A 72089-nucleotide genomic window follows, 5' to 3' on the forward strand; every position below is an offset into this window, starting at 1 on the left:
ACCCATGGGGGTATCTGAGGGGAGAAGTTGGGAAAATGGCTGTACTCACATGAAGGGGGAGACCAAGGAAAGGGAAAAGATCATGTTGCTCTTTCTTCAAATGTTTCCATTGCCATGGGATGGTTTTTTAACAAAGTTACCTAACTAATTGCATCTATCAAGGAATCTTGTTTAAGTGTATCATATATATGCATGACAGACACCTTATTGCAAGACAGTCATTAACACTGGTACAAATTCTTTTTTGTAATCAATTGTGAAACTTTAGACTTATTGTACCAATTCCCTGTCCCTCCTACCCACATACACACACCTATTAGCAGATTCAGCTGCCAGAATGAAGTTGACTATATCTCCCTTTAAGGGTTCTAGGGGTACCACCTTGAGGGTGTACACTTTCTCTAATGTAACTGGTTTAAGCCTCCATTCCAGGAGAGTTGTTCAGTTGCTTTTCAGTCATGTTCAACTCTTCATGACCCCATTTGGAGTTTTCTTGGCAAAGATAATGGAATGGTTTGTCGCTTTAGTACCCCAGAATCATTGAACCAATTAACATTCATTAGCCTTTACAAAGGGATTTTTTTGTTTCACAGGCATAGTCAGAACAGAAATATAAACATTTTCTCCCAGTTCCTTGGGGGCATTTTTTTCTCTCTGGAGACCATCTTAGTCCCTGAAGACAGTGAGCTCAGACTTAGAGCAGCTTCTACAAAGCTTTTGCCTACTAAGTTAAGTTCTGAATGTGATATAGTAGTAGGTAAGTTAATGTTCCTTCCTACCATTGGGCTGGGTCAAGAAGGTCACTCTTCAGGACCTTAGCATCTCTTTTATCTATGTTTCACCTTCTGCAAATGCAAGCACAGGTTCTAACTCTCAGTCTGGTGCTCAAATTCCAGTCTTTCAAAGTTCACAAGGTTTTAGCTATCTCCAATACTTCTTCACCTTAAAACAATAAAGAACAAAGACAGACAAGAAATAAGAGCCTTATTCAAGAGCTATGTGTTGACCTCCAGTGGGAGGAGGTTGGCCTCTCTTCATCTGAAGGTTTATGGCACGTTTCTCTCACTGAAACACAGACAAGGCAAAAAAGAGAAAGTGCATTTGAATGGATTCTCAGCCTTGACTCAGCAGATCTTCAAATGACTCTTCTTCAAGTGGTAAGGGGACCAGAAATGGTCCAAAGAGCCTCACATGTTCTGAACCAGGCAGCAGGAACTTTCCATTACACATCTTCATGCCTTTCTGGAAACACAGCCTCTTTCCCATGTGCTGCCAACAGAATGAGTGTCCTTGTTTGTACTCCTGTGGCCAGGCCCCCATTGCATAATAAATAGTAATACAGTAGAATTATCAGTCAATTATATGGCTGTGAAGATCTGGGTCTACTGTAAAAATAATCTGCAAGATTCTAACTCTATAAGAATAATCTCAGGTTACACACAACCTATTCTTTTTTTAAAAACATACACACAAATTCAGTAATTTATTTAATTTTTAAATTATTATTGAAACTCCTAGAGAAAAGCCAGCTCTTGAAAGGAAATCAATAAAATCACAATATTTAAGTAAAACCTGTAAAGGTCCTGGTATGTAAATGGACATATAAAAAAGACATCCTCTTTCAGATGGAAATCTACCACATATCCCAACCATGATCACCATATTGGACTTACTTATTATTTGTTTGCTTAAACTGATTGATTTCTAGTCAAATTACACGTGCCTCTCTGTTCACTTTCCTTTCTTTGGTGTGGTATTTATGTACGTGTATATGTGAGTAAATACTGTACATTCATATATACACAGATATATATGTATGCAGAGGAAGCTAGGTAACACAGTATATAGAGTGTCAGGTCTTCTAAAGTCAGAAAGACTCATCTCTTGAGTTCAAATTTGGCCTCAGATACTTGTGTGACCCTGGGCAAGTCACTTAATCCTGTTTGCCTCAGTTTCCTCATCTGCAAAATCAGCTGGAGAAAGAAATGGCAAACTATTCCCGTATCTTTGCCAAGAAAATCCCAAATAGGGTTACTAGTCAGATATAACTAAAATGATTGAACAACAAAAACATACACATAACATACACATCACATACAGATGTATGTATTTATTCACACACGCACACACACACACACACACACACACACACACACACACACATGATACCTCTGCGTGTCCTGTGTATAATGAGGGAATAGGTAATGAAAGCCCAGTCCTGGGAGCAGATGCATTTGTTGTCTCGACTTCTGAAGTACCTTTCATGTAGAGTTCAGGAGCCCGACTCTCTTAACCTTCTCCTCCAAAGTGTGTCTTCTCATTTACACAAATATTCAGTGTTATTGGCTCAGAGGTCTCTCACCAATCAGGAGCCCCTTCTGCATATACAATCCACAGCATCATAGAGCTATCCTTCAAGGAACTGCCCATCCAACATGTGTAGGAGTAGTTGTCACATTCATACGAAAATCTAGCAGCCATGAATCATTGTGCGTGATTAATATGTGATTAATGCTGGAAAGTAGAGCTTGGGGGTGAGGAGGGATGGCTTGGACTAGATAGAGAAACATCCCAGCTTCAGACGGAGATTCTGGGAAGGAGGAGAAAATAGTGTCACCACTCAGAAATAATAATGCAATAGAGATATTTTGAGATAGTACCCCTAAGCTGCCTATGTATCATAAATAGGAGAGTTTATAAGCAGAAAGAGGTGAATATCATGAATATAAATTAACCCCCAGAGCTAGTAAAGATAGGCATTTTAGGCATAGGTGAACCAAGACCAGGGAAAGGGTATATGTGTTACTATGAATACACAACTTTACATTTAAAGACTCTGTCCTTGGGAATTAAGTTTGAAAGTTTTTTTCCTCTACTGTTTTTTTTTTTCTGAGCTATTATTGGAATTTGCATTTTTGTTATTTTTTAAAGTCATTTTAATCTTCTATTGTGTATGGGATGGGTTTGAGCTGCTACCTGGCTCAGGGTTTTTTGTCGCTGGCTGGAAAGAATCTTCTTTCATTCATTTTCTTTGCGCTTTTATATCTCAGTTTAAATTTAGATATCTTTACACTGATTCATTATTTTTTTGTTGGACATTTTAAATCCTGCTTGGATCTTGTCTTTTTCATACTCTGTTTTGTTTTGCCTCTAGTATTTTTTGAATGTGCTTTTCAATTTCCTCGGTTTTCAGAGGTTTTTTGTACATAGCTTTTATTATATTTCCTGGTCCTCTATTGTAATTTTTATGGGGTTTATTTTAGGAAAGTCCTGTTTATTTCCAATTTGATTTTCCGTTATGGTAAGAGTTATCTCAAAGCTTCACCCAGACAACCCTTTCTCTCACAATCTAATTGTGGCTAACATGAAAACATTGCTATGCAAAATGCCCAATTGATGCTTTTAATTGATTTATCATGTGCGTAGGAGCAGGTTTTGGCTCTATTGACAGATATATGAAAAAGTTCATACTGATTTTCATGGTTTTGAATTTATTCCTATTGTCTTGATACAGATTTGCATACTCGTTTATTGTTTATGTGACATGTCCTAATTGCATCTACCCTTACCGTATGCTATGTAAGCACTATTTTGGTGTCACCTTGCATGTTTATGGCTTGTTAATGTTACTGGTCTTATTAAATTTCTTAAACATGGAGATATCTCTTTTAAAAATGGGTGCTGAAGTGATAGAAATAAATTGTGCTATAGTTATTAAAAGTCATAGGAGCCTACTAATATTAGGAAGAAACTCAAATTATGACTATTATAATCTTATCTCTATACTATTTATATATCATTTGTATAATATGTATTATATTTATTATAGATTATATTCACATAATACATTATTTATATATTACATATCATATTACTTTTATAATATTTCTACATTATTTATATTATTATTAAAATGTTGCAAAGGAACAGCCGAGATTTAGAAAATTGCAGAATGATGATGAATAACATAAAGTCAGGTGAGATCACTCTAGAAGTATTCTGAATGATGTGTTTGATAATTCAAATATGTCTGATGTAGAAGGCATGCTCGGGAACTAATCTGTAAGCTACCCTCTGTGGAAAAGAGGCTGCTCTAAAAGTGGAGGCTCTTCTGAGCAAGGATGGCATTCTCACAAAGAAAATGAGAATTATATGTAGGGATGTGCCATTATGTGATCAGGAGCTTATCTAAATTTTTTTGGTGTGAACATTTACATTTCAGCAGTTAGCAAATACTGCAAATCAAGGCTTAGTGTACTGTTTCATTAAGTATCTATACTTAAGAAAGTGATGGTGAAAATGTTAATAATTCAGGTTTAACTTAATATTTTGTTGTGTGCACATTCTGCGCTCCCCACCTTAAGACATTTGTTAAACATTTACTAGCATGCCTCTGGTCACTTCCACGTCTGAAAATGACATTTCTCCCGAAAGTAAGGTTGAGACGTCAGTCCTCCTGTGCCAGAGAGAGCGATACTACAGACCCAAATTATTGACATTTCCAAGACAGGAATTCTATCCCCCTGGAAAACAATATTGAGAGTCTTAGATTAACTAGGTCTCAGATATATGATAGCATAGAAAGTCACCAGGATCAGAAAAGAGTAGATGGAGAGTCTTAGAGTGAGTGCTCTTGGCTTTGAGAATGCTCTTAAAGCAACAAAGCCTGGAATCATATGACAGGCACATCTGCAAAACCAAGAGATGTACTATGGTCATGATGAGACTCCCCAGGATACATATACAACATGTGTCAGTTTGACTTTTCACTGTAAAGGAAAAAAATCTGATTTTTATAGAGTGGATATTTGATTGCAGAGACTAATCATAGAGAGGTGTAGTGGAATCTGAAAAAGTAGATAAAGTAAGACTTCAACAAATACACAAAGGCCTGATATATACAACTCTGAGCTGAACATGCACATCATGGATCTTGAGTCACAACTGCCACCATCACAGTTATCCAAGATGAAGCAAATAAATGAAAAACCACATGCAAATAATGACCCAACTTCAGGAACATCTTCCTAAATGTGAGCAATACTTTGAGACAACTATACTGCAGATGCAAAGTGGAAGACTGAAGCCCACAGAGGATTGCCCAAGAGATGAAGAATACACTAAGATGTTCTCTTGGGAAAAGCAAAGGGCCTGATACAAGAACTACTCCATACAGATAACCAGAAAACAGAATCATCTTTTGATACAGTTGTGGATTAGATGGATATAGATATAGGTATAGATATAGATATAGACATAAAGAGATACACACATATTTGGTGGATGTACTGCTGAAGAGGATGAAGCCTTGGTTGTACAGAAGATGACATCTCCCATGTCAGCATCAAAATAAAAAAAGGTGGGGCATGCAAGGGAAGTCAGTCTAGATCCCAATGACAATGATATATACCTTATTTTCTAATCCCTCTAGGTTTATTCTGCTTGAACTCATAGGCTCTCATGAAGAGATAATTGTGAAAAAAGAACATGGGATGAAATACTGTCTTAGACAGTGAACCTCAAATTACTATAATTTCCCATTAATATGAGAGATATTTGAGGAAGAGTGATAAAGATTACCCATATTTGGGATACATCAGGATGAACCTGAAGTTTCCTAAATAAGTTTTTGGTGTCAACAGAAAAGTAGATGACATAGCTTTGGTATGTCCAGACCCTCTAACCTCACTAAGTGTCAAGACTAAATGGAACCAACTGAAGTCTATTCAAAAATATTAGTAAGATGCTACCAGCAACAATCTATTACCCAATATTGTCATGTAAATGCACTTTGACCATCCATGCAGGCTGTGCTGAGATCATCAGGAGAATAGACACCAATAGGGACAATGTACATCATAAGAGTAATAATATTCAAACCCAGGAAAGCATTTTGTAGCATTTGACTTTGGTGACTCTTTGGTGCCAGAAGAATAGAAGCTTTGACTGAAGCAAAAACTCAAGGAAAAGGATAAATGTATTCACGTTGCAGGAGTGAGATATGAGATGTACCCAAGGAGCAACCCGCAGAGTCTGGCAGACCATATAAATTACTTTTAGTGGCAATACCAAAGAATGATAGAAAAATACAAGTGTGGGTGAATGACCAGATGTTGAATAACAGAAGGGAAGTGAATATATACCTCAGGTTCAAGATTCCTTGGACTGTCTGCTAGGTAGCTAGTGGTACTCATTCTTGAATTTAAGTATTCAGATTGAGAGGGTTTTTTGTACACTGACAAACTAAAATTTTTTTATTTAAAAAAATCTTTTAGGGCTTGCAGGTGGACAGACAAGTCTGTACATATTTACAAACTGGAAAAAGAGCTACTCTTACAGGTCTAAGGCCACTTTTGGGTAAGGATTGAGGAGGTAGAGGAAGAGACAACTGATTTGAACACTACTCACTTCTTGGACAGCCTTACTTGTTTGTAAGTTTGTTGTTACTTGGGTGGTATCCACTTGAGACAAATGAAGTCCACTATTATGGGTGGCTTTTCTTATACTATGTGCTCTTATGGTGATCTTCTACCAGCTTGGGTGTGAAACAGACTATATGCTGCCTTTTCCAGTATTTCACCATGTTGAGTGACTGCAGAGTGCTGATGATGTCATGTTATGTGATCCTAGTCATCTGGCTGAGGTCTTTGATCGACAGTGTTTCCCAGAAATCCCACACGATGTTTAGCAGTACCCAGGAGCAATAACTATGAGGACTTAGTTAGCTTTCTGGAGAAAGCACTGTGCTCCTCACTTTCCACAATTCATAGCTGAGGACAATGAGGAATTTGCCTTAGTTTTGGCATTAATGACAGTGGGGAAGGTCAGGGTGCAGACCACAGTATTCTCATCTGGGGACTCCTTTTCCCTAGAGAAGTGGCTCACTATGTGGGTCCCCTGTCTGTCCACCTTGGTCAAAATGTAGAAGACAAATAGTTCTACATCAAAGTACAGGGTCTTATGATCCAGAAAAAACTTGACCAATAGGTAGAAGTTCTGCCAGTAAATCTTATAGTCTTCACTATCCATCACCAAGATGTTCTTTCAGTAGATTTCCTTGCCAGGTGGCTGTCTCCACTGGCATTACCCCAAATGGAAATGGTAGTTCTTCTCAAACTTCATGTATTTCAGGCAGTATTCATAGAACTGTTTCCCACTGTCATCATAGATAAGGACAAGTATCAGACATCAGTCTCATAGTTTCCAATATGGATCTTGTCCACATACTTCACCTTTGTAATTACCTCATGCTTTTTCTCTGGTGTTGCTGCTGTGGGCTCCATCTCTGCCATAGGTCTTCTTCATATGGTTGATCTTATTCCTACATTTCTGGCTGTGGGTAATATTGTACACAGATTGAATTTGAATTAAGAATTCAAATTCTGAAGGCCAAGGAAGACCAGGAAAAGAACACTCTCATCTGCTCAACTGAATTCTACCAATTTGAGTGTATGACTCATAGCATCTCAGGGACACCTATCACTTTTCAAAGACTGACGGAGAAAGTAGTCATAGATACATATACTACCTAGAAGTGTTCATATACCTTGACAACATCTTGTCTTTAGAAAGACACTGGGAAGACAGTAGGAAAGACTGATAAAAGAGATGAATCAACTAGAGACAATTGGTCAATAGATAGCTATCGATACATAAGTGCCAGTTGTGTAAAGAACTTCTGAGATTGGAGAACTTTTCTAGAATTTGGCGGTTTTTATCACACATTTTAAGAACCATCTTCCCACTGCTAAACTACTAAATGACCTCATTTATGTGGATCTCACTCATATGGTGGAAGAAGCTTAGAAGCAGAAGGGCAAGTGTGTGTGGCTCACAACAATAGACAGTGTGCCAGAAACACATCATTTTCTTTTCATAGAATCAGCCTCTTTGCCCCAGTCCTTGGGCAGCTATATCAAATAGCTGATGAAGGATAATGACCACACTGACCTGACAACAATATGCTTCCTTTTGCAGTCTTCTCCCACCACACTTCATGGAGGCAAAACTATGCAAATGGGCATCCACTTGTCTTACTAGGCAACGCCACCATGAACTCCATTAATATTTAATGACTAGTGGGGAGGGAAGGGGGAAGAAGGGGAAAAAAATCTAAGATATATGGAAGTGATTATAGAAAACAAAACAAAATAATTTTTAAAAAGGATTTATTGACTAGATAGAGAGCATTGAAAGGTGTAAAATGGATAGTTTTGATTATATTAAATTAAAAAGGTTTTGTACAAATAAAACCAAGGTAGGCAAGATTAAAAGGAAAATAGAAAATTGGAAGAAAATTTTTTTCTATTAATTAATTAATTTTTAGTTTTCAACATTCACTTTCACAAGATTTTCAGCTCCAAATTTTCTTACCATCTCTTCCTTCTCCCCACCCCATGATGGCATACATTCTGATTACCCTTTCCCCCAGTCTGCCTTCTCTTTAATAACACACCCCACTTCTTATCACACACACACCCTTGTCTTATCTCCTTCCCCTCTATTTTCTTGTATGGCAAGATAGATTTCTACATGCCATTGCCTATATTTCTTAAGGTCTTGTTTTCTTCATTATTTTGGGGGATCTCCCTTACCAAGCTGTTGACTCATTTTTCATGATTTTCTTGCATCTCTCTCATTTCTCTTCCCAATTTGTCCTCTACTTCTCTTACTTGATTTTCAAAATCCTTTTTGAGCTCTTTCATGACCTGTGACCAAATTACATTTTTCTTGTAGACTATAGATGTAGGAGCTTTGACTTTGTTGTCTTCTTCTGGTTTTATGTTTTGATCTTCCTTGTCACCAAAGTAAGATTCTATAGTCTGAGTTTTTTTATGTTGTTGGCTCATTTTCCCAGCCAATTACTTGACTTTTTAGCTCTTTGTCAAGGGAGGACTCTGCTGTTTTCAGATTAATTTCTATAGACCTGTAAATTTTCAGCTCTTCCAAAATGGTATGATCAAAGGAGAGGTGTTTACTCCTCTCCTGGCCTGTGCTCTTGTCTGTGAGTCACCACAAGCACTCTTTTCTGACTTGAACTGTGAGGAGTATTGCCTCTTCACTGTTGCCACAAGCTCCACCATGCCAGCTCATCTCTTCACCTCAGGACTGCCACCTAGGACTACAACCCAGATCCAAGCACAAAGCAAGAGAATCCTGCTGCAGCAAAGAGATCCCTGCAATCCACGTCTGATCAGTCACTAAATCCCCACATAGTTTGTGGGCTGAGAGCTCCAGAAGCAGCCACTGCTGCTGCTGCCACCTGCCCCCTGCATCTGGGACTGGACGATGCTTCTCTCTCACGCAGGTCTGACAGACTTTTCACAGTCACTTTCCAAGGTGTCCTTGGTGTTTGGGGGTTGAGAAGTCTGGAAACTGCCACAGCTACCATTGATTCAGTCCCCTGAGGCCTTCTCTCGCCCATCTATGCTGGGTGCAGCCTATGCTGGGTTATGCTCCTCTCCCAGCCCAGTGCAACAGACCTTTCCTATTGACCTTCCAGATTGTCTTGGCCTGGAAATTTGTTTCACTCCATAATTTTGTGGGTCCTGCTGCTCTAGAATTTATTTAGAGTCATTTTAATAGGTATTTGGAGGGGTTTAGGGAGAGCTCATGCAAGTCCATGTTTGCAAGTCCCTCCATCTTGGCTCTGCCCTCTGGAAGAAAATTTTTATAGACAGTTTCTCAAATAAAATTCTCATATCTCAAATATATAAATAATTTTGTCCAATGAATAAGAATACAAGTTGTTCCTCCATTGATAAATGGTCAAAGGGTATGAACAGGTAGTTTTTGAAATGAAGAAATCAAAACCACATATAGTCATATGAAAAATGCTCTAAATCAGTACTGATTAGAGAAATGCACATTAAAACAACTTTCAGATATCTTCTTATACTTATCAGAGTGGCTAAAAGGATAAACAGGGAAAGCAACAAATATTAGAAGAGATGTAGAAATACTGGGACACTAATTCACTGTTAGTGGAACTGTGAACTGATGCGACCCTTCTGGAGAGCAGCCTAGAATCATGCCCAAAGAATTATAAAACTGTGTGTACCCTTTGACCCAGCAATACCACTATTAGGTCTGTTTTTCAAGGTGATTGGGGATAAAGGAAAAGAATCTACATGTTCTAAAATATTTATAGCATCTCTTTTTGTGTTGGCAAAGAACTGGAAATTAAGGGAATGCCTGTCAATTAGGAAATGGCTCAGCAAGTTGTGGTACATGATTGTAATACAATACTACTGTGCTCTAAGAAATGATGAACTAGTTGATTTTTGAAAAACGTGGAAAGACTTGCGTGAAATAATGAAGAGTTAAATGAGCAGAACTAGGAGAACGTCAAGCAGAGTAACAGCAATATTATTCTAAGAACAACTTGGAACGATTAAGTTATTTTGAGTATTGCAAATACTCAAATCAACCACAAAGGACCTATAGAAGAAGATTCTCTCCACATCCAGGGAAATAACTGATAAATAGAAGTATGTATGGTATGGTTTTTCACACACACACACACACACACACACACATATTTGTGTTTAGTGGTACCCTTCTCTAGAGCAAAGTGGGGAGGGAGAGAGAAAAAAAATAAAAGTGCACAGCAGAGAACAGAAAAAGAAGTGCAGATAAGCAGGGTAGTTTTGAAAATGATGTGTAGTATTTATTACATAGTTAAAAAAATAAGCTGTATAAAAAGAAATTCATGGTTTTATACTGAGTCTTTTTTATGTTGCACTGTGTACATAGAAATGGTTTTTTGTCTTTTTCTCCGAAGTTCAAAATGAATTTTAAAAAGTTTTAAAAAAATTTATTGACTACTAGCTTTTGCTTAGCATTATTCTAGGCACTATGGAATGTACAAAAGAAGCAAAAAAAAATTCAATGTTCTTATTCTTAATGAAATTACAGTCTATGCTGGAGGGATGACAGAAACACATGAAAAATAGAAAACACTATAACACTCAAATAATATAACTCAGCGTCATAATATATGTCCCAGACAAAATGTGAGGTCATGGAAGAGAGAGATTACTGAGAGCTGGAATGGTCAGCAAAGGCTGCATAGAAGATGCCAGACTCCCACTGAGTGGTGGAGAATAGGAAAGCTTTGGATACGTTGATAAGAGGAAGGAAAGATGAACAAAGAGTAGGAGATGGGAAAGAGAAATTAAGGGACTGAACTGAGTAATCTTTAAGATCCCTTCTTGCTTTGAATCCTATAATTCTATGACTAAACAGGCTTTACTGGAATGAAGGGTACAAGTAGTACTTAGTGATGAGGGTAGGGCCAAATCATAAAGAGTTTTAAATTCCAAGCTTAAGAGGATAAAGTTTATTCCATAGGAAATAACGACCTTGGCTGCTTGGATCAAATTTCCAACTGAAAGTCAGATGCCTATATTATATTGGTCATGCATCTCAGTTATTTAACAAAAGATTACTTGTGTGATTTTGAGTAATTGATTTAACCTTTTCCCCATTCCCAAGCTTCAGTTTCCCCTGCCTCTGGGAAATGAATGTATCCAATAATTATTCTGTTTTCATGGATGTTGTAGGGATGAATGAGATGTCATGAAGCTCCTTAGAGATGAATACTGAGCAAATAAAAGTTGTTAGTATGAGGAAAAGGATAGTAAGGGAAAAAGAAAAGAAAAGGCAATCCTCTGGATGGAGCCTATGGAAAAGCAAAGTGTCAAGAATGGAATGGGCCAACCATGGGTGACATTCTCATGAACTCAATTAACAGAAAGTCACTGAGCAAATGGTGGGATCATAATGCAAAGAAAACAGAAGAAACCCTGCAGCGCATCACTGCATGGTGTAAAAACTTAGTACCTACCAAGTATCTAGTAAGACATGATCCCAGGGCTAGAATTATACATCAGAATTATATACATCTAGAATTTACACACACACACACACACACACACACACACATACACACACACACACACACACACACAAGAATCCTGCTACCTTTTATGGGCTAACAAACAATAAATCCCCACACCACAAATAGACCTCAAAATATATTGGAAGATCCAACCAATAAACTATAATGAAATTGAATCATTATATCACAGACCAAATTCTTGTCCACAATTGCCCAGACAACACCAAGCTAAAATATAGAAAAACAATATTTTTAGTACGTCACCCTACAAATGCTCATAATCTCCAAACAACATAGACGAAAATACTTCCAAAACACAGAAGAGATTAAAATCATGTGAGAACATGCTGAGGTACATACTTTTTTGATCTTTTTTAACACTACAGCTGTACCAAGGATGTATTAGCTTTTAGGGTTTGGCAAGAACCAGAGACTTTGGTGATGTAGGCTCTGGTGATACCATTGGTTGGTTAGCACCCCAGCCAGTGTGCTTTTCCTAAGAGTTAAAGTTAAAGAGATAAAGATATAGGTTGGATGATATAGAGTTGCAAACTTATCCTACTCGAAACTGTCATGATCAGTTTGACATGGAGTATATCACTCCTTCATGATCAAATTCTACAAAGAAAGCAAGGTAAACTGGAACAAATAGGAAATACCATTCCTCTCTGGAAATGGTTTAATGCTATGGCACTAACCACCAAGGTGAACAGACCACATGTGCACACAAAATGAACTAAAGAAAATGTACTTTCAACATGCAAGTAGTATATCATGAATTGGAAACAGATTTTTACCAGTTAAAGGCAGGGAATTCATATTGTTTTTTTGTCAGTCATCCAAGTCATAAAAGAATGTACCTCTGACCAATGCAGAAAAATGATAAAAAGAGAATTTCTTTTCCATGAGATGAGCTCTAATAATTTCTCCTCCAACTTAGATGAAATTGGAGATGAAATCTAGGAATTCTAAAATCTAAAAAGGGAAAGGTTGAAGAAAATGAGGTCATTGAAAATCTTCATTTGATGCACATTCCAGAAATTATGCATAAAAATGAAATTGATGATAAAAACAATAATTGTCGCAAATTATTTAGAAAAATGGGCATATTTAGACTAGAATTTCAGAAGCTTTTTTTTTTAGTTTGTTGACATGAATGCAACTAGCAAATCAATATACCAAAACAGAAATTCAAAAAAGTTTGGCATTTGCTATCACTAACATGAATCAATGTATTCTCCCACAATACTCGACAGAAATAGAAAAAAAGAACCCAAAACTATTTCAGGATTTGCACCAAACTGTATAGTAGGCAGCTATTGCCACAGTAAAAATGAGACCAGGTGCCATTAAGGAACACTCCTAAGGACTGGAATCAAACATCATCATAGCAGAATGATGGTGAAAGAACTGTTGAAGATCTGTGGAAAGGCTATAGAAGATTACATCAATCACTAGCTAGTATACACAGTAGAAAACTGGAATGCCATATTGCTCAGTTAAAGACAACAAAAAAAATGTGGAAGAGAATCCAGGGGGGAAATGCATATCAGAAATCCTAGCATCAAAAGTCAAAAGGTTACAGTCATATAAGGAGCTCAGAGAACAAAATAAGCAATTCCACATCAAACCAAAATGTCACTGCAGAAACCTGAGAAGCAAAGAAATTAGATAAGAGAGAAAACCTCCAAAGGAAAAAGGTGGAAAATTCCTTGTCTTCCATATGGTCACAAGAAATATAACACAATAATAAGGCAGGTTGGAACAAATGAGAAACAGAAAGTCTGCATACCATTAATCTAATGGACAACAGAATTATGTCAAGGGAGGTGACTGAAATGCTAGCCTCTGTGAAAAAACTGGTAAATGTTCATACTGGATAAGATTCATAGTCATTGGCTCAAATGCTATGTAATGGAGCAAGAATTATCAGGAAAACACTCTCCACCTTCCTTCCAGACAGCAAGCATGATCCCATTGTGTTTTTTTTTAACAGAAATCACAACATATTTACTATCAAAAGATGAGAACACCAAATAATCCCTCCAAATATAGGCCATTTGTGTGTGCATGTATTTTTATGAAGAATTCACAGCTTGCATTACAAACAAAATATATAAACCCTTACAACAAAATAACATTTTGAAGGAGCAACCAAAAAAAAAGTGTGCCAAAAACTATCAAGGATACAAAGAACAATATTATTGATTTATTAATTGTTGGGGGAAACACTAAAAATGTTGCTACATCTACACTTAGTTTATTGATTAATGCAAAATCTTGGACTTTATCCTGTACTCATGATTTGTCCTTGAACTGATATAAAATAGCCCCCAGACTAGTGACAATGCTAGAGTATCTGATGTCCAGATGGAAAACTGTTCTTTATTTAAAATATACCACCAACATAATAAGAAATACAATTGATATAAAATATGGCTGATATAAAATAGCCCCAAGACTAGTGAGAATGCTAGAGTATTCGATGTCCAGTGGAAAACTATTTTTTATTTAAAAATACACCATCAGCATAATAACAAGTACAGTTCCTATGAAACATGGCATTTTTCTAGGAGGCAGTTCAAGTCAGTTATGATTCTCCTTTCCCTAAATCCATTATCCTATCTCCTAAGTAGAACTAAATATGGCTTCCAAATTAAAAAGAGAATTACATCATGACAATATTAAAAATTTGATTGCAAGGGTGACAACAATTTATGACTCTCTCAAAACACAATAAACAATTTCTTCATCTAGTGGAATCTTTCTACAATGATATCAAAATGTCACTTGGATGTTATAAGTATAAAATGTATACTAAGGAAAGATAGATGCTAAATGATTTGATCTTAAAACTGGAGGTCAAATTGAAAAGATGAATGAAGTAGATATTCACAGATACCATTGTCCACTCAGACAAGACACATTAAGCATAAACAGATCAAGGAGAAGGCTATGGCTATTGTGGGAAAATTTCATTTCATTGTTTGAACCTAACCCTGTATAGGTGAGACACTAGACTTGTTGCTTTGAAACCAATACTTAACTCAGGAAATTCAGGCTATGTTGATCCCCAAACCTTCTAGGGGACAAAAAGATTGATGCAAGGCATGTAAAGAGTTTCCTCCCGTTACATCTCAAAAAACCATAAAAGTCTTATATGCAAACTGCCTTTATCCTGGCCAGTCAGATGACCTTTCTTGCTCTGTCATTTAAACTCTATATAATATAAAACTTACTGAGGCCTGAGGGAACAGGCCACCTTTTTTGACTTTCTCTTCTTCCAAACAACTAAATAAACCTTAAAAAAATTTTTTTTCAGTTCTGGATTTGTTCTCAGACAACAATTTTGGTGTTAGAAGTGGGATCTCTGATGGTTGACCTGAGAAGCCTGAAGGCTCACCTGGACCATGAATGTTAAGTAAGTCTCCATGATCTCAGGGTTAAGGGAGGACAGGACTGACTTATACAAGATCACTCTTCATGTCAAGAACCTTGTGAGCAATCTTAGGATTTGAGTGGAATGCAGTCACAGCTAGGGTTGATGTGACACCTTGACCCCAGGGAATTACTCAGGGTAGGTTAGAACTAGCATAGGTACCCTTCCTTAAATTAGTAGTCCTCTTGAACTTATCACCCAAGGACAGTGCTGCTCTCAGTGAAATTCAGCTACTTGTCTGGTAGATCTCTCTCTCTTTTCTTTCTTTGGCTTTTGCTCTCTCCCTCATTCCTCAATAGATCTGTAACTATTACAAATAAATTAGATACCTGCTCTGGTCTCCGGCTATGTATTGGTGACAGCCACCTTGGTATCCTGGTAAGTATGGCATTGTGATCCAGAATTCAAACACAAGGGCCACCAGTTGAACTATATGAATTGCTGGGAGGGAATCCTTTATTGGATATTTGTGTTGTGTCTTATCTTGTCCTAATAATATTTAGTTGGTTGAGTGACCTTGATGAACCAATTCCCTAACATCAGACCTGTACCCTTTCACTTAGGATGACCCCAGGCTGATGATTCCTTCATATATATTATTGGCTAGGGTTGGTCTTTGCAGGTCAAATACTCATAACCCAAGAACAAAGAACTCATTTTTATTCTCCTCTACATTCATACAAACTTCTCGGGAAGACCTTGTCCTATGTTGCATCTAGTGTTGCTCATAGATTCTGTTACCTTGGAAATTTCTAAGTGAAAAACCCAGCTGAACCATAAAAACTGCCATAAAAATCAAAACAAAAAATGCAGAAAGGGAGCTTAGAATGGTGGGGAAGATTATGAAGTCTCACAGTTAAAACAATTCTCCTGGCTTTCTATAATGTAATGATAAACTTTTCTTCTTGATAAGCAGGGACTTATGCTAATTATTTAATCAGATTTTCAACAGAAGATTAGGTTTTAAAATAGGCATAGATGAAAAAAATAGCAACACTTTCTTTCATTTCAGCCCTGGTCAGATTGGAGTTACAGAGATAAAGACAAACAATCAAAGAAAAGAAATTTTTTTGAAGGGGGGGGGGTGTATATCTTTGCTTTAAATTTCCAAATTGTGGTTTGAAAATTTTTGTGAATGTTGAAATATTTTAAGGAGATGAGAATTGGAGATTACCTCCATCAATCTTGGGAACAAAGCTAACTAAAAGCAAAGGGCCCTATAATTTGAAGTGCTGGCAGCTAATAACCCTTGGGAAAATCTGGATTTTGAATAATACCATTTGTGATTTTAAATCCAGATTTGATTTGATTGAGTTTGTCCTAAAACTAAATTATAATGTGTGTTTGTCCTTCATTGCTGAAGAAGACCATGCCATCACAGAAATAATGACATGACTTGCACTTGACTTTGTTTTGAGTGAGGGAGGGCTGTGCAGGTCACCAGCCTCACTTCTCCTTCAGAGCCATCTGAATCCAGTGACCAGATATTCATCAGGATGACTGGAGATGACCCAGGATGAGACAATTGGGGTAAAGTGACTTGCCCAAGGTCATACAGCTAGGGAATGTCAAATGTCTGAGGTGAGATTTGAACTCAGGTCCTCCTGACTCCTACACTGGTGCTCTATCCACTTCATCATTTAGTTTCCCCAATATTATAATGTAGTATCATTTAAAGTGATATAATTGTATTGTTTGATCCTCAAAAAAATCTTAATAGAAAATATATTTGATACTTGGCTTTAAGGTGATGGGGCAAGGTGGTTCAGTGGATAGAGTCTCGAACTACAGTCAGGAAGACCTGAGTTCACATTCCATCTTAAATACTTAAATACTTAACCCCTATTTGACTCACTTCTTTATCTGTAAAATGGGGACACATTAGAAAAGGAAATGACAAAGCACTCCAGTATCTGTGCCAAGAAAACCTCATGGCAAGTATGGTCTATGGGGTTGTGGAAAGTTGGACATGCCTGAATGACAACAATAAATTAAGATAATAGGTTTAGAAACCACATGAATAAGAACTGAAATTGTAATTGCTTTAAAAGTACTGTTTTCGAATGTGATTACCACAGGATGCCAAATTGATGAATGGGGGAAATTATTTCCTATGCATTTCCAGAAATACGTTCAATTGAGCTAATGTCATTTGACCGGCAATAAGTTTTGTGTTATGTTTTTAAAATCCCTAAGATTGTTCAGGTTATTGTTAAGCTTCTAATTTTACTTATATTGTGACTTTGGGGAAATCACTGTATAAGAAATGCTATTCATTTGAAAAATGATACCCGGAGGGTGATGCAACAGTATCATTGGAAATTAACTTCTCTTTTTATAGAGGATGTTGTCATTATGATTAAAACAAACTGTCAAGTTTATAATTGGATATACTTTGCTTTAAAATTAATAATAATAATTACTTAGAGTTTGGTAAAGAACCACAGAATTTGTAAATATATTTGAAGTTCTTTGAGGGCTTACCAGGTTCCTAGGACCTTCTATTTGGGCAATGTCATGAAATCTTATCAGCCTTGTTGAAGTTAGTGAGTATCTGGAACGTCTCTCAGTTGAAGTAAAGGGGCTTACAAGTTTACTTTAATTCTTTTGTAATTTTTTTTTATTTTAAACTTAAATACAAAATGAGAAAAGAAAAAAACATTCTCATCGACACAGCAGACTATACAAGAGAGGATTCAATATAAAACAATAAATTTCCATTTCAAGAAAACCTATATAATAAATACTACCCATTGTCTGCAAAGCTGCCCAGATTTCCTTTGCTTCCTTGTTGGTTTTCTTTTGTTATCTGCCATGCACATTTAACTTTGCTTTTTCCCTCTCCCCCAACGTTGAAGAAGGCTACAATTAAGCGAAGATCTATCTATCCATTTATCTATTTTTTCACATAGATACCTATGAACATATACATATACACTCATACATATATATGTAAGACTGTACTATGCTTATTTCTTCTTATCAAGGTGGATAGCATCTTCCTTCATAGGTCTGAATCTTTCCATGTTTTTCCTAAATCAAAATTTTCTTAAATCAACCAGCTTATCATTCATCACAGCAACATTTCAATCCAGTCACATCCTGAGAGATTATCTAAGAAAGTTTCCCCCCAATTTCCCTTCTGTTCTTGGTTATATAGGTTTTATTTATACAAGAAAATTTTAATGTAAAATCAACAAAATTGTCCTTATTATACTTCAATGATGTTCTTTTGCCATATAATATAGATTAAGGTGTGATATACTGAATATACTTCTTTTATATCTTTTCTCCCTGGTTTCTTTGAAGTTCCTGACCTTTTTATTTCCAAATGAATTTTATTATCTTTTTTAGTAATTTAACTGAGATGATGTTGAATAAATAGATTAGCTAGGTAAAATTGTCATTTAAAAAAATCATATTGGCTTTACCTACCCATGAACAGTAAATAAATATTATTTCAATTATTTAGATCTGAATTTATTTGTATCAAAAGTATTTTATGTTTTTTATAGTTCCTGTGTCTATGTTTGCAGATATGCTATTCCTGCTTTTTTTTTTACATATTAAATTCTACTACTGTGCTTTATTTTATCTTTGTGTATATCTCTCATTTTTATAATGCTTTCTAAAAGCAATATATTCTTGAATTCAATTTTTTAATCTGCTCTCTGTTTCTGTTTTATGGGTAAATTCATCCCATTCACACTCTAAGCTACAATTACTTGTGTATTTCCTCTTTCCTGTTTTTTTCCCACGATCCTTCTCACTCTATTTACCCTATCACTCCTCATCCCTCTTCTTTACTTTTACTCACAACTTTGCAATCTTATTCCTTAAGCAACCCAAAAGTTTACCTTGTGAAGAATGATTACCTAATAGAAAATTATGAAGGTACACCTGGAATAGTAAGTACTGAAGTCATATTTTTGAACAAATTTATCCTCAACAAATCCCAGATTTAGAGGTTTTATTTTTTATATCAGGGGTTAATGTGCAATACCTTCTAATATAGATATCTGTCAGCCTAGAAACTTATACAGTGTCTATCCAGTATTTTTATGAGTTTTGAGGGAACTATCATGTATTCATCCTATATGTGAAACTCTAGAATGTGATTATTTTCTTAATTTCTAGTGATTGATTTCTGCTCTAGGGTCAATTTAAACTAGAAAGGATGAATAAAATAAGGCTTATATGTTCTTATTGTTAACTGTTATTATAACAACATGAGAAAAGTAATAGCAATAATTGTATGTAGCCCTTAGTCACAATCAGTGAAGCTTGCTATTTGAGGCAAAATATCTTGGGACCATAATTTGATATTGCTCTGAATTATAACTTCAGGTATGATTATCTGAATTATCATTAAGTCAATAATCTATCATTTAAAGGACATGCCATATGTTGCTCAAAGAGGGTGTCATCTGAGAACTGCTATAGTTAGTTGTCTGTGCCTGAGAAGATTGATAGGATGACCTTAAAAATGTAATGATAAGATCCTATTGACTCAGTTTCCCCATTTTATTATTTCCTTTCTCAACAGAAAATTTTACCACGTGGTTAAGTCTAAGCCTAGTTATGATAATTGTGAAAAAAATTGAAATAAGGTACTTTGCTGCATGATTGTTGTTTCAAAACAATATAACTGTAACCTGAAATCAAAGAGAGCTAAGGAAGTTTTATCCTGTTATGCTTATGTCAGGCTAGTTTGGGCCCCTGAAGGGAATTCCTTTTATAACAATTTTCTATAACCAGAGTAGATGAATTGTAAATGTGTGTGTTTATACACATACATATTATACATATATATGCCCATATGTACATATATGATATACACATATGTATGTATGTATGTATGCATGTGCATCTATCTTATTACAATACTCAAACACCTCTGTGTTACTATAAGACCTTACTGTTTTTAATTTTACTATCCTAAATTTGTGGTCAGTAATAGTTATATTTTAATGTGTAAGATTAGATTTTTAAAGTATCTCATTCTTTCTGAATGATTTGAGAATATAAATATATATATATATTAGCAAAAGGGACATAGGAAAAAGACGGGGTGTGATGAAAATATAAAAGTTTTAAGTTTCAAATTTTATGTAAAGCTTTACATTTTAATAGAGTACTAAACTTCACTTTGAGAAAGTAACAAAATTATTTTCTCTAAGAATTAGGATATAGATACAGCTATGTAATTGGCTTTCAAAAGTTTCTATTAAGAACAATGCCAAAAGGGTAAGTATAAAGTTAATTCCATAAGATAGTTCTAGTTTTCATCACATTAACTAGTTACTGGAAAATCATATTTAAAAGTAACACCCCATAAGTAGTGCTAGGAATGATACTTATTCCAGAATTTTCAAGAGAAAATGTTTCCAAGGATCAAACAGCTGCAAGGGGCAGTTAAGGTCCAAGATGAAATAAGCTGTAGTTTAATCTGTAACCTGACTTAATTTACCTGTAGAGTTTATTTAACTATTTAATCTTTAGAGGATACATGATATTATGATCCTGCTTAACTAAATTTGCTCAACTTTTATGACATTGAAGGAATTATGAAATTATGAAGCTGTCTTTTTTCAACTTTTTTTTTGGTGATACTCATGGCCAAGTATGTGAGAAATCTCCCTGTGCTGGGAAGTATTTCATTTGAAAGATAACTGACTTGAAAAATAAATTGAGGAGAGAGAGAGAGAGATAAGTAAGTCTTATTGTACTACCAGAAAGCCACAATAAAAAAAGAGTCTACAATCATTTTTCAAGAAAATTATAAAGGGAAGTTGCCCTTATGTATTAGATTGAGAGGACAAAATAGAAATTGAAAGAATCTATTGATTGCCTCCTGAAAGAAATCCCAAAATGAAAATTCCCAAGAATATTATAGCTGAACTACAGAACTCTCAGGTCAAAGAGAAAATATTTCAAGCAGCCAGAATGAAAAATTCAAATATCGTGCAGCCAGAGGCCAATTAAATCATGCAGTGGATAGAGTGCTGGGCCTGAAGTCAGGAAGACTCATCTTCCTAGGTTCAAATCTGTCATCAGACATGTATTAACCGTGTGACCCTGGGCAAATCATTTAATCCTGTTTCTTCAGTTTTCTCATCTGTAAAATGAGATGGAGAAGGAAATGGCAAACCATTCTTATATCTTTGCCAAGAAAATCCCAAATGGGGTCATGAAGAGTCAGACACAACTGAAAACAACTGAACAATAACATAAGATTTAGTGGTTTCCACATTTAAAAGTGGAGGACTTGGAATATGATGTTTTGGAAGGCAAAGGAGCTAGAATTCAACCAAGAATAACCTATCCAGAAAAACTGAGTATAATCCTTCAGGGGAAGAAATGGACATTTAATGAAACAGAAGGTTTTCAATCATTCTTGATGAAAAGACCAGAGTTAGACTCTAAAGGTGCATAAAAAGGTAAACATGAAAGAGAAATCATAAGGCAGTTAATGGAGTTAAACTCTACATTTCTATATGGCAAAATGATTTATATAACTTCTAAGAACTTTGTCATTATTAGGGCAATTAAAAGGAGATTACATAGATGGAGGACATGGGTACAAGTCAATTATGTTGGAATGACCTCCAAAAAAAGTGAAGGGATGAATATAATGGTAAGAGAATTTGAAGATCTTCCCAGACCCTTAATAGACTCATATGATCTGCTTTGAGTACTGGCCCAGTCCACAGCTTGAGACATGGAGCCAATGGTGGCAGGAGTTTGCTGAATGGGTGGAGCAGGAAGGGTGTATCAGAAAGAGAGAATGAGGTAAAGCTGAGAGAGAGAGAGAGCAGGCTGAGTAGAGCAGAGCAGCTAGCATGAGTGAGAGAGAGTGCCTAAGGGAGGCCTGGAGGAGGGAAGGTTTGAGGATGGCTGTTCTCCCTTTCTTGGTAATGTGTACACACTTTACAATGGGGGAACTGGCTTTCTGGTATCTAAATTAATCTCTTGGTTTCATCTTTGAGGAAGAGAATTTATATTTTGCAAATTTGCCCTGGTAATACTCCTGCATATCCATAGTGGCTGTTGTGGGTATCTCATTGGGTGAGAGTGGAATCAAGAAATATAAAACCTTTCCTTGGAGACAGGAAGGCTCTAGGGACAGAAATGGGTATCCCAGGATGAGAGGATTTGCCCTATTTCTCTCTGGTGAGAGAATGGGCTAAAATCACAGGATTTTGTGAAAATTGGGAACCAAAGCTACAGAATGGAGAACCTAGAGATTTAGAAAGATGTTTGCAAGGAATACCAACAGAACCAGGAAAGGAAATGTCAAGAGTATGAAGAAGAGGATGGGCATTGTTAACAAGTTATTGTATTATATGTACAAGTAGAGACAAATTGCTGGAGGAAAAGGTTCAGCTGAAAAGGGAGTTAGCTGTTTTGCATGAGAAACCTTCTATGCTACAGCATCTCAAATTTCCTTTGGAAGAGCAAGTTAAAAAGTATCAGGTGGTAACAGAAATGACAGTTGTGAGAGTGGCTCAGAAAAAAAAACCAAGGGGATCTTTGGGGCCTGATGGGTGCCCAGACACCTGGGAGGAAGACATGTGGGAGGAAAATGAAATGAATGTAGATGAGGAGGCTTCTAGGAGTATGGACACACATCCAATACTAATAAGGAAGCAGGAATACCAGGGCAGCCACACAGTGCTTAAGGAAATAACAAGGTTTTTTAACTCAGCAGGGGGTCATTGATATTTTAAGCCGATTCACCCCAAAAATGAGAGAATACTTAGTATCTTGAATGGTTAGAATCTGTGACAAGGGACTGGAGGTCTATGGATAGATAACATTGATTGCTTGAAATTCATAGTTATTAAAATCCTTTTTGTACAATAAGCTTTTAGGGATTACCAAATTCAAGGAGGTAATAGTGGAATTAATCTGTTAACTTTAGCTGCCAAGGGATGAAGTAGACAGGATCCCACTGACTCTATGTGGCCTAGTAGAGATAAACACTGGTATTCACTTAGAGACTGTATGAGAAAGTTAAGGGAAGAGGTAATAAAAATGGCAACAATGGTCAGAGACACTGATACTTATCATAACACTCCCTTAACAGTTTCTTATAGGAATATCATAGTGCAGACTTCTCCTCCTGCTTACAAGAACCTAATTCTGACTCTATTAATTGGGGAAATAGGGCACCCTCTTTCAGAGGTGCTGGATAAGATTTCACAATGAAGTGACTTAGGGAAATGGGGAAAAGATAAATTTCCTCAAGACAGAAGAGCAAATACTCAGTGGATTCACAGTCAGAATAGACAAACAAGGAGAGAAATGTTTACAGCTTTATTAAAAGCAAGGATAGATTTTGGAAGAATAGATGGTATTCCAACTAACAAACTATATAAGATGCACTGAGAAAATGGACTTAATATTAGGTGGAACAGGGAAGTAAGAACTGCCCCTACAGAGCCTCCTGAATCACTGAATCCAAGTTCGTCACACCAGCAGGGAGAATAGGAAATTGGCCAAGCCCCAGCTCAGATTAAAGAAGTACACAGACAGGATTACAGACCCCATATCAGTTTAACTATATACTGGAAAAATGGATCAACCACTGTAACTAGGGCATGAATAGACACTGGAGTAGAGGCCTCTCTTACATAGGGAAACCCTGCAGTAAGGAAGGTAGGAATTAATGCAGTTCTGGTGGATTCATGGACGTCAACAACATGGCTGGTGCTACATTTGCCTGACTCCTGGCTATTGTCTCATTCTTTTTGTCCTTTTCTCGTTTGTTTAACCTGTTTGCTAGATTTGTCTCCTAAAGGCTTAGTGCCCTCCACTTATAGGTGACTAACTGCTTAAGCTGGATGCTATCATCTATCCAAGATTACAATACATCATCCCTGGACCGGGCATTGATCAAGCTCCAGATACCGGCTAAAGAGCTAACCCCTCAAATGGGACCTTTAGAGGCAGGGACAGCTCTACATCCAATCTCAGCTTTAGAAGGAAAGACCTTCCCCCCTTACTCCAAGGGATTTTGGGTCCCATTCATTTGAGGGGGAAATAATGGGTGCTTGTGCTCAAGCCCTCACCCTAAGATATTGTTTTATGTGTTTATTTGGTGTTATCCCTGTTATATTGTTGTACAGTTATGTAAAGGTACCCCTAAACTCCAATTGACCTGTTAATAGACATGAAAGCTCTTGGGGTCAAATGTAATGATAAAGGAATTTGGAGATCTTCCCTGCCCCTCAATAGGCCCATGTGATGTGCTTTGAGCTCTGGCCTAGCCCACAGCTTGAGACACATGGAGCCGATAGTGGGAAGAGATTACTGAACTGGTGAAGCAGGAAGGGTAGAGCAGGAAGAAAGAGTGAGGCAGAGCTGGGAGAGAGCAGGCAGAGCAGAGCAGAGCGGAGATGTTAGTATGAATGAGAGAGGGAGTCATTTTGCCTAAGGGAGCTTGTTTGTGGAGAGGCCTGATGGAGGGAAGGCTTGGGGATGACTGTGCTCCTTTTATTGGTAATGTGTACAAACTTCATTGTTACCATGGTGGAATTGGCTTTCTGGTATCTTAATAAATATTTTGGTTTTATCCTTGAGGAAGAGAGTTTATATTTTGTGAATTTACTCTGGAAATACACATTCATATCTATAGTGGCTGTTGTGGGTATCACACTGGTGCTACAGTGAGAAAGAGGGATGCATTGGGAGAAGGGGAAAGGGAGAGGTACTATGGGGAAATTTTTCTTACGTAAAAGATGCATGCAAGGAAGAGCTTTTACAGTGAAGGGGGAAATTAAATGGGGCAGTGGCAGGTAATGCTTGAACCTCAATCATATCAGGATTAGTTCAAAGAGGGGAGAATATATACACACTCAGCTGTATATAGAAATGTATCTTACCCTTTAAGGAAATAGGAGGGGAAGGGGATTTAAAAAAGGTATAGGGGGATGTTAAAAGAGATGGTATATTAACTAAGGAAGTAGTTAGGAGCAAAGTAGATTTTTGAGTAGGGACAGGATAAAAAGAGAGAAAAGAAATAGAAGAAATTAGGATAAAGGGGAATACACAGCTAGTAATCATGACTGTGGATATGAATAGGATGAGCTCACTAATAAAACAGAAGTAGATAAGCAGAATGAATTAGAAACCAGAATCCAACAATCTGTTTTTCACAAGAGACAAACTTGAAATGGAAAGACACACACAGGTAAAATAAATAGCTGAAGCAGAATCTAATACACGTTAGATGAAGTAAAAAAAGCAGGAGTAGCAACCATGACCTTAGATAAAGCAAAAGCAAAAATAGACCCAATCAAAAGTGTTAAGCAAGGAGTACCTTTTACTAAAAGGTACCATAGACCATCAATTTTATAGTAAGTTTCTCTGATAAAGGCCTTATTTCTCAAATATATCGAAAATTGAGTCAAATGTATAAAAATAAGAGCCATTTGCCAATGGATAAATGGACAAAGTATATAAACAGGCAGTTTTCAGAAAAAATCAAAGCTATCTATGTCATATGAAAAAATGCTCTAAATCACTGTTGATAAGAGAAATGCACAACTCTGAGGTAGCACCTCACACCTATCAGAAATGAAAATTGCCAGAGAGATTGAGGGAAAATAGGTATACTAATGAACTGTAGTAGTGTAGTAGTGTAGTAGTGAACTGATCCTACCACTCTGAAGAACAATTTGGAACTATCCCCAAAGGACTATAAAACTATGCATACCCTTTAGCTGAACAATTCCACTACTAGGTCTGCATCCCAAAGAGATCATGGGAAAAGGAAAAGGACCTATGTGTACAAAAATATTTGTAGCAGGTCTTTTTGTGGTGGAAAAGAATTGGAAATCAAGGCAATACCCATCAATTGGGGAATGACTAAACAAGATATGGCATATGATTTTGATGAAGTACTGTTGTGCTATAAGAAATTACCAGCGGAATGAAAAAACATAACAAGACATATTAACTGATACAAAATAAAGTTAGAAGAACCAGGAGATTATGGTGCATAATAAGAACAATGTTGTATTGACGATCAACTGTGGAAGTCTTGGCTACTCTGATCAATACAGTGATCAAGAGAATTCCAAAGAACTCAAGATGAAAAATGATATCCATCTCCAGAGAGAGAAACGATGAACTCTGAGTACAAATCAAGGCATAATTTTTCCACTTTCTTTTTTTCCCAATATAGCTAGTATGGAAATGTTTTGCATGATTTCATATGTATTATTGATATCCTATTTCTTGCCTTTTCAGTAAGAGAGAGAATAAGATGAGGAGAATTTGGTACTCTAAATTTTAAAAAGAAAATTTTTTTTTTAAAAAAATAATACATTTTTGAAAAAAAGAGAAACTTCATTGCATTGTTTGAATGCAGCCCTGCATGTCTGAGAAACCAGACTTACTGCTTTGAGACCAGAATTATTTAATCCTTAACTAAGGAATCCAGGTTATGCTGACTCAAAAATCTTCTAGAGTATCTGAAGATTGATGCAAGGAATGTAAGGAGTTTCTTCCTATTATATATCTCAAGCAATCTCAAGCCTTATCTGGATGGCTATTTCTTTGTTCCTTTGTTTAGACTCCCTATCATGTAAAACTTACAAAGATTTGTGGGAAGTGGGCTACCTGTTCTGGCTCTCTTCTCTGCTGGACAATTTAAATTTTCTTCTAAAACTTTTTTCAGTTCTAGGTTTATTCTTGAGTTACACTGAATACATTAAAAGATCTACAGGTATTATAAAATAAGAACTAAATAAGAAGAATGTATTTCAAACAATTAACATATATATAATTCTAGTCTTATATGTGCTTTCATAACTGTAAAAGGGATCATAAAAGATTTAGGAGCTATCCCAACAAAAACTCATATGCTATTAATATAACACATAGCCTATCACCCTAAGGCAGCAATAGAAACATTTAACACAAAAAAGAGGAAGATAATTGACAGGAATTCTTAGAACACTTAATAAACAGATTAAGAATCAACAGAAATGCTTTTGGAACAAGCAGATATAACCTCACCAAGCAACAGTGGATTCGTCAAATGTAACTGATAGTGGCTTATTTCCAGATGGAGCTTATGAAAAGACTAAAAACTAAAAATGGAATAAAAAGTCCCATCCTAAGTAAGATCTACATAAACTTAGACAACATTATGTTGACCAAAAAAAAGCATTAACCAAATGACTGAATAATGCAGATTGCTTCTGTGGAAATGGAAAAATTTATGATGGGAATTCAAGAAGAGGTCATCACCACCAGAAATTACCAAAAGATCACTCTTAAGGAGCTGGGACTTAGTGGTCATTCATACCAAAGAAATAGTAGAAACTGTAACACATCTTTGTAGAGCATGATAATTTAGCAATTACCAAATATCTTACTGTTGTTCATCTGTTTCAGTTGTGTCTGATTCTTCATGACCCCATTTGGGATTTTCTTGGCAAAGATGCTGGAATGGTTTGTCATTTCCTTCTCCAGATCATTTTACAGATGAGGAACTGAAGTCAACAGGTTAAGTGACTCGCCCAAGGTCACACAGCTAGTAAATGTCTGAGGCCATGTTTGAACATAGGAAGATGAATCTTCCTGACTGCAGACCCAGCGCTCTATCCACTCCATCACCTAGCTGCCCCAACTAAATATCTAGTAAGACATAAACTGATAGCTAGGGTTATACACCAGAATCTTTCCATTTAGACTAACAGATGATAAATTCCTATGCTACCAATATCTTGGAAAACTTAACTAGTCAGTCAGCTAATAAAAATTTATTAAGAGAATAAGAGCTTATTATGAACCAGGTACTGTGGAAACAAAGAAAGAGAATCTCTACCCTCAAGGAACTTGCAATTTAATGGGAAAGACAACAAGATAAATTGGAAATAATTAACAGCTCAAAGGTACAAGAATTAAGAAGAACTGTAGAAGGACAGATTTTAACAGGGACTTGAAGAAAACCAAGGAAGCCAGAAGGAGGAGAGGAGGGAGAGAATTCTAGGCATGGAGGACAAATGAAGAGAGGCAAGTGTAAATGCCCAGAGTGTCTTGCTCGATCAAGGAGCACAGAATTACTGAATTTAAAATTTTGAATCCACTGGAGTGTAAGGTGTAAGAAGACTGGAAATAACAGTGGAGTGGGGGGTGGGAGTGGGGCTGGTTATGAAGAACTATGACAGCCAAAGGAAGGATTTCATATTTGATATTAGGGATAATAGGAAACCACTAGAGTTTGTTGAATTTGTGCATATGTGTGACATGAAGACTTAAGCTTTAGAAAGATCACAAATTGCACTAGAACCAGACCATTATCAGAGTTGCCCACATTTATCTGGACATAACCCCAGAAACTGGGAAATTATGTTTTTGATAAATGTTGCCATGCCAAATACTCATAATCTCCAAGATATTTTGAATGAGCTGCTTTCAAAGTATAGAATCCTAGCAAAGGATATCAAAATCATATGAGAAGAAGTTGTTAGACATATTATTCCTGCTGTCTTGCTACTGAAGATGTGCTCAGGATGCTTTCAGGGAGTCCACAAAGTATGAGCTCAAATACTAATCATTTTATTCAATTATAATTATAATTGTAAAAGGTAGTTATTTTCTCCACCAATGTTCTATAGAACATTAAATATAAAAGATTATCTTTATTTTATTTATTTATATAATTATATATTTATGTAATAAGTTATATATTATATATATTCTATGTAATTATTCATATTTATTTTATTATATGTGTGAAGGACTAATATCTGTCAGGTTTGCTTCACCGCTCATCCCCCTCCCCACATTGGGCTACGGTAGTTTCCCTAAAAGGTGACATAGCTGTCCAAAACCTGATTGGTCCCTGTGTCTTGGTGGACTCAGATTCCTAGTAGTTTCTGGCCATACTGAAGTAGTTTCTTCGTTATCTGTGGGCATAAAAAGTTCCAGTGATGTGGAATCCAGACCTCTCAGATTTGGTGGATGTCCTGAGATTATAATAGTCAAAGCCTCACGCTCTGTTGATCAGCTGTCTTTCCATAAGGAGGAAAGAGAGGAAGCTAAATACTGTTGGATTCTTGACTGGTATCTTTTCTCTGCTACACCTGTACTTTTATTAACTAGTTTTGTTTTTGTTAGCTATTTTAGTTATTAGTGAACTTTTTTTGCAAATTATTTTTGGTTTTGCTGTTTAATGAGTTAGCGAGTTCCTTATTTCTTCTCAAACTTGGACCTGTCTTCATTCTTCTAAAACACAGCTGAATTTATAGCACTAAGGTTTGATGTAGAAGTACCATGATTCCAACTTTCTTATCTCCCAAAGAATGCATGTGATCCCTCTTTCCTCCAGCGTATAGCATTGGACTTTGTCTCATAGGAAATAGACATTTTGATCTGCTCACCAGGACTCAGAAAATTATGAAATGAGAGCACAAATCTCTCTCTTTGAGTTACAAGCACTTATGTTGGCAGCAGTTACTGGAAGTTTCTAACTCTTCAGGTGAAGAGCTCTCCCTCTTGGAAATCTTTCAAGAAGTAGCCCTAAGACAATTTGTAAACCAATTCTGACTGCCCCAGAGGAAGATGAGAGATGCAAAGACAGAGAATTCTGGCTAAGATTACAGCACAAAAAAAATAGCAGCCAAGCCTAGCTCCCCTGAGAAACACCTACTAACAATGAAAAGGATCACCATATGGAATAACTGAACCAAAGAAAAACATCACTGAGTTCCTCCATCCTATAAAAGGCTACACAAAGAGACTGCAGCAAAGGATGCTCCAGGAGTTCAAACCTTCCAGTAGGTGATGATGCAAGGAAATTAGGCCAAGGACAATGGAACTAGGGGTCTGGTTGTGCCCTAGGAGACTAGCCTGAAGGCAGCACCATCTTTGACATGAAGCTGAAGATCTGTGACTTGCACCAACAGATAAGCACAATGTGACCAGGATCAAGTGACATCTCAGGAGACAGATGGAAGCTGTGAAGTATGGCAGTAGGAAGGACTTGGTCCCAAAGCAGCAATTCCAGCTTCTAGGCTAGGACTGCTTTCTACCTAGGATCACAGAGAAGGAAATAGGGAAAGAAGTAAGGCAGTGGTATTGGGAGCACAGAAGGAGACATGACCTGGGTCTACCCCACCCACCCAATAGTGTAGGAGGTCAAAGATATTGTTGTAATTCAAGAACTGAAGTTAAAGATGTGAACAAACTACAATAAAATCTCAAAGGAAGGAAATGGCACAGAAATAATCACAATCAGAATTTCAGAGAGGAGAATGAAGTTACCACAAGGAATCAAGTGGGTAGAAGAAAAGAAGTCCAAGGGCGATCTCATGCTTGCTGAGGAAGCCTTGGATGGTAGGGGCCAAGGAGAGGCATGACAACATAGAAAGGACGTGTACTGGAGAGACTGGAGAGCATGCATAGGCATTCTGTAACTGGTTCTGGTCTACTAACAAAGTTAGGAGGAGTTTCAATGGTGTGTTTAATAAGGACTTGAGGTACCTTCAAAAGGATCTTTTAAAAATTTCATTTATTTATTTTTAACATTCATTCAAAAAAAAGTCCTCTCCCCCAATAAGATTTCCTTCCTTCTTCCCTCCCTCTCTCTCTCCTTTCTTCCTTCCTTTTTTCTTTCCTCCCTTCCTTTCTTCTTTCTTTCCTTCCTTCTTTCCTTCCTTCCTTCCTTCCTTCCTTCCTTCCTTCCTTCCTTCCTTCCTTCCTTCCTTCCTTCCTTCCTTCCTTCCTTCTTTCCTTCTTTCTTTTCTTCCTCAAATTCTATGGCCCTAAATAAATCCCTGTGTGATGAATACAATGTAACTAATTACTATACTGGATAATATTTGGTGTAATTCAACAGGTTATTATTGTGTGTTGCTATTGGACTCCTAGGTAAAGAGTTACCAAAGGTCAAGAGACAGGTCAGTGGGAACCGGGGATGTCCAGAGTTGTCTTCCTAGGGAAGGTGAGGCTTGAGTTGGATCTTGAAAGATCATTAAGGGTTGTATAAGGCAAAGGGAAGAAAGGATAGGCACGGTGGGATGGGGGGTGGGAAGGGAAGGAGTAAAGGAATAAGCATTTCTATAGCGCCTATGCGTTCCAGATACTGTGCAAAACCCTTTTTACAAATATTATGTTATTTGTTTGTTACAACTCTGTGAGTTAGGTGATGTTATCATCTCCATTTACATCTGAGGAAACTGAGGCAAACAGGTTAAGTGACTTGCTCAGGGTCACACAGTTAGTCATGGCTGAGGTTGGATATGAACTCAGGTCTTCCTGACTTCAGGTCAAGTGCTCTATTTTCTGCGTGGGTACACCTGACTATCTCAAAGCAGCAAAGCATGGGAGATTAGGACAAAGATAGTGAGAAAATTAGCCTATCTGTAGCAGGAGATAAATACTGGGGGACATTGGGAAGTAAGACAAACTTGGATTAGGAATGGGAGTGGGGCTGATTAAGGGACCTAAAAACCCGAAACAGAAGTTTGTGTTTTACCTTTCAGACTCCCCCAGGAGTCATCTGGACCAAGAGTGATTTGCACCTTGGCCAGATTCCTTAACATCTCTCATTTTCCAGGCCTATTGAAGTCTAGACTTCCCCTGCTCCTCACCGCTCTAGATTGCCAGAATGACTTCCTAAGGCTATTCTCTCTAGTCTTTTTTCTGGCTGCCTTTTATTTAAAATATGGGTGGTTAGGTTTGCTCTGTTCCAAGGCTACAGGCTGCCTTCCAGGGCCTTCTCCTAAGAGCTTACATTTATGTAGCCCTTGACAATTTATAAAGTATCTTCACATTCATTACCGTATTTGAACCTCCCACCCGGGGGGGGGGGGGGGGGGGAAGATAGAGGAGCTTTGATTGTCCCTATTGTATGGATGAGGAGACTAAATTTCAGAGGTGAAATTAAATAATTTCTTTCCTTAGATCACAAAGGGCACCAAGGAAGAGGGTGAGAATGGCTCAGTACAATCTATCCTCATTACTAGAAATCAAGGCACATGTCCTCCCTTAGTCTGGTTTTGGTCAGAGAAAGAAAGAATGCAAGATCCTATTAGGAGTGAGGGTCTCATCTGCAAAAATATCTACCCCACCATGATTGTCATTGTCATTTAAAATTTATAAAGTATTTTCTATCCATGACCTCATGTGAGCCTCGCAACTGACCTGGGAGGGGAAGGGTGAGGCCAGCCCCAATTCCTCTATAACTAGTGTATAGTGGAGGGGAAGGGATCTCACCCTGTGGGTGGATGGGTCATTTAAGCTGATGTTATCCAGAAAGAAGCCTGGTCAGCTCAGCTCGCCAGGGGCTTAAAGAACAATTAGAAAATATTTCTGAATTAGAAAAGGACACCATCCTTCCAGTCAGTGAGTCCCCCTGGCCTTCATTGAGCTCCAGGAGGTGAGTCAACTAGTCAACATATTGATCAGTGCCTCCTAGGTATGCTTACTGCACTAGGCACTGAGGGTGGCTACAAAGGCAAGGAAGACACATTTCCTACCACAGGGAGCATCTAGCCTAATAAGGGAGACATGGAAATACTTGCAAAGTGAACTGGAGCCAAAAAAGCAGAAAGGAAGCTACCATCACTGACCAAGGGCCAAACTTGAAACAATGAACAGACTGATGAGCTGGGGGAGGTCAGGGAAATCTCCAGTTTCTCGTAAATCCTCTTTCTGACTTAGAGACTGAAAGGCAAGGCAAAACCACAGAATGGGGGAGTGACTGTTGGTGATGAGGGTTTCCAATACACTGCTTGCTGCCTCATTGAAAACTGAGCAGGAAGCAGGAGGCCATGAAGCAAAGTCTCTCTGGGGAGCAAAGCTTGGGAATTTGCTGCATTTTGCTGCAGTCTCTCTCTCTCCCTCTCTTTCTTCACCTCTCTCTCATTTCTTTCTCTCTCCCTTTTTCTTTCTCCCTTTCTCTCTTCCTTCTTTCTGTCATCTCATTTCTTTCTCATGTCTCTCTCTCTTCTCTCTCTCTCTCTCTCTCTCTCTCTCTCTCTCTCTCTCTCTCTCTCTCTCTCTCTCTCTCTCACACACACACACACACACACATTCATACATTCATACAAATTCTCCTCTCCCACACACATTGTGTCTGGGTCCCAGAAGTCATCACCTCCCCTATATACACATGCGCCTTCTACTGACTGACATTTATCGCTGGGAATAATGAAAGGAGTCCTTTTTACACTCTGTGGGCCTCAGCAATGCCACAGGGAGACAGATCCCTATGTTGCAAATAATTAATTTAGCTACATATTGCATAACATTCTAAAAAGCTTTCTGGGGTGATCTCCTGCCGGCTGGACACTCTGAGCTTATCAATATTGCATCACATTTGGGCACTACTGTTTTGCAGCTTCATTAAAAATTTAATTCATGGTTTAAATCTGCAGTGTTCCCTTAAAAGCATAGCTGGGGGAGGGGTAGACTGGAGAGGAAATGGAGGGATCTCACTCATACATTTCTGAAGTGAGGGAGAGAAGGAACTTCCCTGTTTTTGTGACTCCAAGCAGCTCCTCCTCTTCAGATTGGAGATTTCAGAAACCAGGGTGGCCCAGGAAATGAGTTATTTTAAAATTGAATCTTCACCCATCTAGTGAAGAGGTGGAGAGAATTAATGAGTTAAAAAAAAGCATTTGTTAAATATTTAGTTTGTGCCAAGTAGGATGCTAAGCATTTGAGAAACAAGTGCAAAAATCAAAGGCAGTCTCTGTCCTCAAAAAGCTTACATTTTAATAGGCAAAATAACATAAGAAGTGCCCTGTGAGGGCTGCTTTGGTCCAGAAAGCTATGGAGATGATGAGTTAACTGTAATGAAGTAGACTGATGCATACTAGCTAGGAAAAATGACAGAGTAGATTTGCTCTTGGTTCATGGCTCTAGCCTGGAGATTGGGTATGATGATGGGGATGATGATGATGATGATGAACGGGTATCCATGAAGGAGCAAGGCTATGAAGGAGATGTTAGGATATTGGGGAATAAAGTAAAGCATGACTGATAAGTAGTAATCCAAGAGAAGGAGCCATTAATCAGGAGAGATGTTGCCCACAGTGGAAGTTTCTCCAAGATGGGAAAGAGATTAGTGAGGTAATAGTGCAGATGGCAGGAGATGGCCAGAGACCATCAGACATTAGGGATTAGGTGTCTAATCATGTTTATTAATATATTCTTCCTGGGGTGATTTGATCACACACACACACACACACACACACACACACACAATCTGTACCTTTGACATTTGCTTGAAATTCTACCATTTGCCATTCTTTTCTTTGTGCTAAACACTGTCCCTTAAACTTTTTTATTGTTTTTCAACCTTTTCGGTCATGTCAGACTCTTTGTGACCCCATTTGGGGTATTCTTGGCAAAGATGCTAAAGTAGCTTGCCATTTCCTTCTCTAGCTCATTTTGCAGTTGAGGAAACTGAGGCAAATAGGGGTAAGTGATTTGCCAGAGACACATAGCTAGTAAGTGTCTGAGACCAGATCTGACCTCACAGAGATGAATTTTCCTGACTCCAATCCCCTAAACTTTATTGTCTTTTAAAACTGCAAAACTACCCTTGGTATTTTTGATAATATTCTAGGAAGTCCCTAGCACCTAACAATAAATTAGTTTTATGGTCTATGTCATGTCTGTTTAAATCTGAAAGGATTAATATACCGTTGACAGAATTGCAAATTGGTCCAACTAGTCTGGAAAACAGTTGAGACTTTTGCAAGAGAAATCACAAAACTGTTCACGCCCTAGTACCCAGTGGTCTCACTACTGGGTCTTCTAGTATTTCAGGTTCAAAACCTCCATGTTTCCTTAACTTCTCACTATCCTTCACCCCACATATCCATTCAGATGCAAAATCGTATCTTTTCTACCTTAATGATGTCTCTCACTTTCTATGCCTTCTTTCTACTCCTACTACCACCATACTAGTTCAGGCCAGTGGTGTGCTAGTAAGTGTTTAACAACCTGTTTTCCAAAAAACAAAACCCCATACTACAAGACACACTTTTAAGTTTATCTTTCATTATTCACATTTTCTCCATCACTTTCTCAAGTCTAGGAAATCAATCTATCAAGCTGTGATTTGTAGCATTTGTCAATTTCTGAAATGTGAATGATCATATTGAAAACTTAACAATTAGCTCTCAGGAGCCAATACAAGCTGGCTCCAGCATACTCCTTGTTCAGGCCTGTTCAGGCCTGTTCAGGCCCCCCACACCTCTCCCTGGCACCATCACAATAATAATCTTCTCATAAGTTTCCCTGCCTCATGTTTCTCTTCTCTATAATCCATCTTCCACCTAACTGCCAAAATGATGTTACTTAAAACATGACTTCAACCTTGCTAAAAAAATTTCAGTGTCTCCCTGTTATTGCAAGGATAAAATATAACCTCCCCTGTTTGACATTTGAAGCCTTTCACAATCTGGCCCCAACATACCCATCCAGCCTTATTATACATTTCTTCCCTCCACCTATACTGAGTTCCAACTACTTCTGTCTCCATATGTTTGCCCTGGCTGTCCCCTAGGCTTGAAATGCACATCCTCCTCAATCTCACTTCTGAGAATTTCTTGATTCCTTCAAGACAGAGATCAAATACCACATTCTACAGGAAGCCTTTTCTGATTTCTTCAAGCTCTAAAGGCCCCCTCCATTAATTATCTTCTAGTAATTTTGAATACATTCTGCATAAGCATCCTTTTATCCTCAATACACTTGCATGCTTCATGCTTCCCTGGAGATTTCAGCTTCCATAACACATTGGGAATTTCTGTCCCATTTCACAGGCATCCAACCCTGACTCACTGCAATTTCTTGGTTAAGAGGACACTACATACATTTTTGTATATGTTGCTTCCCCTAATGAAATGTAAGCTCATTTTCCCCCCTTTGTATCTCCAACACCAAGCATATCGTTTAGTCGTTTTCAGTCATGTCCAACCAACTCTTTGTGACCCCATCTGGGGTTTTCTTGACAAAGATGTTGGAATGGTTTGCCATTTCCTTCTCTAGCTCATTTTACAAACAAGGAAACTGAGGCAAGCGAGGTTAAGGGACTTGCCTAAGGTCACACTGCTAGTCAAAGCCTGAGGCCAAATTTTAACTCGGAAAGATGAGTCTTCCTGACTCCAGATCTAGCACTCTATCTACTGTGCCACCTAGCTGTCCTAGACACACAGTAGATGCTTAATGAATGATTGGTGCTGAGTGATAGAGTCAGCATCAATTAGCATTTATTAAATGCCTATCATGTGCCAGGCACTGTGTTATGTACTGGAGATACAAGGAAAGGCAGAAGACAATCTCTGCCCTTAAGGAATTCACAGTTTAATGAAAGAAGACCCAGGGGGTGAGAGGAGGGGAGACAAGGAAGGGGGGAGGAAGGCTACATATTTCCATGGTAAGCATGATGTATCAGTGCATGATGAAGTCCTATTGCTGGGGAACAGAATGACCTGAGGAGGTAAGAGTTTCAGACTTGATTTCATCTTGCAGAATGATGGTTTTCTGGAGATCATGAAGTCCAGGAAAGTAGCCAGTAGGAAATGATGAAGTGAATTCTCTGACAGACTTCCTTAAATGGTGGATGATCAGGGAGGTGTTCCCCATGTCCATTCTCTACCCTTTCCAGGAAGAGTTAGGGAGGGACCCCAGGGGCAGGGGCACAGACAGATAAGTACCAGAAAAATAGTCACACACTTTGTGATATAAGAAAATGGAAACAAAATGGGTGATCATCAATTGGCAAATAGCTGAACAGACTATGGTATATGAATGCAATGGGATATGATTGCAAAGTAAAAAAAGAACAAATATGAAGAATTCAGAGAAACATGGGAAGACTTAAATGAAGTAGTACACAGTGGAGAAAGCAGAAATCAAGAAAATAATATACAAAATAGCTGCAGTAATGTAAATGGAAACAATGTTAAAGGTCAGTCAGTCAAAAAATATTTATTTAACTCCTACTATATGCCAGGCATTGTGCCAAGCACTGAGGATACAAACACAAATAAAAACAAAGGTAGTCCCTGTCCTTAAGAAGCTCACAATCTAATGGGGGAAAGAAAACACACAAAAGGAAGTTGAAAAAAGGAGTGCCTTCCAGTCAGAGTCCAATAAAGGGACAAAGAATATGGATGAGATATGATTGCTGTGGGAGATTCAATCTTGCAGGATAATGAGATGTCCCAATGATGAGTTTCCTGGAGAAGAAAAGCACAATGGAGAGGTCAAAAAAAGTTCAAAAGCTATGTAGCTGGAGGTAAATGAAGCAGGCAGCTAACTTCAGATTAATTGTAATGAACAATCTCGGTTACAGAAAACCAAGGATGTAACACATATTGTTCCTCTTGAAAGAAAGGAGAGGAATATAGCATACATTATCAGATATTATTCCTTTCCCCCCTCAGTGATGCTTAACTTTTCTTATAAGGGAGGTTTTGATGAAAGCTAGGAATGGTATATATCACAAAACAGTTATGACATAAAATAAAACAAGTTAAATCAACATAAAAAAATAAATTGTTGTATTTGTAGGTAAGTCACTTCACTCTCTAGAGTTCATAATCCCTACAATACCCAGCCCAGAATTACTGTGAGGAAAATACTTTGTTAATTTTAAAGTGAACTATTATTTATAGATGTGTATATGTACATACACATACACACGTACAGAGTTCTCCCTTTCACGTTGTGACTTTCCCCATCCCAGTTTTCATATATCATGAGTCAGCATAAGAAATTAAATGGAAATTTTGGGGAGTTCTATGGATGCCACAGATGACATGTGAATGCCAGTAGATGACATAGAAAAAGTTTAGAAACTCAGAAATGTATAATATATATGTAGTATTGTAAAATATCAACATATTATATCTTTTAATAACATAATCATTCAGACTTGTTCTTGGACACAAAGGAAAGGACAAAAAATTTTACACAGATTTGTCAGATTGTGGGGGCCCTAACCTCCATGATGTGAAAGGGATAGCTGTATCACTCTTTCTAGGCTATTCCTCCAATTTAACCTTACACGTGAGGGGTGGACTTTCACAGATCAGCTTGTACTCCCTTAGCTTATAGGGTATCCTATGGGTCTGCACTCCTAACTCTACCATTCACGAACACCTAAGAATAATTCCTTACTGAAGGGGTCTTCTCCATAGGCAGCTTCTGACCTGTACTTCTTCAAACTGTTCAGCTATTTAAAACCCCCAGGGTTGTGTCCCATTTTCAACCCACCCAATCATATTGTTCCTTCTTAGTCATTCAGAGAAAGAAGTCACACTTATAAAAGGATAGCACATTTATACTTCATTACCTCTTCTATCTACTCTGTTTCTAGGACAAGAGCAGCTGAGAGGAAAAAGAAATCCTTTCATATATGTGTGTGTGTGTGTGTGTGTGTGTGTGTGTGTGTGTGTGTGTGTGTGTGTGTGTGTGTAATATAATATAGCATTTATATCTGATACATGAGAGGGATTCAATTTACTTTACTTGGACCCATAGGAAAGAAGTAGAACCAGTGGAGAGACAGATTAAGGTTCTATGTAGATAAAAACTTCCTAACAATAAGAATTGTCCAAAGTGCAATAAGTTACCTCTGGATATAGACACATGAGAAGTCTCAGTGAAAGCTGGAGGACCATTTGTTGGAGAGAGAGAGGGGTTGTGTGCTTCAGAAAAGGTTCCAACTTCTCAGATTCTCTACATCCTGGCTTCCTTGACTTCCTTTCCTTCTGTCTCAACTAAAATCTTATCTTCTGTAGGAAGCCTTTCCCAATCTCTCTTCCCTCTGTTAATCATTTCCTATTTTTCCTGTATATAGCTTGTTTGTATATATTTGTTGGTTTGTGGTCCATTAGACTGTGACCTCCTTGAGGGCAGAGACCATCATTTGTCTTTCCTCTTATCACCACTTAGTGCAGTGCCTGACACATAGTAGGTGCTCAATAAATACTTGACTAATGAATGACTGATATTCACATGCTACCATTTGTCCAACCTCTCCTCAACCCATTTTGCTTCTGCTTTTTAAATTTTATTTGCTATCATAATAAGCACTGCTATTGAATACTTTGGTAAATATGGAGTCTTTCCTTCTGTCCTTCACAGGAGTTGTGAATCTCTAATAAGGGTTTAGGGGATTCAAAAGCAAGTTTATTCCCTTTGATATCAGAAACTTGATAACTGGATACAGGTGGAAGCAAAGATTTGGAAGTTATTCCCATAGAAACAATAATCAAGAACATGGAAATAGATGTGAACACCAAGGCGAAAATCATAAAGAGTAAAAAGAAGACAGGTGAGGAGGATATAGCCTGGAACAGCATCCTATTGAGACAGAAAGAAAAGCCAGAAAAAGAAGGGTCAAAAAAGACCCTTCAGGTCAGAAGCAATCAGAGAGACCGGTATCATGTGTTCACCAGCCATATTATAAGGAATTAAGAGTTGGTGAGTAGAGTGGAATTGGGGTGAAGCAACCATCAATAGTCTTCCTGGAAGTTTGACATGAAGGAAAGACGTTTAGGATGAGAGCTTAAGGAGGCAGTATAGACTAAGGGAAGATTGCGTTTAGGCTAGAGGAGGCATGAACCAGTTTGTAGGCAGTGGGGAGGGAGCCAATGAGAAGAGAGAGATTGAAGATGTATGAGAGAGAATAGGCTTCCAGGGAAGGGAGAGGAGAATGGGGTGGGTGAGGAAATAGAAGCTAGAGCTCAGTCTCATTGTATGCATCCTGTTTGGAAATGTGCATCCCCCACCAAGACATAACACATTAAGTCCCTAAGGCCAAGATGTGAATTAATCTATTAGTTGCCTCAGTAGCCTGAAATAGTGGTAGCCTAAAAGGAATGGGGACCTGGAGCCAGAGAGGGGAGAAGGAGGGTGCTTTGGAAGTGGAGGAAAGTGGAGAGAAGAGAAAGAAGACTCAAGGAAAGTCTTCCCTACTTCACAATTTTGCCTAATGCCAGTTTTGTACATGTATACACTCCTAATTAGATAGATAGATAGATTCATACATAGATACATAAATGTATATATAATGTGTATATACGTGTATGTGTTTAGACTGAGGAATATATATGTATATATGTATATACATATATATATCATATATCCTTGTATTTAAGCCTTTAAAGCTTAAAACTTCATTGAGACTTTTGGAACATTAAATAATACTGGAGGGAATTGAGATTCTAAGAGGTGAAGTGACTTGTCTATAGGTACACAGCTGATAATATCAGAGGCAAGATTTAGTTCTAGGTCTTTCTGACTCCATGTACAGTTATCTATCAATCCACATATCAGTCTACATATTTATTTTATTCAGATATGCATACCTATCCCTTTTTTCATTCCTCCAACAAACATTTATCAGGTTCCTATTAAGCCCAATGTACACATGATCATACATACTTTCATGTATACACCACAACTCTATACATATGCCCTCCCCCAAGCATCCAGATGTATATATACATTCAAACCTATAGACTCATTAAGTTCTGTCATATTGCTCCATCCAGAGTCGATATCCCTTCCCACATTTTAGGGGCCATCCCTAGTGAGGACAAGACATTTATGAACCTTAGATAAGATGTGAAAATCCTATCTCCTGATGTTACTATGTCCCTCCAACCCTAAGTCTTTGTTGTAACATATACAAACATAGGTCTAGACCTGGGAAGGACCAGAGAACATCTAGTCTTACCCCTTCACTTTATAGATGAGGAGACTGAGGCCCAGACTCAATTTATCACAAATATATATGGATCAGGGAAATTTAAATTAAAAGGCAGGAAAAATGTAAGCATTTATAATAAGTGTCTCTACTTGGGATCCTCTCATGTTGTACCCTAGGTACTTTCCCCCTTCCCCCGTAGTTCTGACTCTGCGTGATACTAACATATTTCCAGTGGACATAAGAGAAGAAAAACAAGATAATTGCTCCTTTTCCTTAAGAGCCTTATAGTCACCAGATTTTACTGAATTTCAGAGATCTGGCCTGAAATTAAGGAAATTATATATAAAGGTGCTCAGGTGAGCCCCACCACCCAAGTAGTCTTCATAGACTTCCAGTCCTTCAGGGGAAAGGGAATGTCCTGAGGAGTGGACATCAATCCATTGGTGGAACTATATCTTTTCAGACCCTTCTTTCCCTGGCTCACCAACAGACATCTTTTAGTGAGGATCTACCAGGTACTAGGCATCACCTAGAATACAAAATAAACCAGAAAGTAGATCAATCACATTTAGCCTTGGTTAGTTACTAAATAAACATATATCCTGTGGAGAAGGGAGTCCATCCTAAGAATGAATCTTTAAACATGGTTGCCACCCTTTAGGAGCATCATTTGCAATAAATATTGGAGATGTGCTTAGCTGGCTATATTAGGGCTGTATCAATGGGTCTGGACTAGTCTACTTCAAGGTACTTTGCGTTCTAAGACTGTGTCATTCTATTTCCCTGGCATCAAAGAATTCCTGAAGGCAATGGGTTTTGAAGAGCCCACCTGTAAGGAAGGTGGTCTGGGTGACATGAATGGAAGGTCACAGATTTGCCTTGAGGACTCTTGGGAAAACCAAAAAAAGAAACATGAGGTTTTAAAACTGTGGATTAGAATATGGTTCCTCACTTGTTCCACAGATTTTCCTAGTGTAAGTTTGCAAGATCTAGCACTTTAGTATGTCTGAGCTACAGATAAAGTTCCTTTCTAAATGTTGAATCATTTAATTAATTAACTGAGTTCTAGATAAGCAGAATGACAGGTCTAAGTTTCTCTTTCTGGGAAAATCCATTTGATTGCTGTTGGTCCTTCACTTTTTAAGGAAACCAATGATATCACAGGATGATCTTGACTTTCATGTGAATTGGATTTAAGTGAGGCAGAGTTGCACAAGCTCTAAGTGCTCCACAGCACCTGCTTCAGCTGTCTTCATGGCAGATGGAACAAATTGTCCTCATCTGCCCATTCTGCTGGGGGAAGTCTTCACGTGCTTGGGGTAGACATCCCTCTCACTCCCCAATGGGTTTGAGGCCTGTTGGTTACCCTCAACCTGGTTTAGCCTGACTACCCAGATGTTTTAACTGGAGTGTGGTTGCTGTCCAAGCTACAGTTTCTTGGAGTCACAGGTAGGGGTTGGGTAATGGTGGACACCAAAGGTGGGCGAGCAGCCCTAAAAAGGGCTCACACCAGAAGTGTTAGTCCTCCTGAACACAGAAAAGTAAACATCAAAGAAGTGAGCATTTGGCCTGATTGTTGTAGCAGTGTGGAATACAACTGTTCAACAATGTTTATTTTCCCCTCAACCCATTGCTGACTCATTGCCCAGATGCTTTCCTGGTATAAACACTCCACTCTGGAAAGCAGAATAAAAGGGTCTGCAATCCTTTTTATGCTTTTTGCTAGCTCAGAGCCCCCGGCCAGAGATAGCTTGTGGCAAAATACTTGAGCATTACATCTATTTCTGTATGTTTTCTAGATATGTTTCACATTCCTCTCAAGTTGCATGCTCCCAATTGTGTTCTTAATGAGGTTCACCCTGACCAGCAAATAAAGTCAAAGTAAATATTTAAAACAAAGAAAGTTCAAAAATATTTTACTATGCTCAGAAAAAGAAAAATAAAGATTGATTTGAGTTCCAATGAAAGGGCTCAAGGCAAGATTATAATCTAGGATCTGGTGGTGGGTTTCAGCAACACAGCTTCTCTCCTGATATACCTCATGCTTGATTGGCCCACATAAACTCACTCCAAGATTTTTAATCCTTTTCTTTGTATAGTTGTCTCTACCTACACTTCTCTCCCAGTTCATGGTCTCTTATAGCTTACCTTTCTTCAACTCCATGTGTCTTTTACTTGTCACTTTAGTAGGTTCCTTCTTCTTTAAGTCCATCTCCTGGCCTCACTGAACTGACTTTTAAAAGTCACCTAGAGGTGTGGCTTGTCATTTTTTATCTTACAAAATTACTTCCTTTTTGATTTACTCAAGAGACTCATTTCCATCTCATAAAGGGATCACCTATAGTGAGACTGAATTTTTATAGTTAGTTTAACACCTCATTATTCAGCCCCTTTTCTATGATTAGTTTTACAAAAGGCCAGATCCTTTACACTGCTTTTGACAGGCTCAAAAAGAGATAATACACAGTTCACTGATTTTCATCCATGGGGAACAGAGTTTCTCTATAAGTTCAAGCAGAATAGGTGCTCAACCTCACCATTCAACAAGGCTGAGAAGCAGCTGGGTGTATAATGAGGAGGAAGTGTGAGAGTCTCCTACATTTTGAGGTTATGAGTCAATATGTGGACTCAATGTGGAACCCAATGTGTTGAGGGTAATGTATGCAGATACATTGGCATACCTTGAGTTGATTTTTCATTGGTGAAGTACAATGAGGGCATTTTTATAATGTTAGTGCAGGACAGATCCTCCCATCAGAGGACCGATTGGTCCATTCTGTTTCTGGTCACAATCTTTTGACACGCCCACTGCATGTCATTAAGAAAGCACAGTTGGATTTTTAGGTTGCCCTGCCAGTGACCTCAACTGGATTAAGCTGAACTATTACCACTCAAAGTTTCTACCCTGTGGAAACAGAACTCTTTCCTTTGTTTCATAGATAGATAGATAGATAGATAGATAGATAGATAGATAGATAGATAGATAGATAGATAGATAGATAGATAGACAGACAGATCAGATGATAGACAGATATACATATATACACACATATACATACATATACATACACATGTGTATATATACACATGTGTATATGTGTATATATATATATATATATAGTATGTTTATATCTATGTATGTATATCTCTTATTGCACAATTTGGCTGTAGGTAGGGGCCAAAATTAAAACAGGCTAAGTTTCTTTGGGTTGCAGACAGGTTTTTAGTAGCTTACTTTCCAAGACAAGGTGACTAGAGACAGACTGATGATGGTTGGTTGCATTGAGTCACATGACAAAACGGAGAGACGGGGTGCTGCCCAAAGTTCTTTTGCAGGCTGCAAGTGACCCGTGGGCTGTATGTTGTGCAAGACTGATAAACATGCATACATATACACACACCTTTGTGTGTGTGTGTGTGTAATTTTCTTTTATTTTTTACTAAATCTGAATGTGACCTAGAGCAAGCTAGCTGTGATCAGACTCACCAGGTTTAGAGGTATAATGGTCAGTGGCTGTAGAGCTGAATTTTCTTCTGCAAAGTTAACTAAAGAACCTTTATTAAGTGTTTTACATATATACAATATTGCTGGGTGCTAGAGAAAATGCAAAGTTTAGATCAAGGTTTGGCAAACCTTAGTTTCAGCCCACAGGCTGAATTTAGTTCACCATTATTTTGTCATGGCCTGTGAATTAAGAATAGTTTTTATGTTTTTTAAATAAAGTTTTTATTGGAACTCAGCTATGCCCATTAGTTTATTCCTATCTATGGCTGTTTCCACACTGCAACAGCAGAGTTTGAGTAGCTGTGACAAAGACTTTATGCGGCATTCTCATCACTGTGCACTGGTACTCAGCGCCTACAAATCACAGTGACAGTTATAATTCGACAGTATTTTGATTGCCCTGTGTATTGCTATACCTCAACATTTTATTTCATTTTTTATTACCAGTGCATACCCATCATGTAGAAAAAAGATCTTTTTTACAAAACAGTTTTGACTGAGATTACTTGAGCTTAAGGTTTTGATTGAATTTTTTTTGAATGAGAAGAACCACCCCAACCACTATTATTCAACATTGAATAACTTTGGAAATTAGCTTTTGCTGTAGACTTGATAACATTTCCTAATGAATTCAACCTAAAATTGTAAGGCACAACAGCACTTAGATGTGGAACTTATGCTGCAGCTAAGTCAATTCGACTGAGTCACAATAATGTGAATGTGCTTTTTTATGTATATCTTCTGCTGTCAAAAGTTAAAACAAGAAGCGAGATCTCCATTCCCACACAAATTTGCAGTGGATACATATTCTGAACTCAAACTATAGTTCCAAGAGTATTTTGGACCTTGAAACAAGTGCAAAAGAAATTTCCAATTTCAAAATCCATTTAACTGTGTAATTGAGGAGCTTCTACCAACCTTCCATTGTAAGAGATTCATCAGTAAAGCTAAAAGGCCAATTTCAAGAGGAGAATCTAATCAAATTCTATAAATGCCTTCCAAGCAATGAATTAGTTCAACTAAAATCATATGTCCAAGGATTAATATCAGTATTTAGCAAAACCTATCTTATGAAAAATATTTTCAAAGATAAAATACATAAAATCTCAATACAGTTCAACATTAACAGATGAACATTTGCAATCACTTTTGACCATAGGGAAGACTAATTTTGAATTGCAAGTAAGTGAAATATTATCCTCCCAAAGAGTATTCCATTTTGTTCATGACAATTATTATCATCATCATATTTTAAATTTTGTCAATAAAAATTTGTGGAAATTTTCTCTTGTTGTATAGGTATCTATATAACATTCTTGATTTTGCATCTTGGCCCACAAAGCCTAAAATATTAATAGTCTGCAATTATACAGAAAAAGTTTATCAAAAGTTTATCATAGGTTTAAATAAAAGGACGGTTCCCTGTCCTAAGACTTTAACGTGGGAGGTCAGGGTGGTGATGGAGGGGTAGTTGGGGGAAAAGGAGTGATAAAACATAAACATAGATATCTAAATTGCTCAAATGAACGTAGCTTTATTTTTCATACTGTTAAAGAGATAATAGTTCTAGAAAGATAAACTTACAGGTTCGGCAAAAATCCTGACCAATACGTTCACTAATCCTCTGGTTTTGACCCAATAATTGATGAGCTAATTCTCTCATTCTCAGGGATGGGGATGGAGGTGAAATTAATGTTGTGTGGGAAAGACGTGAGTTTGCCAGCCCAGAAGCAAATTTCCCAGATCAAAAGCAAACACATGGGCATCAGGGCAATGTGCAGAAGGGCAGCTGCTCACTGGAAGGGATGGAGTAGCAGCCATAAGATCTCAGAGCCAGACTCTAGGATGGAGTCTGTGGGACTGAGCCATTTACAAGCAATGCAAAGCATATAGGAAGTTGTTGGAACCACTCAGGTTGTTGAGACTAGAGCCGGTGAGTCTTCCTTCCTCTCCTCCCCTTACCTTCTCTCTATCTTGAGAAGTTATATGCTATTTCTGACACTTATCAGTTACCTTAAACTTTATTTGCTTTCTTATTATCTTGTCTTTGAAGTTGGTTCTGAAATAAAGGTAGTTAACTATTGTATTGCTAGTCTGTATATTTCATTTTTCAAACACAGCAAGAGAGATAAAAGAGAGCAGACTCTTTTAGTAGGTAGGTAAGAAAGGGATTATATGTTGTTGTTCAGGTGTTTCAGTCATGGCCAGCTGACTCTCTGTGACCTCTTTTGAGGTTTTCTTGGCAAAGATACTGGAGTGGTTTGCCATTTCCTTCTCCAGCTCATTTTACAGACAAAGAAACTGAGGCAAAGAGGATTAAGTGACACAGGGTCACACAGTTATTAAATGTCTGAGGCCAGATGTGAACTCAAGAAGATGTGACTTCTTGACTTCAGGCTCAGCACTCTATCCACTGAGCCATCTAGCTGTCCCCTTATATGTATATAAGTACTTATAAATATACTTACAAGGTGAGTAGATTTTGCCAGCAATTTTATGACTTAGGGCTTAGGATGTACAAAAGAGAATTAGTGACTCCTTTTTACAACTTCCCAGAAGAGGGGAAGAATCCTATATCCAGATCTTTCTAGACAAATGATTCAGTAGCTTTGTCTGGGGGAAGGTGTGAGAAGCTGACTGCCTTATTGAGAACCAAGACTGTGGTCACTTGTTCATGTTTTTTGGGAAGCTAGATGGTGCAGGAGTTAGAGTGCCAGGCTTAGAATAAAGAAAACTCATCTTCCTGAGTTCAAATCTGGCCTTAGACACTTACTAGCTGTGTGACCCTGGACAAGTCACCTAACCCTCTTTGTCTCAGTTCCTCAACTATCAAGTGAACTGGAGAAGGAAATAGCAAAACACTCCAGTATCTTTGCCAAGAAAACCCCAAATAAGGTCACCAAGAGATGGACATGACTGAAATGACAGAACAAACTTTGCTCACATACTGTCTCATTATTTTCCATGGCTGGTTTGAAAGGAAAACCACTTCCCAAAGGGGAGGAGCTTCAGCATTCACTGAAAAGAAAGTCATCCTCAAAGGTTGGGGCAAATAAGAGGGTATGACAAGCTCCTTGCTACCCCATCCTGTTCACCAGCCCAGCATAGTACCACATTACTGCTAGACAAATATGAGCTACCACTTTTTAATGAGATTTGCAAAAGGTTTTCCTTAGAATGACCCTGTGATATAGGTAGTATAAGCCTGATCATCTTTATTTCACAGCTAAGGAAACACAGGCCAAATGATTTTTTTTCATTATCACATTGTTAATAAGTGGTGGAGCTGAACCTTAACCCATCATCTTCCCAGCAAATGAAGCAGGAAGAGTTGTTTGAATAGACTTCAATATATTGGTTGGTCTTGCTGTGTAAGTCAACATGATTGCTGTACTCATTCTCTGTGATGGTAACCTTCAGGCTCAGGGTGCCAAACTAGAATCTTTCATGTGGTGTATGGGAGTTTGGGTAGTTAATGAATAAGCCATCAACAGAAACACAAGCTAAATTTCTAACCCTTCACATGACATCAAGACCAGCCTAAAGGATAGTTGCCCTTACGTTTGAAGGCAGTTCTACATCTTATAAACCTCTTTGGAAGGATCACACATCTCTTCATCCCAGAGAATAAGGACAGAGGCCAAAATCATTGTGAGGATAATCTGAGCCCCTCAGCTGAAAGGCAACCCACTGCAGTTCAAAGGGTGCTGGATTTTGTGTTAGCTTCTGCTACTTGTCTGTCTTGTTTTTCTGTTGTCTTTATGTCTAGGTCTCTATATATCTCTCTCTGTTTCTGTCTCTCTGTCTCTTGTCTCTTTCTCTCCCTCTTCTTTCTCCTTCCCTCCCTCCCTTCCTCTCTGGCCTAGAGTAGTTGTTTTAGAGAATGTAATATTCCATAAGAGATGAATAAAAACCTCAAAAATGAGGTCTCAGATGAGGCTAGATAAATATGTTGAACATAAATTTGTAGAGGATTCAGTCAGCAAGGTTTCGTGATTTCTTTCAGGACTATAGCCTGCTCAGGAGTAGGAGCAGAGGTAGCAGATGGTGGACATTAGCTAGGGCTCAGGGTTAGTAGAGTAGGAACAGAAAAATGTCAAGGGAGCAAGGAAGTCAAGGATAGAAAACAAGGCATTATTGAGGTGGCTGACCCTGGGGTCAAGACTGAGTAGGAATGGAAGTGAGACCAGAAGAAAGTTGATAGAATGGGATAAAAGGGAGAAATCAAATAAAAAGAAGCAATTCTTATTTCCTTAGAGCTGATAGACCTCAGGACCGTGAGGATTAAAGACATTTCTAACTAATCTAGTGCCTTCGTACACTTCTAATAACTCTTTGCCTCTTCTAGGCTTCATTGGCAGGGCTGAATCGATACAGAGTGGGCAGAGCTAAAGATGCAGCCAGAGTGCCTGTGAACTCAGCATAAGGAAAGAACTAGGACCAAAAGTTTAATTTTAAAAAATGTATCAAGTCAACCAGAATGTATTAAGCACCTACTGTATACCAAGTACTGTGCTAAGCACTGGAGACACAAAGAAAGGTCCAAAAAAATCCCCTTTTCTCAAGAAACTCACAGTCTGATGGAGAAGGAACTTGTAAATAATTAGGTAGGTACAAACAAGCTATCTAGCTTGACAGGATAAATAGGAAATAACCAACAGAGGGAAGGCCCTATTTGGGAAGGATATCCTGTAGAAACTGGGATTCTAGCTGGAATTTGAAGGAAGCTGGGGAAGAAAGGAGGCAAGATGAAAATGTAGAGAATTCCAGATGATGGGTAACAGCCAGTGAAAATGCCAAGAGTTGGGAGATGGAGTTTCTTAAGTGAGGTACAGTGACTAGGTCATGTCACAGTATCAGTGTTGAGCACCTGCTATGTGCAAGGCACTGGGCTAGGGCACCAGATAGAGTGAAAATATGACTCTCTTTCCAAGGATCTAATTCTTAATTTGAAATAAAAAACATGCAAGGACTTCTTTCAAGTCTTCCAAATAAATGGACAGAAAATACAAAAATATCCACTTTATGAGATAGGTGGAAGAGTCAGCTTTCTAAGGGAATCGAGGATGATAAATGTTAAAAATATTTTTAAATGTTGAAAATAATTCTTCCACTGCCTGTTGAGGGGCCTGAAATTTTACTATTGGCAATTAATTCCTTTGGACCTGAAAAGCTGCTTGTTCTTCTAGTTCCCTATTAAAATATAAACACTACTGGGAGAAATTAATGCTTTAAGCTGTTCTCAACTTACGTCTTACCAGGAATAAGTTGAATTGGTTGAAAACAAGGTCTGGAGAAGGCGACACAATAGCAATGTTAGGGAAGTAGAAGGGTAAGGGCAAGGCATCAGGAAGAAGAGAAAGGTCTAAAATAGAAGGAGAGAGGGCATTAAAGGGATACCTATCTACTTTTTAATTTTGCTAAGGATGAGCTCTGGGTAGAATATTGGAAGCCTAGGGAGACATAGTACATTGCAGACCTTGACCCTCTCCTTGAGCTCTACCCTAGCCTCTACCCCCAATTGCTTCTTTTTCATCTCTTCTGGCTGCCCCTTCTTTAATGTCAACCCTCTCAAAAGAAGTCTCCTGAAAAGTAGCTTCCTCTAAGCTGCCTGTTCAATCTTGTCCAGAGACCTAAGGCTCACCTCTTCTCATCTTCTTTCCTCTGTGGAGTTTTCTATGGCCAAGATCCTGACTTTTATTTATTGTCTCATATATTTTTTGCTTCTGAAGAGCTTCATATATCACCATGGAGAGACATAAATAAAGGCAATCACTTTGCCATTAAGAAGTGTGGAGTTTCAACCCAAGATTACTCTGACACACTGAATGGTCGTATTTTGCGAGACAGACAGAAAAGTGTGGGGGTGGTGAGGGAAACTTCTTTTTTCTCCATTTCCTAGGTCAAATACATATTCTCTTTCACACCATAGGCAGACTATACAGTGGTCATAGGGGATTATTAGAAGAAAAAGTTCTGAGCTTTCTACTTTATAATAATAGCTAGATTTCATATAATACTTAAAGGTTTTCAAAACATTTCACAAGTTATCTTATTTGATCCTCACAACAACCTTGTGATTAAATGGAATTGGAGCACTAGTCTTTGGCCCCAACAAAGAAGGGGAACACGGTCAGTGGGGGGGGGGGGGGGGGGTTGAGCCCATAGCAGTATAGAAGAGACATTCCACAGAAACTGAAATTGCTGAACATGTTGTGGTATATAGTTGCGATGAAATACTACTATGCTAGAAGAAATGATGAGCTTGATACTCTTAGAAAAACATGGAAAGACTTGCATGAAATAATGTACAGTGAAATGAACCGAACCAAATAAACAATGTACGTAGTAACAGTAATATTGTTTTAAGATTGACTTTAATCAAAAAAGTTATTTGACCTATCATAAATGCCTAAATTAACTGTAAAGGACATATGAAGCAAGAGGCTCTCTGCATCTACAGAAAGAACTGATTAATAAAAGTACATTTAGAATAATTTTACATATTTATATATCTGTTTGTGTCTAATGGTAGCTATTTCTAGGAAAGGAGAAGGGGAAGAAAAAAGAGGAAAAAAAGACATTTGCATGACAATTTCATTGTATATTTGAAAGGAATAGCAAGTTATGTGTGGTAGATTTGCAGCTTCATGTGCAATCATCTTTTTATTGTATTATGTTATGGAAATACTTGTTTTATTCCATAAATTAAAAATAAAATAATTTTTTAAAAAAAGAACTTTGAGTGACAGACTGGCTCTGGGGGGGATGGGTCAAAGTAGACTTGATATATGCACACACATGCACATCTATGTATACAAGGATGTTCATATATGTATTTTACATAATACTGATGGACAAACTCTTTAGGTTACCCATCCAAATTCAGGTTATACTCTGAACAAAAGTTATTATCATAGTGGAAAAATAATTAATTTCCTGTGCCTAATCTACCTTCCTGTATTATCTGTTGCTTTTTGTTCTATATGCTGAGCGTAGTCAATGCACAAAGATATTTCCTGTACTGGAAATAAGAAAGCAATCTAACCTGTTTTTTTCTGAAGAAAAAAAATCTATTGTCTTGTGAAACTTCAAAACCTGTGCACAACTGGTTTCTTAGATAACCAAGGCCACTATTTTCTCTCTAGCTTCTCATAGATATTGTCTTTCATGAGATGAGCCCTTATCTTTCAAACTGAACTATCTCCCCATTTGCTCCAATCAAGAAAAGGATTTATTAATTACCTAGTGAATGTGAGAGCTGGGGGTCCTAATCCCCTTAATTGGAGGTTAGGCCTTTCCAGTACTGAACTCAAACTTCATGACTGGATACAGAGGGTTGAATGCCCCATCCACTGTGGGTTCAGTCAAGTGTCTTTCAATACTAGACTGGGATAAAAATCAATAGCAAGTCTTTTCCTCTCTGTTAAATTTTTTTCAATGTTATTTGGTACTCATCATGTCTGGCACCTACCAAATCTTTTCTCAAAGAAAATATATGTAATATAAAGGCGTGAGGTTTCAGTGTTTTCTACAAGTCTTTGGCCTCTCTCTGTCTTTCGGGACTATGCTTTCCTATATACTTCTCCTGATCCTTACATTGAAGTCATCAAGTGAGGGTCTGTTGACTAAATTTGGGGAGTCTTATTGAGCTTTTCTTTGAATTTCTCTATGTCTTTATCCTTAACAATGGATATTGCTGCAGAAGTTGGAATTATTTTCATGATAGTCTTTTTGCAAATACTTATCCTCAAAATATTACAGTGTGTAGTAGTAAAATAGACCGTGAAATTATATTTCTTGTTGATGTGGGGGTAAGATAAGACCACATGCCAACTTCTTTGGTCTTCAAGGAGCACCTGTAAGCCATCTTTCCATTTAGCTGCAATTTCTTACAGTAAAAGAAACTAGAAGAAAGAAGGAAATTGAAGTTAAATAGAAAGATGGCTCCCAGGAGTGGGGCATGCAAGGATGAAAGTCATACAATCTTGGTATCAAGGGGTTCACAAAGATGAAAGAACATGAACACAAATAAGTAAAATAGACATTAGAATAGGATAAATGCTTCAGAGAGATCCAAGCAAAGAGATGTGAGGGCTCCAATAGGGAAACACTCGCTCACAGTTGCAAGGATCAGGGAAGATTTCTATGCAGGGAATGGAATATTAGTTGGTCCTCAAAGGGAATGAGAATTTCAACTGGCAAAAATGAGAGGCAGAGGGAAGGAGGTGATGTGAAAAGTACCATTTACAGCCAAGGTGAATAATATGAGAATCACAGGACACTTAGGATAATAGATTTAGATGTGAAAGGGCAGAAGAGGTTATCTAGTTCAACCCTATTATTTTAGAGATGAAAAAACTGATACCCCAGAGATTATGTGACTGGGTCAAGGTCACACAATTTGCAAGCAGCAGAGTCAAGATTTAAATCTAGGTTCTCTGACTCCAAATTTAGTATTTTTTCCACTGTACTCCCCAAAGGCTGTAACAAGAGAAGGCAGAATAATATTGGCATATGATGAGTTTCTCTGTAACATAGAATGTATGGAGGGAAGTAGTATGAAATAAAGCTGAGAGTTATATGGGAAGGAAAGCATAGAGGACCTTGAATGCCAAACAAGGATTTTTTTATTCAGTTGGTAGTAGGGAACTATCGAAATCCCTTCATTCCCTCTTGTCCAATCATTACCTACCCTTATCTTTATTCTTTTCTTCCCTTTGCTACCAATTTATGTTAGACCCTAAACAAGTCAGTAAATGAAAAAATTAGCATAATCATAACTCAGCCTTATAAAAATAAAACATCTCCTAAATTGGGACCGAATTATAGAGTGGATAGAGGCGAGCAAACTCTTTCTCTGCCCCTGGCTCTCAGAATCTAGGGCTTTCTTCCAACCTACTGTTGTGAATAAAAGGAAGGTGGGAGTGGGGATGGACCTCTCTCCCTATGGGATGCTGTCTTGACCATTATTTTGGGAGACAATCTATTTTCTGAAGGATGCTGCAACTGGAGAAGGTCATGGCTAGACAAGTTTGTGTGAAAAAGATCTGCCTGTTTTAGAGACTGCATGCTCAATGTAAATCAATAGGGTAGCAATAAACAAACAAAAGGTTAACATGATCTTAGTTGGCATTAGTAAAGGAATAGTGTCCAGAAAGATAAAGGTGAAAGTTCCATGCTACATTTGGGATATTGTGAGCACCACACCTTAGAGGACATTGGCATATTAAAATAGATTCAGCACTGATCAGAGTGGTGAGAAGACTGAAGACCTTACCACACTAAGGGAATATCTGGAGGAAGTAGGGATGGTTAGCCTAGAAAAGAATATTCAGGTATTTTAAGGGCTACCCTCTACATTTAACCTCCCCTTTGGTGCTCAATGACTCCTACTTGTAGTCGAGTTGGGTCCACAGAAGGGTAGCCATCACTACTCTCAGGGTTCCAAGAGGAGCCCTGTAGGTGGCTATTCTAATGCTAGGTCAAATGCCCCCGCTGGTGTGTTTCCCTTTAATCAGACAGTAGATTCAGTTCTTTAGCAAAGGCATTTAAAGAGAATACAAACTTTTCTACCAAATATCAAGGGTATACACTCCCACAAACATCCCAGGTTCCAGAAAAGGGGTATCTTTGGAAGAGACTTAAAGGATTATGACAGTGAGGTTCCTATACTTAATGACCTTTCTTTCTCTAGAGGGTCTTCATGAAGTTTACCACTAGTCAGCTCCACCATTGAGCAGGGTTGGCTCTTCGCCAGGCATCGTGTCTCTGCTGCTGCTTCCTGGGTCAGATAGGTTGCTCGGCTGCTGTGATCTTCACAGGCTGCAGTGTCACAGCTGGACAGGTCAATCTGCTGATCTCCTGGACTTGTTCTTCATTGGATAGCTGCAATTATTTTCCATCTTTAGCACCAGCTGAATTGGAAGAAGGGGAAGGAGGATAGGGGGAACTGCTCTCTTTCCAACTTTTTCAGCTAGAGCTACAGAAAATCCCTTCCCTCCATAAGCCACTCCATGTTGCACTAGGGTAGTGGTTTTAAGGCAGTCATTTATTCCTCCCATATTCCTATGGGGCTGGGAACTTTATAGAGATGAATGGATAAAGATGAAGGTGTTAATACAGTCTACGCCCTGGAGATAACATAGATTTTCTTTCTGTACTTTTCATGTATATATTTCATATGTGTGTATATACATATTTATATATGTGTGTACAAACATATATATGCCCAAATTTTCTATGGTAGGGAGTATCTATTTTGCATCTGAAAGATTTTTCTTTTTTTATATTTTTGTCTTTTAGCCTTTTCTGAAATTTTCATGGGATATCTCACCTCCTTATTTATATGTGGAAGAAAAATAAGCTTTCTTCTGCTTGACTCCAGAGGACTGAACTAGGAGCAATGGGAGGACATAGCAGATGGAGATTTTGGTTTGATCAAAGGGAAAACGTCCTAACAATTCACAAAATCATAGAGTAAGTGACAGAAGTGACCTTAGAGGTCTTTTAATCTAACTTCTTCATTTAATAGATGTAGAAACTAAGATTCAAAGAATTTTAAGTGATTTTCCCCTAGTTCACATAGGTAGAAAGTAGCAAACCCTGAACCCAGATCTTCTGAATGGAAATTCATTGTTCTTTCCACTGGATCGCACTGCATCAGAGCTGTCCAAAAGTTTAATACTGTTCTTTTTTAAATATAATATTTTATTTTTTCCCCAGTTACATATGAAAGCCATTAAAAAAAATTTTTTAAGTTTTGAGTTCCAAATTCTATCTCTCCCTCCCGTCTCCCTGAGATGGTAAGTGATCTGATATAGTTTATACATACCATTATGCTTTAGGCAATTATCAGGGGTATTGTTTTAGAAGGTACAGGTTGGACTAAATGGTCTTTGAAGTCCATTCCAACTCTGACCTTCCATAATACTGGACATTGTATTGTGAGGGTTACCCTTTTTTCCCCCCTCAGTATTTTCATTTTTAAATAATCTTGGTCCAGGACCTAGGATTTGAACTCACCTTTAAAAGAAATTATGAATTTTAAAGAGTAGAGGTGAGTAGGATATCTAACCCAAGAATGAAGGACAGCCCATGCAAAAGCCGGGAGATGTTTATAGTAAAAAGACAGAAGGAAGTCTCTCTCTGAATTATAGGGTTATTAGGAAAATGTGCATGGAAATAACAGAGGAAGGAATTATCGAAACCCCAAATTTATTAGTGGTCCTGCTGGGTTGTGAACCTGGCTGATGACCCAGGACTGGCTGTTGGAACCTTGGCCAAGCAGATTGATATCAAGATAAATCATCGTTGTAAGACAAAGGTTTGGCCAGACAGATAGGAATCAAGACAGATCAATCAGAAAAGTTAGATTTGAACCAGGACTGTGCAGTACCAAGAACTCCCTGCGAATTTATTGTTCTACTAAGAGTCTTTAGGCAACTTCAGTTCATTTCTACTCAGTTCAACAAACACGCCACTAACTATCTACACTGTGCTAGATGCTGGGGGTACAAAGACAAAAACCAACTATCCCCTGCCTTCAAGAGGTCTATATTTTCCTAAGGAGACACAGCATGTACATAGATGAGTACAAGGTAATAAGAGTGGAAAGTGCTGTAAAGACTGAGTCTAGGAAGACTTCATAGCTGAGCCTTGAAGGAAGAAAAGGTGAAGTTGAGGAGAGAGTGCAGACTAGGCAAGGGAAACAACTTATGCAGATACAGGCAGAAGATGGAATCCCAAGTTCGAGAAACAACTAGTATTCCAATTCAGCTAGCACAAAAAGTATGTAAAGGGAAAGAACATGAAATAAAGCTGAAAAGGAAGACTGAAGCCAGAATGAGACAGATCCTAAATGCAGATCAGACAACTTTATATTTTATTCTAAACACAATAAGGAGTCACTGGAGGTTTTTGAGAATGGGTATGAAATGGTCAGATCTACATAATTTTGGCAGCTCTACCTGTGATGATTTAATAAGGGAAGAGATTGGAACCAGTCTCACAAGGAGTTCTTGGTGCTAGACAGTACTGGCGCAAAACTAACTTGTCTTGACTCCTATCTATCTGGTCAAGCTGACTGACAAAGGTGATTCATCTTGACAGCTGCCTGCTTGATCACGGCTCCAACTCTTAATCCTGGATCATCATCCAGGCTCACTGTTACCCACTCCCAATCCAGCTGGATCATTCCACGAACATTTCCTTAATAACTCTGTAATTCAGAGAGAGGCTTCCTTCTTTCTTTTTGGCATAAAGTTCAGTTAGAAAGATATGACAATAATCCAGGTGAGAAGTGATAAAGGCCTGATCGAGGGTGCTGACTAGCTGAGTAGAGAGAAGGGTATGAATGGGACAGATACTACATTTCCTCTTCGAATCATCTCAAGTCTTACATACCTCTAAGTAAGGTCCCTCTAGGACTTAAAGGGCCATAATTCCATGAGGCAGAGATGTTATCCTCATATACTTAGGAGATTTTGGTGTTTTCTGAGTATGGGACCATGGGTTTAATATGGATTTAGGGTTCACCTGGTAGGGGAAATTCCAATGCCCTGTGAGCTTGGCATAGTCTGATTCCCTGGGGGAGGCTTTGGAGCATCTTTCATTATGTCCCAGACCCTTCCCAAAGATAGAGTCCTAGCATCAGAGATTTTAATCTTTTCTGGCTTTTCCTTTTTTCTCCTAACTTTTGATGGTTGCCATGGTAAGCTGCCAACCACCAGGACCAGGACAGCCTGGGGCATCACTTTTCTTTTCCACTTTCCCATCCTGAACAGACAGAATGAACCTATAGCTGCTGAACAGATATCTGCTGAAATCAGCCACCATTGCCCACTCCAAGGTCAGGGTGCCCCTTGCTGCTACTGGCCATCTGTGCCAAATGATCTGAGCCAGTGAGAGCTGCCTGTCAATCTCTGAAGCTAAAACATTCCAGCAGCTTTGCCTGTGAGCATAACTGACCTCAAATCCTTCCCCCTGGCTGAAAGAATCATTCCTTCTCATTTCAATGACTCCTAGTTCTTTTCCACAGAGTCCTTTGGGAATGAACTAAATGTTAGTGCCCCCTCCTTTCTCTATCCACATGTGTTTCTTCTTTTTTCTCCTAATTTCCTTTTACCCTTATACATTTATAAACTTCAATTTTTTCAGCCCTTCTCTCAACTTTTACTATTTTCCTCTTTACTATTCAGAGGAGAATAAGGGCCTAGGAATGGTGATGGGGGTGGGAAAACTCTGTTTTTAGGAGAGAGAACACTTAGAAGAGATAAGAGGAATAGGTCCATATCCTCAGGACTGTGTTCCAGGAATCACAGATTAAAACAATGATAAGTCATCACAAATTGCAACTGACCAAACAACTGGATGGAACTTCTCAAAGAAAACTCTTTACTCAATCATTCCATCAAGCAATCAAGAAGTATTTATTTATCAAGCACCTACTATGTACCAGTCAGTTTAGAAGAGGGATGGATTTTAGAAGGAAGAAAATTAATTCTGTTTTGGATATGATGAGTTTGAGATGCCTAAGGCCTATCCTGAACAGACCTGAACAATGCTCTACCACCATTCACTAGGTTCTCTGACTATCTCAGTTAAGTGGTAGCTGCCATTTTGAGGGCAAAAGGAAGCCCAGGTAACTCTGGGGCTCCTGCCCTGGAATGTTTGGCCATTTATTTCACCACAGCTATCTGAAAACATAGCACCTTCTGCCTTCTGTCACCACTTAGGGCCTTGACTGTAGGGGGCCAGCACTTCAAAGAAAGGAGGAGTTACCTTAGCCCCTATCTAGAGAGGAAGGGTTGGAACAATGCAGTGAAGTGGTCACATGCTGTCTAACCCTATAGGGCTCCTCAACAGGATCCCCCTGGCTGGCTGTAATAAGATCAGTTATCTATCAGAGTACTCTTTACCCCTCTGCCAGGTAAATTAAGCTAAGTTGTCTTTTTTTCCCTCTAAAAGGAAATAAAATTGTACCCAAAACTTGAAGAGAAGTAGCTAAGGCTCAACTTAGTAATTGGTGTAGCTTCTTGGTGGCCTCTGATTGTATTGACATAGCTTTCTGGTCACCTACAGGCATAAAAAGCCCACTCATGTGAAATCAGTACCGTCCAGATTCAGTGGATATCTCTAGGCTGGATCAGAATGGAAGTGAGGAGGATACAGCTTATATCTACACAAGCTAAGTGCTGTAATATCTTTTATATGCTATGGCTAAGTAAGTTTCCTTTTGTTAACTGTGGAATAATCTACAAATGTTTCATTTCATTTCAATATAAAACTTAAACCAATGGGGGAGCTGCCTGAGTTGAGTGCTCCCATTATACTGTCATTACCATCAGCATTCCTGGCCTTGGTACCAGCCCCTCCCCTTCCACCAAGGATTTTGATGAAGATGTGCTTCCTTTCATGCAGTCTATAGTCCTTCCCAGCTAAACTATCCTAGTTTCTGCTCCTCAAACAGTATATTCTTGCTCCCACCTCCAAGGCCTTTGCACAGACTCTTCTCTAAGAGGGAGCAGTACTTTTCTACTCTGTGTTTTAAAATGTCTACTTTCTTTCAAAACTTAGCTCAGGTTAAATCTCCTGCCCAAGACCTTTCCTTATCGTTGAATTTATAGTGCTGGCTTCTCCCTCAGTCAATCAATCAAAAAGTATTTATTAAGCATATATTATGTTCCAGGCACCAAGCTAAGTGATGGAGATGCAAAGATAAAAGAGAGGAAGGAAGAAGATGGGAGAGATGGAAGAGAGAAGGGAAAGAAGAGAAAGAGAGAGAAACTAGAGTTACAAAAATCTACACAGTAGAAAGTAACCAGGAAGAAAGGGTCATTGATAGTGTCAAGGTTGTAGAGTTCAAAAATGAGGTTTGAGAAAAGATTTGGTAATTAAAAGAACATTGGAAGCAAATTGGAACATTCACTCTGGAACTTCCCATGAGGGATGGAAAAGAGCATCCTCTTCCAATCCACAGAAAGGGCAACATGTGGTCACTAGCACAGGGGATTGTCCAGATAGATCAGGGTTCGAATCTTAGCCCTCTGGTAGCCTCTTCTGTTTTGTTTCTTTCCCTGAGCACACATCCCTGAATAGTAATCTGAAGAGATGAACTTTTGGGGAAAGGCTACCTGAGGAGTTCCTGGGATCCATCATTCAGTGATGGCTGCACTACCATACGTCTTTCCCTCCCACCCCTACACCATATAGCCATTATAATATTTCCTGGAGATGATGACAATTGAAAAGATGACAAGAACAAACCCTGACATGGCTAGCCAGAAGACATGGACCTTGATAGAACTGTTCAGACAGTGCGGGACCATGGTGAAAACGAAATGCCAATTCATCAGCTTCACAAAATGTCTCATGATATGATGTTTTACGCCTCAACCTCCTAGAAGTGAATAATAGTAGTTACATGTTATTGTTTCATGTTTCAGTCTTTGTCAATATGCGCTTGTGAGTCTTTTGTTTCAAGTATTTTTTCTTTGAGTGGAAGAAATAAATGGCTGTTCTATATCTGATCTTAAATGAAAAAGATCACCAGTCATTTTGGAAAGGACAGTTTCATTTGAGTGATTTCCCCCTACCCCCAAGGAATTTGAGAAAGAAGAGAGCTAAAGGAAGATAACTTGAGGGGATGGATGGTACAGCCTAGTGAGACCTGGGAGAGACTTGGGAGTATTTATAGGCAGTAGATAGGGAGAAATTGAACATTTAAGAAGTAAGGGATGGTGGTGGGGGCAATCTGTGAGGGAGCATGGGAGGAGATGGAGTTTGTCTTGTCAAGGAGAAGGGTCATCTCTTTATTAGAAACTGGAGTAAAGGAAAAGAGACTGGAATGGGACGCAAAGGAGTTGTGATATGAAGAGAATATTAGAAGGGAAAGAGTTGACTCATGGTAAATGGCCTCTATTTTCTTGTTTAAGTATGAGGAATGGTCTTCAGCCATGAGGACAGAGAGAGGGATAGTATGGAGGGTTGAGGATAGAACTGAGTAAAATAATTACCTTGCTGTGTCAAGTGGGGGTCCAGATAAGATTAGATACCATAAATGTATAGTGAACTCAGGCAGCATGGTTGCATGACTTTTCCCAGGTTTGTTCAATTACACATCTGATGCAGAAGAATTGGGTAATGGGAATAATCCATGGTTGAGGTTTGGCAAGACAAGATTAGTAATAGGAAAATGGAGAAAAGGGTTCAAGAGTAAAGAACATCATAGAATTGAACCAGTAAAGCTAAAGGGAGAACAAGAGAACAAGAATGGGAGAAAGGGAAGGAGTGATAGGGAGGGGTATTACTATGGGTAGAGGTACTGGAATTCATGGTGAAGATTAAGAATAAGAGTAGGAGCAGTAAGGAATAGAGAATGACCGATTATTACAAGAGGTTATTAACAAATAAAAGAATTTCATGGTTCTTGGTCTTGAAGGAGGGACACTTGTGAGTGATGACTACATAAAGGACTTGGCCATCCCTATGTGCAGCTGAGATGGAGAAGAGGATTAGGTCATGGGAGCTGAGTAGAATGAAGAGCTAGGATATCTCATATATGTTGAAATCCTCTAGGATACGGGCAGGCAAACTAGGTACAGAACTTCCCTTGAAAGGAGGGAGAATGATATGGAGGTAGCAAATAACAGCTGCCTGGATCTGGATTGGGTGTTAAATTTGGATAGAGTGAGCTTTAAAGGATGAATGATGGCAGGAGAGAGAGAGAGAGAGAGAGAGAGAGAAAGAGAGAGAGAGAGGGAGGGAGGGAGGGAGGGAGAGAGAGGGAGAGAGGGAGAGAGGGAGAGAGAGAGAGAGAGAGAGAGAGAGAGAGAGAGAGAGAGAGAGAGAGAGGAGAGAGAGAGAGAGAGAGAGAGAGAGAGAGTCTGGAAAGCACTGAGAAACAAGATGTATTCTTACTCTGTCCAGAAGCAGTGTGTTGGGAGTTATGAAGAGAAAATATAACAAGCGCTATAAAGGATAGATGGGAATGCAGTATCTTTCTTGGGGTGTTTAAACTTTAAAAAGTTTAGTAATTATGAAAGGGGAATTCCAGAGGGAATAGTAGAAAGTACAAGTAGAAATGGTGTATTATTGGAGAAGTAGGGTTAAAAGGTGATTGAGATGAAAGACTGGGCATTTGGGGCTAAGGAATGGGATTATTTCTTCTTTGACAGTTGGACATTTAGTTTTGCAAGGACCGAGAAAATAAATGGGGTTAAGTCTGCTAGTCGTAGAAGAATCTAAACAGAGATGGAAATTACTTTGCATTTGCTTTTGATATATTTTGTGTTTGGATATATCCACGTATTCATATTTCCCCTAATAGAATATAAGCCCCTTGAGGTCAGGTACTATTTAATTTTTGTCTCTGTATCCTCAGTGCCGGGGACAATGCCTGGAATATATTGTGGAATGAATGAAAAAATGACTTCTCCCTGTGCTCTCATCTCTATCCTGATCAGTCTTCATTGTTCTCTAATCCCTATCCTACTCTTACCTCTGCCTCCATTCTGCTTTCTGGAATACCCATTGTATTGTTAACAAATTCTTCTTCATTCTAGAGTCTCTTCTTTCCATAGTCTTTTCATCTTCTATCATTCCTGGTTTTCTGAGAATGACACCTGATCCCAGATCTTATTCTCCAGTGATGATTACTCCTTTCCTTGTACCCTGCTGCACACCAAATCAAGAGGAAAAGTAGGCATATCCTTATTCCTCACTGCCCTCCAAATTCTGTTATATCATTAGTTCAGGAATCTCTCTGCCTTTGAAGTTCACTCCATTTCCCTATCTTATCCAATCAAGCTCCTTGTCAATCACCTCTCAGTCTCCAGATTGCTCTCTCTCCTTTCTCCAAGATTTAAGTAGCTGGTCCACAGTACTTTTCTCCACCCCAACTTCTGCCCTCACACCTGAGGATATAAATATTTACAATGGTGCTCCCTCCCATACCTTAACCTCTTAGTTCTTCAACCACCTCACTTCCCATAACCTCTATTTCCATCCTGTCAGCCAAAATTCCTGCCCCACAGGGTGATCATGCCTTAAATCCCTACCATAATCGAAAATTAATCCTGAACTGTGAAATTCCCCTCTCTGACAATAATGCCCTGTCCCTCCATCTCTATCTCTTCTTTTCTTAAATCTGTTCTTTGCCCTCATTATGACCTTTTGTCCTTTATTCTTCTCTGTTCTCCCAGTCTATCACTCCGTTCTCATCCCACTTTCCTCCCTTTATAGTCTTGACCAAATAGTTAACCATTTCAACCCTAGACCGTCCTCTATTTTATAACCTTGTTTCTTTGGCCTTAAATCATTCATACCCTGTCAGGACTCAACCCTGGGTTACCAGTAGTCTGGCTTCTTTGTTTCAGAAAAGTCACTGAACTCCACTATTTTTGTTCAGTTGTTTCAGTCATCTCCCACTCTTTGTAACCCCATATGGAGTTTTCTTGGCAAAGATACTGGAGTAGTTTGCCATTTCCTTCTCATGTTACAGATAAGTAAATTGAGGCAAACAGGGTTAAGTGACTTACCTAGGGTCTACAAAGTTAGTGTCTGAGGTCAGATTTAAACTCAGAAAGATGAGTCATCCTGACTTCAGACTCAGCTTTGTACCACCTACCTGCTCCTAGAGAAAGTTATACAGCCATACTGACTTGGTTCACTACAAATGCATGTTCTCTAAATCAAGAGATTGGATCTCAACCAGGCCCTACTCTCTGTCATCTAACTTATTTACTGTCTCTTTCTCCTCTGCTGACAAATATTCTAGGTCTTTCTAATCCTTCAGTTGAACCTGTTATCTCCTTAAGCTACTTGCGCATTCTTCTCCTTCATTTAACTGTCAGACTCCTAGAAGGAGTCATTTATCCTTTCCCTCTAAACTTTTACATCACCTGCTTGATTCTCAACTCCCTGATTTTTTATACCACAGTTCTACTGAAACTGTTCTCTCAAAAGTTACTGGTGATACCCAATTAAAATTAAATTTATTTTTTTCTATTACTAAGCCTTTATAGTTTTCTCTCTCCCACTGGGGAAACCTTACAAACTAACATGACTAATCAAGCAAAAAAAAAATTCTGTATTTGCCAGGCCAAAAAATTGTGTGTCTCATTCTGTACGTTTAGTTCATTACCTCTCTATCAGGAGACTGGTAATATTCTTCAGTATTTTACTGATGATATCTTAACTGACAAATTCAAATGCCTTTTGTAAGAGCTCATCTTCCTTTACCTGTCTTCAGCTTTTGACACTTTAGTCTACTCTCTCATGCTATTTCCTCTTTCCTCCTTGAGCCTCTGATAGTAGCAGATTTAGCAATAGTAGGAAAAGATCCCACTTAATATGCACTGGGTACCTTGTTGCGGGGAAAGTGATGCATATTATTAAGTATAACTCACCTACAAAGAAGACTGTTGATTTTTGTAACTTACTACGAATCATATTGAAGACATAATTAAAAAGACCTTATGCAATGCTGAGAACTCTTTGGTCAGGGTGAAGAGTGTATTCATAAAGGGTCTCAATGCAGCTAATGTCTTATATAAGCTGTCTGAAACCCTAGAGCCTCCAGAGGTCCCCCAAAGAGGTTCTATGAAAGGAGAATATTTGGGTAAAAATTACTCAACACCATTTTTGACTAGGAATGGCTAAATGAGGACAAGTTCTTTCTAAAGAAAGCAGGGTAGAATGTGTACCATGTAAGACAACTAAAATGTTCAATATTTCAATGTTGCCAGTTATTCCAAACCAACAGAGGCTGGGCTGATCCCTATGGAAGAGGTTATTTATCATACGGATGGTACAGTGCAAAGGAGACTGTTGTAGACAATTATGACTGTTTGCAAAGTGACCTGTCAAGAAGGGCTTTGGTAAGTGGTTTAGCACTTACCATAGACGTGTTACAGGAAACTGAAGCAGAAAGGCAAGGAGTTATGAGAGAGCCTCAGCAGGGCCCACTTTTGACACTATACATGCTTTTGAAGATGTAATGCTTCAAGGTGACAGTATTACAATGTTTGTGTACCAGGCTCTGAGAGCTCAGATAGGTGAAATTCTTAACTGCTTCTCAAGGGGAAGGAGAGAAGCTCTCCTACTTTGTTCTAAGTAAGACTTGTCAAAAAAGACAATGAACTTTGCAGTGGCTGTGGGAGTCTGTGGTTATGTGAAACTACATAAAGCAGACTCATGTGCTCAAGATAATACAGATGATGGCTATTGGTGAATCTGTGGTTTTAGGAACACAGCAGAAGCAACCTCATCCTCCTACGCAGAACTGATCTTGTCAATCAGGAAAGTAGAAGTGGAGATTAAAGACAGAGTGGATTGTAGGAAGCAATAAACATGAGTTATGTATGACTCAAAGTAATATATTTAGTTATAGACCACTGAGACTAAAGCAGAAGCCAGTGCAGAACAGCTAGACCTAACTGAGGAAGACCCCACAGGCAGATTAGGAGGGTTGGTTTTGGAGTCAAGAGGATCTGTTCAAATTCTACTTCAGATGTGGACTGATTATATGTTCTTGGCAGAATCATTCAACCGATCCCTGCCTCATTTCCCTCATCTGTAAAAGGGGGATAATTGTGATGCTCTGATGAGCTATATGAACATCCTCTGTGTTTTTGAATCATACGCATGAGTTGTTGTCCCATGCTATTAGGTTTAGACTCTGACTCTTAATAGCAAATGGAGTCAGAGTCAACTCTGCTGGGGGAGAGCTACTTTATTTTGCAGTTAACAAAGAGCAAAGGATGACTTTTTGACACATTTTCTGAATTTATATTTAGGTTAATGCCCAGAGGGTCAAGTTTACAAGCTATTAGTAACCACCACCACCCTAAAAAAAATGCTTTCATTAAAGCAAAGAAGAAATTCATAAAAATGTTTCCATTCCTCTGATTGTACTAACTCTTAAAATATTAAGTAATCACTAAATAATTAATTAAAATGAATCTCGGCAGGGGCCAGTCACCCATTTGGCAATGTCTTTTTAAGATCATAGGGCCGTTTAGCTCCCCCTGGCTGCTGAACCCTTTTTGTTACCTAGGAATTCAGTCAAGTTTGTGGGAACACTAAGAACCATTTGCCTCTTTTGGAATTATGACATCATAGACACTGAATTATGAGGCTACACTGAAGGGAAGGAGGAAAAGAGGAAGGGAACAAGAAAGGAAAGGAAGGGGAGGAGAGAGGAAGGAAGAACGAAGGGTGGCAACAAAGAAGGAAGAAAGGAAAGGTAATAGGAAGGGAGAAAGGAAGCAAAGAAGGAAGGAAGAAAAGAAGCATTTATTAATCACCTACTATGTGCCAAGCACTATGCTAAGCACTAAAAATATTAATTTTATCTTCACAACAACCCTGAGTACTATAGGTGGTAAAATTTCTTTTAGCTCCAGGATTACAATAATAATAACTTACATTTACATAAGCTTTATGGTTTAAAAATAATTTTACATGCCATTCCAGGATAGGTAATATAAGTATTATTTACTATCAGACCAATTTTATAGATGAGGAAATTGAGACTCTGAGCCATCAGTGAAGTGATTGGTTCAAGGTTAACCTGCTAGTAAGAGGCTGGTTTAGAGGCAGGTTAAGTGGTGCAGTGGATGAAGTATTGTGCCCAGAAGTCAGGAAGATATGAGTTTAAATCCAGCCACATAGTTCTTAGATATGTCAGCCTAGGCAAGTTACTTAAACTCTGCCTTCCTCAGTTTCCTCAACTGTAAAATAGGGTAGTAATAGCACCTACCTTCCAAAGTTGTTGTGAGGATCAGATGAGCTCATATTTGTCAAGTGCCTGGCCCTTATTAGGCACTCAATGAATACTTGTTCCCCTTCTTCTGGGAAGTGTTGGAACCAGGATTTTCATCCAGGTCTCCTTACTTCATGTCTAGTTCTTGCTCTGTAGCCCTGTGCTGACTCTAATGTCACCACATTGCCTCTGTGATGAGAGTGACAGCTGGAACTCCCATCTCCTGGCTCCCATCCCCAAATCCCTTTCCAGCTCCCACATTCCATGGTTCTGTGAGACCACATCGCTCAGCCTAACATGCCAGCGATGGTGGTTACTCTGTGGGGAGAGATTCTACAGCACCTGCACCACTCCATTGAGAAGGAGTTAGCCTCAAGGCCAACAGATGTGAATGAATTAAAGGAACAAAGAATGCTTCCAGAGCCTGAAAATCCTCACTTTCCTCATAATGGCGGCTCTTGGCCCCGTCATGGTGCCTGACAGCTTTAGGGAAAACACATTCTGAGTTCCACTCAAACTTGCCATATATAGATGGGCAAGCTCCATCAGAAAACAGTTCTTTAAGCTCCCTTAGAAATGGGCAGACTGGTGATCGTTCAATTCCATTTGTGAATATTGCTGATCACTTACTTTGTGTTAGGAGAGAGAGCCTAGAGCCATGGAAAAATGTAATGGACTTGGGGTCAGGTCACTTTCATTCAGGTTTGGAACCCTCTACTTACATAGTCTAAGTTCCTCTGCTTACTAGCTGGGTGGCCACAGGCAAATGGCAACTTCTCCCATCATGAGATTTTCTCATCTATAAATGGAAATAATAACATACAACAATCAATTGCTCTAAGGAAAGCATTTTGTAAATATGAGAGCACTCAGAAATACAAGTTGTTTTTGTCAGGTGCTACGCAATACATATATCTATGTGTGCATGTCTACATATATATATGTATATATACATATACACACATATATCACAATATATGAGACAACAATCAGTTCTCAAAGAATTTGCAATTTAGATAAGAATACATGTCAGCAATAACTTTACGAAATGCAATATGAGGGAGTGGAAAGAGCGTTGAACTTAGAGTGAGGGAATCCACATTCAAATTCTGTCTCTAAGACTTATTAATTAGGTAACCATAGGCAAAGTACCTCTTAAAGTCTCATTTTCCTCAGGAATAATAACAACTGGGTGGTTGTGAGGATCGAATAAGAAAATGTGCTTTGTAGAATCTTAGAGAGGTATAGAAATGTCAGCTAGTATGAGTAATATAGTGTCATAACATGTATATTGTATCATCTCTAATATGATATGTATAGTTTAATATAATAGATTAGGATTGGTATTAAAATAATATAATATATTTATATGGGCAGCAAGTAGATAGAGTGCTGGGTTTGAAATCAGGAAGACTCCTCTTTATGAGTTCAAATTCAGCCTCAGACACTTACTAACCGTGTGATCTTGGGCAAGCCATTAATCCTGTTTGTCTCAGTTTCCTCTTGCGATCTGGAGAAGAAAATGGCAAACTACTCTAGTATCTTTGCCAAGGAAATATATCCAACAAAAAGTCTGATACAACTGAAATGATGACAAAACATGGCATACAATATAATTACAATAGAGTACTAATATATAATTGACATTATTAAGAATATATCCTACGTTATCATAATATAATAATTGTTTGTATTGTATATGTTATATTATAATTATTACATATTATATATATATATACATACATATAAATAATACAATAAACATTTTATGTGCCCCAGGGATAGAGACTGAACCTGAGATCTCATTGGCATGGGGAACTCCTGAGTGAAGAAATTCCCTCTACAAATGCAGATCAGCATCTTCTCCATAACTTCCAATCTTAGAGCACTATAAGGCTGAATGACTTGCCCCAGGTCACCCGGATGTTATGTTTCAAAAGTGGGTCTTGAACCCAGATCTTCCTGGCTTTAAGGCCATCTCTCTGCTCACTCTGCAAGGTAGCCTGTCAAAATGAGCCTACTTTCAGTATCAGTGTGAATTATTATTGTCATAACTGCTCAAGAATGCAACAGAAGGGCTGTCACAAGGCAGGACATTATTGCCAAACAAGAAAAACAGATGTTCAGGTCCACAAGAGGTCAGAGGAGAAAAAAGTATATCAGTCTGAGATGGTCTGGGAAGCTATTGTGGAAGAAAAAGCATGTAAAGGGAAGGGAATAACCATTTATTAAATGTATACTATGTGCCAGGTACTGTCCTAAGTGCTTTTCCAAATATTACCTCATTTCATTCGATTCTTGCAACAATCTTGTGAGTTGGGTACTGTTATGATCTCCATTTTACAGTTGAGGAAACTGAGGCAGAGTCTGAGACTGGATTTGAACTCAGGTCTTCCTGACTCAAGGCCCAGGTCTCTACCCACTATACCACCTAGCTGCCTTGAGACTGAATCAGAAGAGCTTTGATTTCTTCAAAGCTCAGCTCCAGCACCACCTACTACAATGAAGGCTTTCTTGTGGCCGCCTTCCCACTAAATTCTAACACCTTTCCTCTCTACCCTCCCACCGAAAATTGCCTTGGATTTGTTTTGTTTATTTTTATATTACTTATCTGACAACTAGGTGGTGCAGTGGATAAAGTGCTAACATAGTTAGGAAGACCTGAGTTCAAATCCGGCCTGAAATACTTACTAGTGTGTGATCCTGAGCAAGTCACTTAACCCAGTTTGTGTGAAAAAAAAAAAAAAGCAGAAGGAAATGGCAAACCACTCCAGTTTCTTTGCCAAGAAAACTCCAAATGGGGTCATGCAGAGTTGGACAAAACTGAAATGACTGAACCAACAACAAATTTTATTTTGTATGTACTTATATGTGTATTTACTCTCTCCTCTGACGGAATATAGGTACCTGAAGACAGGTCCTACTTCATTTCTGTCTTTATATCCCCAATATCTGGCACATTGTAGGCATGCTTAATAAATTCTTATTGATTGATTGATTGATAAAGAAGAGAGGTCAAGAATAGTTCTAGGGCATAAGACATTGTCCAGTGTGTGGCAGGACAAGATCATCTGTTATTATGGGGTATTTGATATCCTGGGGTAGACAGCATGAGAATACTTTCTACCAAGAGGGGTGATAGGCAACAAACTTACAGTGTAGACCAAAGCCAACTTTGTGCTTGACAACAGAAGCAGAGTGAGATCTTAGGGCTTGTTATCCCCTTCATCATAAGAATGATGGAACCATCTTTCCCATCATCTGAAACTCCAAAGCACAGAACAATGGGCACCTGTGGCTTTTCCCCAAACAATAGAAGGAAAATTGAATAAAGCTTGTGGTGAAATTCTTAGTGGCACTATACGTATATACTATGTACAGGTGCCACATGGGGGACATGTTAACTCCACTGTCTTTCCAGGACATTTGTAAGTATGACCAAAACACAGTGCCTGCAAATCTCCTCACTGTCAGAATAATGGAGTTCTAGGCTGGCACATGGATTTATGGGAATTGAAGTCCTACAAATTTCAATAAAGCTTATCCTTGAAGTTTAAAACCTCATGAGAAATATAATCCTTTCTGTCCAACATGCCTCTATTGCATTTTCAACATCTTCCTAAATGGTCCTGGTCTAAGTGCTTTCATCCATTGCCCTAGTCCAGTGATTTCTCTTTCATAAGAGCTTCCCTCTGAGACAGTATGGAAAACCCTCTTCACCCCATCACTATCATTAGCTTAGTGTAGCCTGGAGCAAATTACTTCTCTCTCCAGACTTCAATTTCTTCATCTATAAAATGAAAAATGTAAGGGGAAATTGAAGTATCGTGTCAATATTGCCATTAAAATGGACTTTCTTTGGTGCAGGTACTTCTTCCACTGAGGCAGATTGTTTTCTACTTAATGTCATTCATGAGTAGATTCATAAGAGACTAAGGCTAAAATTCTCACCATCTGATAGACAAACTGAGGACAAGACTTTCTAATTTTAGCTAGATTGGTCCTCAAACCATTACCAGAACACAAAGGAAACCCTCTCAGCTTAGTCAGATAGGATAAACTGCTCATTCCATTGACATAGCCAGTGAAAACACATGGTCGTCTCTTCTCCATGAGAAGACATCAGAGTATGATTTTAGGCAAGGTACATTTTGTCATTAGAGCAAAAAGAGTTCTTAGAGACCATCTAGTTCTATTTCTTCATTTGACCATTTCTAACTTCCTTGTTTTGGGCAGGTAAGTGGCTCAGTAGATAGGGTGCTAGGTCTAGAGACAGGAAGACCAGCGTTCAAATATAGCCACAGATACTTATTGGCTGTGTGACCCTGGGTGAGTCACTTAACCTCATTTGCCTCAGTTTTCTCATCTGTCAAATGAGCTCAAGAAGGAAATGGCAAACCACTCCTGTATCTTTGCCAAAAAAAAAAAAAAAATTGCCAAACGAGGTCATGAAGAGTTGGACATGACTGAACAACTGAACAGCGACAAAAGTTCCCTTTTCACCTCTATGGTGTAATGAAATCTACCTCTACTCCCTGAAACAAGATATAGAGGTAGAAGGGTTTTCAGAGGATATCTTGTCCAAACACCTTCAGTATACAGATGAGGAAACTGAGGCCAAGGGAGGTAAAGTGACTTGCCAACCTCACATACGGTATAAGTACATAAAGTGGGATTTGAACTCATATCCTCTGGACTTTACAGTCAGTGATCTTTCCACTGTACCACCTTGCCTCTATCTCTAAGAGAAACCCTGCTATGCAACAATACCAAAAAGACCAGCTGCTTTTGGTTTTGCTGATCTAGTAGTGGAAAGACCTAGAGAAGGGAATTATTTATAAACATCCAAGGGGCATTTTATAATTAATTTGCTTCGATTAAATTAAAAGGTGACTAACATGCCCAGGAACTTCCAAACTGCCTTTTGGCTACAGAGAGCTGCCACAATTGGCCAGTAGTTTGCATCAGATTTCTCCTACAAGTGGGAGTATATCAAAGGAAAATTCTGGGCCAAACCAGTTATATTTGTAGAACCAGAATTGAGCTGGTTCTGACTTCTTTGGGTCCAATAACAGGGTTTTCTTTAGCATTTCAGGCAAGGGAATTTTATATCCTAAAGACAGAAAGTAAAATATTCATTAAGAAGAATATCTATTTTTAACTAAGGATGATTTCAGTTCTATTATTTATATGGCTACAGTACAGAGACTGATCTGCCTGAAGTAGATATGGAACAGAGCAAAGGTGCTTCTGGAATTAGACATCAGAACTCTGGGCAGGAGGGGTGGCGGAGGGGAAACCAAACAGAAGTTGATGCTACCAATACACTTCTAGCTGTACTTTCACAAATCAAACAATCTGATGAAACTCAGAATAAAAAAAAGTTTAAAAAATTGGAAGAGATCAATCATATAGGCTAATCCTCTCATTTTCATAGCAATTTATAATTTCAGACCCGGAAGGGACTTGGATGACCCTCTAAGCTACTCAAACCAAAAAAAATAATAATAATTCATTCTGCAACGCACTAAACAAGTGGTCATTCAACCTCTGCTTCTCTGTCTCAACTCTCCCCACTCCCATTCATCCTCCACTCAACTGCCAAAGTGGTTTTCTTTAAAATGTACGTCTGATCACATCATCCCACCCCTCTCCACTCAGTAAAAGTCAGTAGCTCCCTATTGCCTCCAGGATCAAATAAAAATTCTTGTTTAACTGTTAAAGCTCCTCACAACCTTCGTACCTTCTAGTCTGCTTCTATTCTAGACTCTATAATCC

General features: G+C 38.4%; 1 pseudogene; it reads right to left on the reverse strand.

Annotated features, from left to right (window-relative positions):
- Positions 1-6443: 6443 nt before the first annotated feature.
- Positions 6444-15732, reverse strand: LOC140523024 (histone acetyltransferase KAT8 pseudogene; annotated as a pseudogene).
- Between the last annotated feature and the right edge of the window lie 56357 nt (positions 15733-72089).

The sequence above is a fragment of the Notamacropus eugenii genome, chromosome 2 (genome assembly GCF_028372415.1).
Source record: "Notamacropus eugenii isolate mMacEug1 chromosome 2, mMacEug1.pri_v2, whole genome shotgun sequence".
Classification (NCBI taxonomy): Eukaryota; Metazoa; Chordata; class Mammalia; order Diprotodontia; family Macropodidae; genus Notamacropus; species Notamacropus eugenii.